Source organism: Emys orbicularis, chromosome 4 (genome assembly GCF_028017835.1).
Source record: "Emys orbicularis isolate rEmyOrb1 chromosome 4, rEmyOrb1.hap1, whole genome shotgun sequence".
NCBI lineage: Eukaryota > Metazoa > Chordata > Testudines > Emydidae > Emys > Emys orbicularis.
The window spans coordinates 133,160,339-133,230,731 of NC_088686.1; the positions used below are offsets into that span (position 1 = coordinate 133,160,339).

Below are 70,393 nucleotides of genomic sequence, written 5' to 3' on the forward strand. Positions count from 1 at the left end.
AACCGTGACTGAAAATCTGCTCCCTGATGAACAGGAGGGAACCAGACAAACATGAAGTTGATTTCTCTTCCAATGAAACAAACCCAAGATCAAATCACCTCTATCCAGGAAACACCCAAAGAATTCCAGATTTTTGCCTCCTTTCAGCCCCATAAATGACTCCTGGGGTGGAAACAGCTGGCTGGGCAGAGAGGCTGGTGTGTCAGCTCCCTGACACGCAGCTTAGCTGAGTGGAGAGTGGATACTGGGGCAGTAAGAGGCTGGGGAATCAGGGAAGTGGTCCCCGAACAACTGGGAGAGAGATGGAGATGTTTGAATTAGATGGTATGAGCCAAAGTTGTCATGTGCGTACATTGCCGTTTGACAATGTGCATTCACCACCGTTTTGTGACTGTACTAATTACACCTGTGCAATGAGTACATAAATATAATGGAGAAGTTCTCTCACTGATCACCGGGGGGTCGCGATTCCCTCTCCAGCTGGAGGGAATTGGAGACACAACACAATGTGAAGAGGTACGGGGCCTTCGTTATCCCCGAGGGACCCAGAGACTCCTGGAAGAAGCAATTGTTGCGATGGTGTCTCTTGACCCTGGTCATCTGTGTTCTGGAACTGATGAAGGTGGAAGCTGGGACTCTGGGTTTGAGGACAGAGCAGGGGTAAGATTCTGGGTTTGGGTCATGAATTGCCAGAGACTGGAGTCTGGCAAATCTGGGTCTCATGATGTTCCCTGATAGGTAAAGTACTATTACAGCATACATCTGCTTTCTAGCTCTTTGGACATAGGATATGTAGGGTGCTTGCCTGGGACTTTGTTGACCCAAGTTCAGTTCCATGCTCTGCCCTAGATTCTCTGCATGACCTTGGGCAAGATCCTCAAAGGTATTTAGGTATCGAATTCCCATTGTTCCACTGTGGCCTCAGTTTTGGAGCTGTACAGTGTGGGGATGATAGAGGTGCCATGCCTCCCCAGGGCAGCTTGTGAGGATGGATCCATCAAAGATGTGCTCAGATTTGGTAACGGACTATGTCAGACATCTTAAAAACTACTTAACTGGCTTCAGTGTAGTAATATGATAAGTGAAGCTAAAGTATTTTTATCCCCATTTTATAAGGGAGAAACTGAGGCAGAGAGGGAAATGGAATTGCCCCATGTCTCCCAGTGAAGAGCTGGGAATAGGCACTTGGTACCATGGTATAAGAGCCTGAATGGAGTAGAACCCAGCTCCCCTGGTGCCAAATAGACCTCCCCCAGGCCTGCCTGTCACTAGGCAGACGTTGCCATGGCATGAAGGAAGTTGGGGGATTTCACTCTGCTCTTTTCCATCCCTTCCCCCTCCCCAGTGCCAGTGTGAGACATCCAGCCAATAGCGTCCGGATCGAGGAGAAACTGGAGAAATACACCTCAGCTGTGCAGGTAAATGGAGCCCCGAGTTAATGGGGGAGGGACCCTTCGCAGGGCCGGCTCCAGGCACCAGCTTACCAAGCAGGTGCTTGGGGCGGCCACTCCGGAGAGGGGCGGTATGTCCAGCTGTTTGGCGGCAATTCGGCGGACGGTCCCTCACTCCTGCTCGGAGTGAAGGATCTCCCGCCGAATTGCCGCAGCAGATTGCGATCACGGCTTTTTTGTTTTTGTTTGGCTGCTTGGGGCGGCCAAAACCCTGGAGCCGGCCCTGACCCTTCGCCAGGGAGGGCTGGGCCTGCAGGCCCTGTGAATGCCCAGCTAGTTATGTGGTGTCTAGGTGGAAATGGGTGGTTTCTGAGCTCTGCATGGTTGTGCAGTGTATGACCTGGGGAGAGGGGGAAGCAACAGGGAGTCAAGGAGAGTCTGTCACACAGAGCTGAGGGCAGGGGCTGGGGAAGAACCTGCCCTTGCCAAAGGGGAGTAGGGACCTGCCTCAGCCGTGCACACAGAGGGAGTGGGGCCTTCCAAGGGACAGAGGACATTCCTCCACCAGGCAGGTGATGTGGTAAGAGGGGAGGGGAAAATGACAGGGGGCTGGGGTGAGAAAATGGGCTGCCCTTCATTCATGCATTGAGAGACCCATGAGGAGTGGGGGGCAGGGGAGTCAGCCTTGGCAGGACCAGGCCAGGCCCCCTACATGAATCTAGGGCTCTAACACAGATGGATCCTGTCTCTCTGCTCCTAGCGATCCGAGGTGAAGTCACCTGTGACCATGCCAAGAAGTTTTCTCCCCTCCTTGGAAGGTGTGGCCAGCAAGCGCAGCATCTTCGAGGCCAATGCCCCCAGCAAAGCTGATCCGGCCCCTGTCAGAAAGGTGAGGGCTGAGGTGGGACTGAGCATGGGGTGGGGGAGGGACCCCTGTGAGTCCCACTGTTTGCAAACTCCACCCCCATCTTCAGGTAGGGGGCACTGGGCAGATGGTGGGGGAGACTTGAGGTGGAGGAACCCTCAGGGTGCAGAACTGACACAGCTGGTCCCTCAGCTCAGTGGCACCTGCCAGGCAGAGGCTGGGTGGCTGCATGCCCTGGTGGATCCTCCTCCTAGCGGCTGCTGGCTGGGATCCCATGTGGCAGGTGCGCATTTCCTTTGCAGCTCCCCAGGCTGGCTGCATGGCCAAGGGCTCCCCTGCAGCAAGGCGGGTAAAAGCTGGCCAAGGCATCTTCCAAATGGTGCATTCTAGGAATGCTTCACGCAGGTCAGCAGGTGGCGCCCTGCCCTCTGTGTTCCTCTTGTTTAGCACAGGAAGTGAGGGGCATGGTCACCATTGCTGCTCGTGCTAAGCCGTGTTGCAACCCAGAGGTGGCTGCGTTCCAGTGGTGGGTAACATGCAGTCTTAACTCTGGTCCTGTTGTGTGGCAGGAGAATTTGAGGCTCCCTGGCGTGGTGTCATCTCGCATCAACCTGTGGATAAGCAAGGCCCAGGAACCCAGCAAGGATGGAGGAGTCAAGGTATCGGCTGTGCTGGAGCATTGCACTAAAGCGCTGGTGCTTTGACAGCCTGGTGCGGGGACCCTGCATCAGGGAGCTGCCAGGTCATGACAGCGATTGCAAAGTGGACCAGATCATGCTGATCGGAACTGTTTGTAGACTAGCGCTGGTCACAGGGCTGGCTCCAGCATTTCTGCCGCCCCAAGCGTGCCCCAAAAAAAAAAAAAAAAAAAAAAAAAAAGCCGCGATCGGCAGCGGCAATTCGGCGGCAGGTCCTTTGCTCCTAGAGGGAGTGAGGGACCTGCTGCCCCCGAATTGCTGCAGGTGCTGCCCCTCTCCCTTGGCCGCCCCAAGCACCTGCTTGTTAAGCTGGTGCCTGGAGCCGGCCCTGGCTGGCCATGTTCCAGCAGGATTTAAGTCCCCTGCATCCTTCAGCAGCTCCAATTCAAGCCACCTCACCTGCCTTAGAGTTTCCCACCTGGTGGGATTTTGAGGCTCCTCCGGGAACTCATGGTTACACTAAAATCCCAAGCAAAAAGCCTTGGCTTCTCCACGGACTCCAGCAAAGAATTACTCCCCCTGCCCTTCCCACCCCTCCCCCCCACGAGGGGGTGCTGGCAGGCCACAGTGAACAGGCCCCATACTGAATGCGCTAATCACAAAGGCTCACACACAGTGAAGCCCTTGCTGGGGGGCTGCTTGTGGACCCCAGACCAGCCGTACTTCCTCAGGGACATTGCAAAAATCCCTCTGCAGGGCTGGCGGGTCTGCAGGGTTGGTGGGTCTGCACATGACGAGACAGGCCATGGCCGGGGAAGGGGACTAGGGATTCGCTGCTCCATGCATTATCCCCACAAACCCTACAGGGACTTCTGCAGACACTAGCTCGTCCATGCACCACCCTTGTGCTGCATTGGTTCCCTGGGCATCCCTTGGCAGTGGGACTCTGCCAGAGACATATGGCGATAGCAGTGGGGAGCCTGGCGGGAGGCCCCTCTGGCAACGCAGCAGCACGGGGCTTTTGGATGGATGACAGCTGGTCTCTGCAGACCAGGGTGGCTACTAATACATCTAGGAATGGTGCCGAGGAGTTTACATGAGTGTTTGCCTGCAGAGGGGAATCTGGGTCCAAGATCTCTGCTCCTGTCTGTGCTGCAATGCAGCTGCGTTCTGCTCCGACTCCATCAGTTGAGCCATGGGGCACCAAGGGCCGATCTCCTATTGCAGTGCCAGGGAATACCTGAGTTTGCCAATGTCGCAGCCACGCCTGCTCCTGCCCCAAACGCCCTCCCTGCAGAGCTGATGGCTCTGCACCTGCTGGGGAGACATGGGGTCTGTGTGTGTTTTGGGAGGGGTTTCACAGCTACCTTATGCCAGCACTGCCAGTGTAAAGTGACTGTCCTGCAACCATCCAATTCCTGCCCGTTAGCCTAGTTTGGAGCAGTTTCAATGTTGCTAATGTAATGGCCTGGATTTGCCAATCCCAGCACCCAAAGGTTCGGATCTGATCTGAACCGCTTGGGTCTGTTTGGATCCAGGGTTCTGGGTCAGGCCCCATCTTCGGTTTAGACCGATGCAATGTTCTGTGCAGTGTTGTCCGTGCCCAGAGCAAACCCTTGCACAGCCTGTTCCTCCTCTCCTTGCAGGACGCTGGGAGAACCGACAGCGCGACAAAGCGCAACCTCTGGGCCAAGCGGCCTGACGACTCCTCCAGTGACACCAGGGTAAGAGCAGAGGGAGCGTGGAGCTCGCTCACGTGACCTGCCTGGATTGTGCCAAGGGCCAGTGGCTGAGTTGGGCTTGAGTCCCTGGAATCTCCCCACCAGAGCAGCACAAAGTAACCACAGCAAGGGCCAGGACCTGTAGCCATTAAGGGACAATGCAGAGGTCTGAGTGCACAGGCTGGCCTGCCTCACTGCGGGTGTGTTGGGGGTGATGGGAGGAGCAGCAAAGAGGAGCTGGTAGTAGGGGAACTTGCATAGAGGGTGGGTCACAAGGAGGCAGGAGAAGATGTGGTGGGCAGGAAATCGGGTGTGTTGTGGGGTGGGGAAGAGCTGGGCAGCAGCTGAACATGACTGGGGAGCGCTGTGCCAGTGGTTTGGGCGTGTTATAAGGGGCTAAAGCTCAGTACAGACACTGATCACGGTAGTTCAAAGCACCTTTCTCTCTGCTGCAGCCTCTGACCCAGCCTGATGATGCCCTTTGTCTCTTTCAGCTGTAACACTACAAGACTCCCTGGGGATAATCTCTTGCTGTGATGATCAAAGCCTGGCCCTATGCAATCCTCCAGCATCCCTTCATGGCTTTGTCTCTGAGCATTTCCCTCCCATAAGACCAACGCTGCCTGGAGACCCATGTCCTGCTTTCCTCTTATGGCACTGGGTGTTTCGGGGGCCTCTTACTTCTGACTGGTGGATGGGAAGGAAGAAGCTTTGAAGATGACTCGTGTCCTGCTGTCCCATCCCACCACCTGGTCTAGCTATGACGTATCAAAGCCATGAGTGCTGTCCACATTGATGGTATGAGATCTTTGCTGCCCTGTCCCTGGACAATGCTTCAGCATCTCCAGTTACCGTGCGCTATGACACGTGCTGTACCTGCAACAGACTGAACCAGGGAACCCGCACCCGGCTGCTAAAGCCAGCTCCAGAACGTTGCTAGCAGTGGCCGGGCTCGGGGCTCAGGCCATTACAGCGTTGCCCCTGTAGGTCCCTGGTTAAAAGCCAGCCCAGGCTTCACACAGTGGTAGCTGTAGGTAGCAGTGTTGGCTGGCTGAGGGAAGAGCTGTCTCCGCTCAGTTCCTAGCTCAGCAGATGGGCCCCAACGCAGCCATCCCTCAGCAAAGGGGCCATGAGGCCTGACCTCTCCTCCCCCACTAGAAGACCTCCCTGTAAGTCAGGGCTCAGGTGTGTTGGCTGGGTGCAGTGCACGCAGGAAACCGCTGCTGACCTGCGGCTCGTGGAGGATGTCTGCTGCAGGGTGTGGCATTCGTTGGGCCAGATCCACGGGGCTGCCTTGGTTGGCACTGCTGAGCATCTGGCCAAGCACCCGTCACTGCTTCATACCCCATCCATTCACACACGTGCACCACACTGTCCCTCCCCCTGGACACTCAGTGGGGCTGTCCCGGGGGAGCAGTGCCTGCATCGTCCCTGGTTTGGTGTCAGAGGCCAATGGCCCCTTTAGCTCCCTTACTCCCAGCGTGTCACATGGGAGGGTGGCAGTTCTCAAGCTTTCCCATGCTAGTGCCCTGCCCCTCCCCCCCCTGCCAGGACCCCTCTCCCATTTAGCAAGGGAGGCCCCCTTGGCAATTCTGGTCCTTAGTGCAGGGGCTCTCAGCCTAGAGGCCCGTCTACACCTGGGACGGCTGCCGGGAAGTCCCAGACCCTGCTCACCCACCCTCGCAGGAGCCTGCCCGTTCTTATCCTTGCCTTCGTTGTATGGAACCGTAAAGCTGCTCTTAATGTGACGTGCCCCTGTGCTCCCCGCTGCGGCCTGGAACTTACCTCTAGTGGGAGCCTTTCCCAGGAGCACTGCCCTCTCTTAGGCTGGGGAGGGGCAGGGGCAGCTTTAGGACACTGGGGAGGGAGCACAGCGGAACGTTTCTACAATGGCAGTGTCCAAATGCCTCAGCCCAAGGAGCAAGCACCTTAGTGCAGAAAGGCTGAGAGCTGCTTTAGCGAGCCCTAGGCTGGGGGTTTTTTTAGTTTGAGCCTCTGTGCTTGTCGGGGCTTCCCCGAGCTCCCCCTGAATCTGCTCTCACCCCGCTGGCTTCGGAAGGAACCTGCTGCTTTTGATATAGCTTTTCCCTAATAAATGGCGCTTTCTTTAAGACGCTTCTGGTCTCAGACTGTTCTTGGGGGGGCGCCCTTGCTGTGAATCGCTCTGGACAATGAGGCAGATGAGCTGCTGGCCTCTGGAGAGCAGGATGGGGGTTGGGTGGGACTTGATGTGGGACCCTCAGCCATAGGGCACATATAGGCCTGCATGTGGCCACTCCATGCTTTGAGGGCTGTGGGAGCAATGAAGTCCTGTGGGTATTTTCCAGCTTGAGAGCTTCAAGTTTGACAGCAGCAGCATTATGGTTGCCGTAATGGGCCAGGAATTCAGTGGCTCTGAGAGAGCTAGTTGTGCTGGTGGTTTGGGTCCAGCTGGAGGTGAGGACTTGTCTCCTGAGAAAGCTGGCTCTGATCTCCAGGCAGCCCTATGGGATTTGGCTGAACATCCAGGCTTGCTGGTGCTTACATGACTCAAACCTTTGACTGGCCCTGGGGCTTTCTGGGCCTAGCACAGAGGGTACGGGGTGTCATGGGGAAAGGAAGCAGCATGGGATTAGCCACAAGCTGGGGTTTGGAGGCGAGCATCCGATGTCTGAAACCCAGGCCCCCTCCAGGCAAGAGCATTTTGCTTATCAGAGTTCTGGTCACTTGAAAGTGACAGCTGGCTGGCTTGTGTCAGCCCCTTGGGGACTTGTCTATCTCAGCCCTGCGGGTTTAAAATAGCAATTCTCTAAGGCCATACAACAGCTTGGGCTTATATGGGCTCATGGGAGGGGGGAGAAGAGTTGAACAAGGGGCTGTGACCCACGCTGCCGAAATAGCAAACAAGTGTTCACATTCCAAACCCTGCCACACTCGCATTCCTCCAATCAGGCGTCTGGCCTGGGGATGGGCTTCGGAGCCCTGTTAAAGCCTCACTCTTCCCAGCTGCATTTCTCAGACACTGCCAGCTTCCACTTGGCTGCGAGGGACCGCACCTTTTTCCTGGGCGAGAGGTAAGGAAACTGCCTCGGGGCACAGCTTGCCAGGCTTAGGGACTTCCATGGAGTTGACTTCCTTTTCAGATGGGACCGAGTGACCACCTGCCTGTTTCTAGACCTAGGTATTAATGCTCCAGAGACAGAACAGGTCTGCCCCAACCTCCTTGGCCAAAATTGGCCCCTCCCAGTTGTCATCATCCACCCCAGAGATGACCACATTTCTCTGGTGAAAGGATTCCTCTGGGTATAGCATGAGTCTCCTTGCACCAGTTTTTCACTGGCACAGCTCCATTAACTTTAATGGAGTTACTCCTGGTTTATGCTGGGATGGGCAAAGAGGGGGAATCAGGCCCAGCAGGATTACTCCTGATTTACGCTGGGGTGAGTAATAAGGAACTTCCACCCATCGTGTATGTAAATTGCTTTGGGAGGTGAGAAGTGCTATAGAAACCTAAGAGACTGTTATGTTACCGAGTCCCTCATTGGCAGATAGAAAGCACAGTGCAGGCGCAGGATGTTTGTGCTACCGAGTTCAGAATGCATCACTACAAGTGGCAAATGAAACTACATAGTGGCTATTGATTTTTGCATTGTTCTTTGTATAAACACTGCAGAACTGAACATTTGGAAATACACCTAGCCATTCATTTCTAGCACTTGAAGTAAAACAGTGATTTGGTACTTAGATAATATAGTTCTAACCTACCCTGCACTAGATCAGTGTTAACAGGCATGTCTGAGGCATGTTAAAAGGCAAAAATCAAGAAGGATTCATAGATTCCAAAGCCAGAAGGGACCATTGTGATCATCTAGTCTGACTTCCCCCCAAATAATTCCTAGAGTGGATATTTTAGAAAAAGGTTGTTTGGACCATTTAATCCACGATTAAAACTGGGGGATTATTTGCAGCAAATAATTTATTTAGCTGCTTGTGAACTGTCCATAGATTTCCTAGATATTTTTTTTTTTTTTTTTTTTGTGTAGCTCAAAATCAGTTAATTAAAAATTCTGTGCAAACATACTTACCAATGTGTTGCTCATTCACAGTTTGATACTGACAATTTGAGCTACCTTTGCTGGAGGTGCAGAGTGCATGGTGTTTCTGGGCACTGCCTGGATGTAGATAACTCTTGAAATCGAGTTTCTGGCACAAATATTCCAAAATTTGCTTTCCTCAAATATTTGTCAATAGCTACTTAAATATTGCGGTCTCGGCTAATGTGGTTTGTTGGGCTCTTGTGGGAAGTGAATGAAGCTGGAGAGAGGTCACTTAAATTTATTCACAAACATTCATATTTTTGCCTAACTCTGTATGTGACACAGCACTTTGCAAAAGAGGATCATGTGGAACGGCTTGATGAATGTTTAGGTAGATCTTTGGCTACATGATGAGGGCATGAGAGCTGCCTAGAAGTATGCGAGGGACACAGGCACCAGGAAGGGTCAGGAATTATGGTGGCTCAAGAGGGAACTAGGAGTAATGGAAGGAGTTTAAAAAATGAACTTTTAGCATGGAAAAACTTCCTAGTGGTCAGATCCATAATCTTATTCCACATTCTAATAGAACAGTCTAAATAGTAATAGTGGCACAGAGACGGAGGTGACAGCAAGGCTGTCCGCATTGGCAATCAAACTGAGTTCCAAAGGAAATGCTGGAAGACTTATCACTTAAAGCTAGAATGAACCAAGCCCTGGAAGATGTACTGTTATCCTGAGACCAATCCTGTGCTGGACTATAGGATGTAGTAGGTCTTTCCTATCAGTAATGTTTCTGGATTCAGGCAGCAAAGTTCCTTAAGTTAGTCTCTTATAATAAATACTGAAAAGATGGAGCTGGGACCAGCTGTTACACAACATTGGAAAAGGCGGCCATTGTACAGCAGAGCTGATTTGCTGAACAGGTGGTTTGACACATGAGAGTTATTCGTAGAAGTGCCTGAAACCTGGGTTTTGGTAGGAGAGTTTCATCTATTGTGGGGATCTGGGACAAAGCTGAGCCACTGGCCAGAGTTGGCAGAAGGTTTCTCTGGGGTTCAGGAATGTGTCAGTGAGCTGAAAGCCTGTGAGTCAGATAAGACTCAGGGCATGGTGTTTAGGCAAGGCTTGCTCAACCCCGTCAGTGGGAACCAAACAAAAAGGGATGGCTCGAGCAGAGATTCACTTTCCCGTTTATTTGAACAGGAAACTCAGAGTGAAAAGCGTTCAAATCGACATTTGGAAACCCACTAACTTTCCAGCCTCCTAGGTCCGCGTTCAGAATGCTACAGACAGAGCCGTAGTGTTCAATGCAATCAATGGGCAATAAAATAATGGCTGAGAACGTATTTCAAGCTGCCTTCCTAACAGGCTTTGTTAGCATCACTGCTGAGTTAGCCTTGTTGGTGAATCTTATGTTAGCAGTTTGAACATCACCACTTCAGATGTAAGGCCACTTCCCCAGCTCCTTTTCCTAGGTGTTTCCTTGTGCCATTTCTTTGCCGACTTTGGACACTGTCCAATGGTATCTAGATCATATACAGAGAGAGTAGATAGAATTGAGGAGTCACTTAAGACACATCGGACTCCAATGGAAATAATGATTTGTATCTGACCTTTCATCTGAAGAAAGCACCTTACAAAGATGGGTGTTGTCTCCATTTTACAGAGAGGGAAATTGGGGCATAGAAGGTCCATGGATTTCAATGGGAATTATGAGCCTAAAAACCTTGGAGGATCATGGCCTAGGGGTACGTTTACACTGCAAAGTAAAACCCACAGCAGTGAGGCTCAGAACCAGGGTCAACTGACTGGGGCTCGGGCTGCAGGGCTAAAAAGAGCAGTGTAGACGTCCCTGTTCTGGCTGGAGCTCAGGCTGTGAAACCCAGCGAGGGGAAGAGGGTCTCAGAACTGGGGTCCAAGCCCAAAAGTTGACCCGGCTATTTTTAGCCCTGCAGCTCAAGCCAATGGACCCGGGCTCTGAGAGTCTCTGCTGTCTGTTTTTCTTTGTGCTGTAGATGTACCCTTAAGTGACTTCCCCAGGGTCACGTAGCAGGTCAGCAGCAGAGCCAGGAATAGAACCCAGGAGGCTTGACTCCAGTTCCCAGTGCTACCCACTCGCTGGGATGCCTGAGCGCAGACAGTACTGAGTGCAGAGACCTTCCTCTCCTTGACAGGGCTGCTGGAGGCTGGCAGCGTTTGGAAAGCTAGCAAGCGAGTTAGTAATGAGGTTTCACGTCATTTTCTTTGCATGGTGGTGGGTTTAAGATTACAGGACGCTTAAGTTGCTGGTGAATCTTACTAGGCCCCAGAGAAGGGATTGGGACCCAGGATAAACGACATGTCGGAGCTAACACGCAGCTCTGAGATTCAAGGCAAGAGTTAGTGTTAGCCTCTCTGCCTTCCTGAGTGGCCAGGGGAAAGTGGCTGATTTCTCTGAGGAAAAGCCAGTCCCATGGCATGTGTCCAATGCACAAAAGGAAAAATGGTGGCTAGGTGTGAGAGACCAGCCCTTAATGCTAAGAACAACTGAGGAGCAAAATAGGCTGTTTCCTGGGTTTATTCTCCTCCCCTGCACTTCCCACTCAACATAACTCTCTCTTAGATCATCTCTGGGCGGAGAGGTTGCAATGTACCCTGGGCTGGGCTGGGAGCTCAGTTATCAGTGCTGACTGATGATGTTCCTAAGCTCTTGCTTCCTATTTAAGGAGAACTATGTTGCTGAGCCATGGTGGGGAGAGAAACGGGGGCTCAGGAAGGGTTATCTCAGCCAAGACGCCATTATTAGATGCTGGCTCAGCCCTGGGGTGGTTAATTTCCCCTTTCTTTGTGAGATAATTATAGACATTCCTACCTGTTTGTGACAAGCACAGATCCTCTCAGGAATGAGCTATTCCCTCTCAGCCAAATTACCATCCCTGCTCCACTGACACTGCAGCGACAGGGAATTTACAAATGAAGGTCTGGCCACCCACAAAAGGTGAGTCCTGGAAAGGGTTTCTATTGGCTCAGAAGTGGCATCCCCCTGACTCCGCAGTCTCTCCCTAGGACTTCCTGCCAGGACACAAGTGGCCATTTTGCTTTGGCTTTGGCTGCCATGGCCCTGCTGAGTCTTAATGCAGCTGAGTCATTCAAAGCTGCCCCAGACCCAGCGTCACTGGCCACAGAAGGAAGGATTCTCCCTGTGTAACTGCAGTAGGTACGTAGAGGGAATCTTCAGGTGGCTCCTAGCCATTCTGCTGCTAGCCCCCAGCTCAGAAGGCATGGCTGGGAGAAAGTGGTGCCCCAGGGATCCCGGGTGGCCAGAACAGCCCCAGGTGGCCCTAGGATTGGGGAAGGAAAGATGTGGCTTAATGCAACCATTGTGCACTCCCACCGCTACGCTGCAGCTCAGCATCTAGCTCACGGTGTGAGTGGAAAAGCAAAAAATCCCAAATGACAAATGAGTTTTAATATAAAAGCCAGGGAGACAAAGGGATTTATTCACACCCACAAATGAACTGCATCGCGTGACATCTAATCCAGCTCCAGCTCGATACTTCAGCTCTCTATGCCTTTCTAGGGCACCCATCCGCACCAGGTGTGGGGAACCTGAGGAGGGGATGGATCTGTATGCAATGAGCTCTTTGTGCAGGGCCTCATCTGCCTGCTGCTCAGAGGAAAGGGGAGGAGGTGATGGGAGTGTGACGCAAGACCCAAGTAAATCAAAATGAAAATTCCTAGTCTAAACAAATACTTGGGTCAGATCGTTCAGGTTTCTCTGGCTGTCCGTGAGTTGCTGTAAATATCTCGCAAAGCAACTGAATTTTCAGATGTGGCCCCTGATTTTGGGTGCCTGGATTTCTGGATGCTCTCTCCTCAGCCTGATTTTCAGACGTGGAGAATACAGCTGTTAGAGGGTGCTCAGCATGGCTGACCATCAGTCCAAACGTGTCTCAAGTTGGGCACCCAGAATCAGTGGCCATGTGGGAAATTGTGGGCCATGGGGCTGCCCGGAGTTCATCCCAGATGGACACAGAAATCCTGTTCCCATATGTCAAAGAACGAAGGACTGACTGCGCTGCTGTGGTGGTGGTTGTAGCTTTTAACACTCTCTCTAATTTGATTTTTCCTGCTAGCTAACTGAAAATGTCGGACGTTGACGAAATCATCGAGGAATATGAAGAGTAAGTGCTGGGCTTTAAAATCTTCCCTCCCACGGCCAGTCCTCTTCATGCAGAGGGACAGCCAGCAGCTCGCTCTGTGGCTGCCATTCCAATTCTGGTGCAGCTGCATCAAGTCCCATAGAGAGTCCTCCATTCTCCTGATTACCCAGCCCTGTCCGGAGCTGTGTGAATGGTTCACGTTTTTATTCGTAGTAACGACAATGCCCGCTAGTTCTTTAGACAGCTCTTTTCATCAGTAGATCGCAGAATTGCAGGCCATAAAACCATCCTCCATTCCCATAAATGAGAACCGTGATTAAGTGTGGTGGTTTTTTTGTTTTTTGTTTTGGTTTTGTTTCTCTTTACCAACCCTCTGACCCCACTGGTGGGGATGACCCAAGCCCCGAGATCCAAACACCTCCAGACTTCAGGAAAGTTGGGACCCAGATCCAGACAAAAACCTTCCAGCATGGTCCCATCTCTGCTGTCATTCGTGTAATGAGGGGGACAAAACACAGCTTGTAGAAATGAAATAACACAAAGCAGTGTAAACTAGCCATGGAGGGCTCTCTGAACTCCGCTCCCCCCGATAAAGCTGCATTGGAAACGGGCTGTCCCATCCTGCAAATATTTTTTAGAATCCAAAACTCACCCAATTCCGAATTGGGATGAAAAATAAAAAATCGCAAATCTTCGTGAGTCAAAAACACCGAAAAATTCAGATCAATCAAAATGTCTGAGTTTTGAACCATTTTGTTAGGTTTTTGACTTTTTTTTTTCTTTTTGACTTTTTTTTCAGTCTAATTAGCTTATATTTTTAAATGAACATTTATTTTGAACCAGAATTTTTCCTTGAGCGAATGTCAACACACAAACACTTCCCCCCCCCCCCCGCCCCCCCGCGTCTGGAGATGCTGAAATGGATGCTGTTTTGAGAACAGTTTGTTTTGACAAATCAGCATTTTTCAATGAAAATACAACTCGTGGAAAAATTCTGATCAGCCCCTCTCCCCTTCCCGGGACCAGCCCCTGGGAGAAATGTGCTGCTCTGCAACCAATGCTCTAACCCAACGGTTTCTCCTTCGGCTTTGCAGGGAACAGGAAGGTAAGAGGAAGAGAAGCCTCTTTCTGCACATCAGGACAGACTGAAGCGTTAAGACGATCCGTATAACCTCAATAACCTGCTCACTCTCTCTCCCTCCCTTTCTCTTCTCCCTTCCTGCAGAGGAGTGTATTGAAGAAGGTAGGTTTTTCCCTGTTATGTGGAAGGGGCAGGAGGGCACGGGGTGGTTGCTACTGGCTTATTAAGCTACTTTGTTTCCTTTTTTGCTTGAAATGGTTTGGCTTGGCATGGCTGCAGGTGGGCAGAGCCGTGCAAATACTCTATAAAAAGGTCCTGGGAATGTTCCTTCCAATTTTTAAACAAATTTTGCTTCAGCTGATGTTCAGTTAGGGTGAAATTCACCCCGTCCAGGGGACTGACACAACCCACAGGGCGAATGTGCGACTTCAGAAGCACGTAGGCCTCATTCCAGTCCTCTGCACAGGGGTGAATTTCATCCTAAGAGTTTATTTGGCATTCGCTTCATTAGCGAGGATAATTGGAGACGGGCCTCAACTAAATCCTCAGATCTGAGCACGGGGAGAATTCAGGATTGAAAACGTTCGCAGCTCCGGCCTGTCTGCGATGAGAATGTGATAATTGAATGGAAGCTGGCGTCTCAACTGACTTGTGTGAGTGACAGTTCAGCCTGAGCTTGCTGCGTTTTCAGTATGAGGACTGGAAGCTGAAGAGTTATGCAGCTAGCAGCTTTGCAGCCTTCCCTCGTGTGTGAGTGAGAATATTTGTAATGTCTGCTGGATATTGGTGAAGAAAAGCCTTAATATTCTACAGCTTTATTAACGCCTGGGCAACACCTGCACAGCAGACTCTGGTAAACACCAGGAAAGCTGTAGGACATAGATGGGAAAGTAGAGATCAATAAAATACCAGCGGACGCTCTAGATGCCACAGCTTTATGATACCTGACTAACCTTTTCCGCTTATTCCTTTCACTGTTGCCACTTTCCACCTTGAAGAAGAAGAAGAAGAATGGATAGAGGAGGAAGATGGTAGTAAAATATTTCTTCTTCTTTCCCTTCCCCACTGCTTGCCAACATTCTGCATATGCAATGTCTGTGATCTGTTGTACATGCTCTATCTATCTGTGGGATGGAGTGTGACCTCTTTCTTATTCCCATTGCCTCTTGGTGTTGCTTGTTGTATCTTCCACCCCACTCCCCGTTTCTGCCCTAAGATCATATCTGAATCCATGCTGCATTCTTGCATTCCTAACTTTCTTTCATTCGCCAAACTCGCGCATTGTTTGGTTCCTTCCTTTTATTCCTCTTTCTCTCCTCCAGGTAGCGCCAGTCCTTTAAATCCCTTCTTAGAGCCCCAGTCGCCTACCAGCTTTTCCTCTCTCTCTCTCTCTCTCCCACAGAGGACTCTGTTTGTAACAACGCTCCCTCTGGTGGAAGGAGGCGCTTGGATACGCCAGTGGTATCAATAGAGCATGTGATAGGATAAGAGGGGGAATGACTAAAGGCAGTTCCCTCGGGCACCCACCAGGGCCACTTCTGTTGCCTGGAGGTGATTCAAGAGAACAATGAAAATCACCCCATCCCTGTCCCTCACCGGGACTAAGCATGTTGCGTCCCTTGTTGCCATGGAGAGTGATGGACCTTGACTTGGATGTCCCCATGTGGCACTGCCAGACCCTTGGAAATACCATGAGAGCAGCCTCTGATGGCATTTGGCCCCTTCCCCTTCTAGTCATGCTGGGAACACGGCAGGGCAGTCATGTGGAAATGAGGGGGGAATTCCCCCCTCAAAGCATCAATAATAATCAAGGTCAGTTGAGTTTGGGGTGAAGGTTCAGGTGAATTCCCATTTTATGCAAACCAAACCATTACTTGTCTCCATTCCATGGCCACATTGCCTTTCCCCCTCGGATACCCCTGTGGCTGGCTCACGGTGACATGTACTTTTATCAGCCAGCCAGCCTGAGTTGCTCCCCTCACCTTGCATGTTGTTCCACAGACCAAGAAGAGCACATAGAGGAGGTAGAAGAGGCTGTGGAAACCCCAGCAGAAGGTAGGTGGTTGAACCTCTAGGAGAGATCTCCCTCTGCCCAGCTTGCTCTGGCCTGTTCATGCATTTCATTGGGCTGCCTAATCCCTGGGTTGGATTGCACAGCTGAGCTGCAAAAACTCAGGGATGCTTAAGATTGCAGGTCATTAACTCAAGCTATAGCTGGACAAAGGACCCATGCCTCCTCCCAGCTCCGCAAAGGGGTCGCTCTCCCTCAGGGGTGCAGTTCCCAGAATGCTGATGCCAAAGGTAGATCTGGGGCCGATCCTGCAAGGTGCTGAGTGCTCTCGGCTCCCATCATGAAGGCACCAGGCGCTCCTTCCATGGGGTTGTCGGTACTTTGCAGAACTTTGTCTAGAATGACAGGTTTCAGAGTAGCAGCCGTGTTAGTCTGTATCCGCAAAAATAACAGGAGTACTTGTGGCACCTTAGAGACTAACAAATTTATTAGAGCATAAGCTTTCGTGGGCTACAACCCACTTCTTCGGATGCATATAAGAAGTGGGTTGTAGCCCACGAAAGCTTATGCTCTAATAAATTTGTTAGTCTCTAAGGTGCCACAAGTACTCCTGTTATTTTTGTCTAGAATGTGCAGGATATTGGAGTTGAGATCCAAGAGGAGAATTTTGCCTGTAAGCAGGATCATAGATCATAGGATAATAGGATATCAGGGTTGGAAGGGACCTCAGGAGATCATCTAGTCCAACCCCCTGCTCAAAGCAGGACCAACACCAACTAAATCATCCCAGCCAGGGCTTTGTCAAGCTTGACCTTAGAAACCTCTAAGGAAGGAGATTCCACCACCTCCCTAGGTAACCCATTCCAGTGCTTCACCACCCTCCTAGTGAAAAAGTTTTTCCTAATATCCAACCTAAACCTCCCCCACTGCAACTTGAGACCCTTATTCCTTGTTCTATCATCTGCCACCACTGAGAACACTCTAGATCCATCCTCTTTGGAACCCCCCTTCAGGTAGTTGAAAGCAGCTGTCAAATCCCCCCTCACTCTTCTCTTCTGCAGACTAAATAATCCCAGTTCCCTCCGCCTCTCCTCATAAATCATGTGATACCCCACTACACTGGCCCCACTGCCCCGATCATTGGACTAGGGAAAATGGAACCGCACCTCCACCCAAACGGAGAAGGTCTTGCTCCCCTCTGCAGGCCTCATGTCCAAGTCATGCTCCCGCCGTCGATTCCCAGCTGCACCGCTCCACAAAGAGCCCCGGGAGAATCTGTGCATCAAAGACACTCCCTGAGGCTCCATGCCTCTCTGAGCTGTTTTACGGGGTGAGGGGTAATATGCAGAGTCAACCCTTTGCAAGCTGCAGCAAACTCCTCCTCCTCCTCCTCCTCTCCAGCTGGCTCTGCCGACTGGCCTGTAGTGGGCAGAGCCACGTCTCCAATTACTCCAGACCCTCTCCAGGCCCATTGGTTTGTGTGACGTCCGCCATCTTGGTCGACACTGGGGGTTGACACTGGGGCCCTCCAGAGCTAAAAGCTTGAATCGCTACAGCCTGAGCTCAAGAGCCAGGCTCCCTAGCTGGGGACTATAAACAGCCTCCTGTCCTCTGCAGCTCAGCACAGACGGGGGCATGTAACAGACTGGCCAGTGGGTTAAACTCGCACAGGAGTGGAGGAGCTGTAGCTCTGCAGGGACTGGATCCAAGAGTAGCCCTCAGGGGTAACTCTTCCCTCTCCCTGTTCCCCAAGCCCTTGGAAGCAGGTTGGAGTTAAGATCACAAGCAACACAATTCAGTGCTGAGCAGTGGGAACAGTCCACTGTCTTTAGACTCACTACCATCTTCTGTGTGGTGTACAGCACAGAGCACCCCATCAGCCCTGAAATATTAACAAAATGATCTAAATAAAGAGAAATAGCACAGCTAGGAGCAGGGCCGGCTCTAACATTTTTGCTGCCCCGCCATAACCCCCCCCCGAGCGCCACGCCGGGCCACCCAACCCCCCGCCCCCCCCCAGAGCGCTGCGCTGCGCCAGGCCACCCAAATCCCTGGTGCGCCGCTCCGGGCCGCCCAAACTCCTGCCCCCCCCCCCGAGCGCCGCGCCGGGCTGCCCAAACCCCCGAGCACCGCGCCGCCGAAGCCCCCCCCCAGTGCCGCGCCGCCCCGCCGAAACACCCCCCCGCGCTGCCCGGCCGAAACACCAACAAAAAAACTCCTCGAGCGCCGCCGCGCCAAACAAAAACAAAAACACCGCGAGCGCCCCCCGCCACCCCAACATTGGCCGCCCCTTCTAAGGTGCCGCCCCAAGCATGTGCTTGGTCGGCTGGTGCCTGGAGCCGGCCCTGGCTAGGAGCTGGCATCCTTCTGCTGTTGGAGAGGTCCGTATCTTTCCTCAGCCTGTTAATTTCCAGGTGTAACCCACACACCTCCTCAGTGGGGTGTTCTGTCCCATCGAGTGGCACCAAGGGGTGGGAGAGAGCAGGGAAGGGGGAAAGAGATATTCATGAGTTTGCTCTACTGTCTTAGCTGAGGGCCAGCTGGCTTTTAGGTTATGTAGTAGAGGCTCATTCACTAAGCTCCTGAGGTCCCAGGTTCGATCCTGCCTGCTGACAACTGGGGTCCGTCGGTGGTACACAGGCTTAAAGCCAAATTCTGGTCTCTGTTACGCTGCTGAAAATCCAGCTTGGCTCTGCAGATTTCATTAGGCCCATTCCCAAGCGACACCGGCATGACTGATATCAGAATCTGCCCCTTACAGTGTAAAAATTGTCCAGAGCTGAATCAGCTGTGATCATTCAATACCAACATGCCAGCTGTGCAGACCCAGCCTGTGTGAAGAATGCTAGGAATTCCTCAGGGCATTCATTAGGGAATGTGTCTGCCTGCATGGCCCGTCTCTGATCGAATTGTCCTTTCTGCTTTTAAAATAGAACACGAAGATGAAGCTAAAGAAAAAGAAGGTAAGAGCAAGACTGGGGAGAGGGGTCTGTTCACAGGCTGGTCAGTACAGGCCTGATCTCACTTGTTCTGAGCCCCAGGTCCCCACTGTTCCATTGAACTCCTCTGCTACTAATAATCATAGAATCATAGAATATCAGGGTTGGAAGGGACCTCAGGAGGTCATCTAGTCCAACCCCCTGCTCAAAGCAGGACCAATTCCCAACTAAATCATCCCAGCCAGGGCTTTGTCAAGCCGGGCCTTAAAAACCTCCAAAGAAGGAGATTCCACCACCTCCCTAGGTAACTCATTCCAGTGCTTCACCACCCTCCTAGTGAAATAGTGTTTCCTAATATCCAACTTAGACCTCCCCCATAATGGAGCTTCTGATTCAGTGGCGTAGCCAGGGTTGCAGCCGAGGAGGAGCGGTGGAGAAAAAAGGCGCCGGTCCTTCGGTGGCATGCGCAGGGCCACCCCGCTTCCCCGTCCAGAGCGCTGTCCGGGGCACCGAGACCCCCGGCCACGTTCTCAGGGCTGGAGTCCCGGCCGGAGCGCCGGGAGCCTGCTGCACCGGCCGGAGCGCCGGGAGCCCGCAGCCCCGTTCCGCCGGCCGCCCGGAGCGCCGGGAGGTGGGAGCCAGCCCGCAGCTCCGTTCCGCCGGCCGCCCGGAGCGCCGGGAGGCGGGAGTCAGCAGGCCAGCCCGCGGCCCCATTCCGCCGGCCGCCCAGAGCGCCGGGAGCCAGCCCACGGCCCCGTTCCGCAGGCGCCACTTTTGGGGAATGTGGTCAGGGGAAGCGGCTGCTTCCCCTGAACCCCGCTAGCTACGCTACTGTTCTGATTCCTGCTGTGCAAAAGGCTCACGGCCAAGAGGGACTCTCCCTACCTGCCCTGCACAGAGGGCCCATGAGGCCCCCATGGGCCATGTGAGATTGCTGTGATTGAGCCTTGTGCTGCACAGGGGAGAATTTCACACACAATGTGGTAAGAAGGGGACGTTCTCCTGCTTTCCGAGTTTAAGTTCAGTGGGGTAAATGGAAAAGCTTGTCTGGGACTCTCAGGCCTTTCGAGTGAGCTAGGGCTTGGTTTGGAGGGAATCTGGGGTGTCTGCTGTTGAAACCCCATAGAGCTCCTGTTTCCACCTGAAGCCAGTTTTCAGCTGTGTTTTCCCCTTGGAGCGCGTATCAGCCCAGTGCTCAGCACCATGTAGGACTAAAGGCCGGGGTTATAAAGGTATTTAGGTGCCTAATGATGCAAAGAGGCACCTAGTGGGATTTGCAAAAGCACCTAAAACCTGGCCGTCCGAGCCGAGCCCAGCCCTGCACACTACTGCATACCCCCTACGACGTGCCGAGAGCTCTCAGCTCCCGCTAACGTCAATGGCAATAAGGGTGCTCAGCACCTTGCAGCATCAGGTTGCCTGAGCTAGGCCTGAAGAACGCGTTTGTGTCGCCACCGCCAAGCCAAGCCGTTGTGATTCACGGGGCTCTGCTTCTGCCCCTTGGGGAGCTGCCCTCGCTCCATTGGTGGATGTCTGGGTCGGAGCCCCCACCTTAACCCTCCCGCGCCAGGGCCGGATTAACCTTTTCTGGGCCCAGCGCCAAACGTATTTGTGGGGCCCCCCTGAAGGCAATGGAGCATGGCGAGGGGAGGTCAGTCCCCGGAGCAAGGGGCCAGCCAGAGGCAATGGGGCCTGGCATGGCAGGGGCGGCCCCGCTCCGCCCAATGCGAGGGCACTATTTACAAACCGGCAGTTGCCAGACGCACAGTGGCCTGGCCTGCCCAGCCCTGTGCTGCCAGCATGTCCCTTCCCCTCGGGAGAGGGCCTATGCCACACCACACAGTGCCCCTGCCCAACACTTCCTGACTCCCTATGGCCAGAGGCCCTCCCCCCCCAGACTCACTATGCCCAGCGCCACCCACAGCGCCCTGCACACCACCCCTGCCCACAGCCCCACCACAACTGCCCAGCACCTCCCACAGAACCCCCACGCCCTAGTGCCCCAACACACACAGATCTTCCCCGCCCCTTCACAGTCCAGCACTCCCCCAGGCACCCCACAGACCCACCCCCTCAGGATCTGCCTCCCAGCCGCACTCACCGGCCCTGCTGGGAGGCGACTGTCTGTGTCTGCCGCGCTGAGCCGACAGCGCAGCCAGGGCTGGGGCCAGGAATCACTCCAGCCCCATGGGAGTGGCATGGTCAGGCAGGCCAGAGCCTGCCCTGGCCAGGCTCCCTCAAGACGCACTTGCCTGGAGGGGCCCAGCCAAGCCCCCAACACTTCCCCCCCCACCCCACCCCCGTCCCCAGCTGAGACTGGCCAGGCTTCTGCACCAGTCCCAGGCGGCTCAGCTCCAGGGAGACAGGTGGGGCCCCACAGGTGGTGGGAAGCAGAGACTGCCCGGAGCCGGAGGTGCACTGGGGGCTGGCCAGGGAGCTGAGAGGAGCAGGGGGTGGGGCCAGGGGGCGGAGAGGAGCCCTCGGCCAGCCGGCGGGCAGACCGAGAGGAACAAGTGGTGGGCGAGGGGAGCCAGCGGGGTCTCGGGGCGCAGTGCAAGCGGAGCAGGCCTGGACCCCTTCTGAGCATGGGCCCGGCTCCATGGAGCCACTGGAGCCATTGTAAACCTGGCACTGCCCGCCACTTCCCACAAGGCAGCTGGAGGCACCCAGACTGACCGTGCCATGACAGGATTTCCGGTGCTGGGGCTGGCAGGATAGCAGATGCTAGATGTGTTAGGCAAGATGCCACCTAGTGGTCAGTTGGTCAACCACACTCCTTAATAGTCACCCGTTTTGCTCAAGTGAGGCCCACTGCATCTCAAGTCCCCAAAATGGTGGTACTAAAAATCCATGGCCCCATCTTGGTGGGAAGCGCCGCCTGGGGATAAAGTGAGAGAAAGGCTCAGTCATCGTCCTCCTCCCCCCGACCCACCCCTGCTGCCTCCTGGAGTGCAGGGCGTGTGCAGTGGCACTGATCCGCCATGCAGACGTAGATCGGGCACGTGGCTGGGGGCTAAAGCTCTGTCTCTCCCACAGGTGGCGAGGGGGAGCGAGAGCAGGAGTCTGGGGAAGGTAATGTATTTGTCCTCTCCCTGTGCCCCACAGGGAGTTGGGCTGGAGGGAAGGAACAAGCACCCATTCACATGCACCCATCCCTTCCTGGCGGGAGGGGACAGCAAACCCTCCTGACCACCCAGCTGCCCTCTCCCCTGCCCCATGATGAGAGTGAGCACCCATCACTAGACAGCAGCGGGCATGGGGAGGTGGGGCACAGGGTGCCACATCCATTCAGGTGGCTTCACTTTGGTAGGCTGTGGGGCTGAATAGGGGGGTGAGCTTTGGACCAGATGCCCTGTACCTGGCACCCACATGCCAGCCAGGAAAGCTGCTATGTTCCCTGCTGGTGCAGGCACGCCGCTGGCTTGCTGTGGCTGAGGTGGGCATGTACAGTGGGGACACTGCCCGAGTCTGCACTGACAGTTTGGGCAGCCTCTTGGGGAAATGCGTCCCCTGTACCCAGCCGCTAGGAGGACCTCTGCCTGCCTGCATGAGGTGGGGAGCCTTCAGGGAGCCACGTTATGAATGTCTGAAGCAGCTGCAGGTTGTGGGGCATGTACCTCGGTGTCAGGGCAAAAACAAGGCCTACCCTATGCAATGGAGTTCTCAGCTGGCTAGCGCTGTCTGGGTAGGCAATAGGGAAGGAGACTGGGCCCATTGCTGAGAGCTGAAATACTCTTTAAGTGGATGGGGGGGGTTTGAAATCTGGCTAGATGTGACAGCCTGGGCCCATCTCTAGCCCTAGCTAACAGCCTGGTTCCTCCATACATGACTCCAGGCTCTAGGTTTACCCGCAGCATGGCATGGGGCAAAGGGGGTCTGGGGGCGCCCGGCCCATCACTGATATTTACACTGAAGTGGAAAGTGCCATTAACTCTGTGTTTCTCTTTGGTTCCCACGGACCCGCAGGGGAGTCAAAGCCAAAGCCCAAGTAAGTGGAAATGCATTTCATGAGGGGGATGGGAAGCTTGGATCGTGTGTGTGTGCAGACTCGTTCTGCCGTATGGCAGAGCAGGGGCTGTACACAGTGCAGTAAATACAGTATTGGCCCGAGCAAAGGGAAGGGGTGGGGTAGCAGCTAAAGAGCCCCAGAACAGGAGAAGGGAAGTGAAATAGGGAGAGGGTGGGGGAGAAGAGAGAGAAAGGAGGAAAGCAAGCAGGGGAAGGGACGAAGGAGAACAAAGGGAGAGAGAGGTGGAGCAGGGAGAGGGTGATCAGAGCTGGTGCATCTGGAATAGCTTGTGCATTCAGTGGCACAATCAGAACCTCGCACTCTGGCGTCTGATATAGGAGCCTAGCGGCGCATTCTCCAGTGCAGCCAGAGCCCCCTGTGCATTTCTTGAAGCGTTCCTTCTCGGGAGCGATCCAAGCATCCCCTGAGAGAGAACTACCTGCCCAGGTGGAGGAATCGCCTGCAGATGAATGGGAACGTTCCCATGAATCCCTGGGAGCCCCAATTCCCTATTAGATGGACAGAGCAAGGGAGCACCGAGTGCTCTAGGACCCTGGGAAGGATACACCCTTCTGAACCTTCTCTTCTCTCCTCTCTCCCTACTCCTCAGTTCCACCCTTCCTAGTGTCACCAGGTAGGCTCAGCTTTCTAAGCCCGGGCAGTAATGCTGCTGTGTAACCATGGGTTGGGCACTTAATTGGTCTGGATGGACACACACGTTGCTTTTACTGACAGTTTCAAGGAAGAGCTGGACTAGCCACGTCCTCGTCTCAATGAGGTTCAAAGGAACAAAAGGGGTTTGGAGGGAAGCATCAGAAATACCAGTCAGCGAGCTCAATCCATGGTCCTCTCCGGCTGAGCAGGGCTCTTAAGAAGAGTGATGAGCCTGAAGCAAAACTTTTTCAAATGTGAAGCTGGATTGAGAATCAAAATCTGCATCCCAGGCTCACTGCTACCTTCAGAAAGCCCTCAGTATTCAAACCCTGGCACCTTGATGTCTGAGGCAGCATGGGCCGGCAGACAGGAGACTGGATGCCTGGGTCCTATATTTAATCTGGCCACTGATTTAGTGTGGACAAGTCCCTGCCCAACCCCGTGCCTCCATTTCCCCACCTGTAGGATGGAGCTGATGATACTGCCTCTCCTTTGAGATCTGTGGGTGGTAACTTGTTAGCAGGGCATTTACATCCAATAAGCACTTTGGCCCAGATCCTCCAAGGTATTCAGGTGCTTAACGCTCATTGATTTCAGAAATCATGGCAATGTACCGTCTATTGTGTATGATGAGGCACCCCGATACTGCATTCAATGGTGCTATTAAGGTTCCCATATTTGAAACTCAGGCCCAGAAGTGTCTGCCCCAGAGCTGCTGGACGACTCACTTCCCCAAAACCTTCTGTTGTTCTTTTTGACGAAAATGACCTCATAAAGCCTATCAAGGGAAAAGCACCTGCTAGGTACTCGTCAGCAGCTTGGGGTGGGCTGCAGCATCGCTCACTTCTGGTTCCTTGAAAGTGTGTCCATTTTCTAAACCTTTGGGGTGCTTTCCTGGTGCAGGTGGCTAGGGGACTTGTCTGGTAGCTGCCACTGCAAACGCTAGACTGCAGATGGGGTGAAATGCACCCCATGCCGAGGGCCAGCAGGAGGCCTAGGAACTGCTTGAGACCAGGACTTACATGAGATTGGAGTGGTGCTTTGTGCTTGTGAATTTCATCCATCGTGGGCTGTCACTCTACACTCTGCCTGTTTATCACAAACACTGGGGGACTAGACAGCCCTGGGGGCTAGCAATGGGACTCCAAGCCGGTCATGTCTAGGCCGACTGCTCCAATCTAGCTTGAACTGGCCATGATTCAAAGTTGTTCCAGCTGTTCAGTAGTGATCCATGTGAAACGGAGCTAGGGGGTGCCCAGGGACAGGGGTTTTCATTATAAAAACAACCCCCCAACTGCTATTCCGCCCTGGCTGGCAGCCTCAAGTTAGTATTACATTGTCCTGTGCTGAAAACTGACCCGTCCCCCCACCTTTACATATGCTGGGTGTGTGTGCGAATGACGTCTTTTGCAAGCTTATTTGCCAGGTTTTCATTGGTAAAAAGTTTGGACAATTATTTATTGTATTTTTGTCCCTGTGAGGGACTGATCCCCTTTCCATGATAGAACGGGGCCTACAGTCTATACATGCCAAACATGACAACACAATTCTCTTTAAACCCAATTATCTAGGCAGTTATACCTCTGGGCCCCTAAAGCGCCTAGAAAGCTAATAGTAAATTGACTTGCACAGTTGAATTCACACATGCACGCTACTTTCTCCTGCCACTTTTCACAGCAGTGTGCTGTCTAACAGGTCTGTATGAACACTAGATTAACCGATGAAGGAGCTTCTCCTACCTGGAGTTAAACAAGGCCGTAATCCGTTTTCCAGCCAAACGGAAAGAAATTCCTTTCTGCTTCTGATTGCAGGCTCTTCATGCCAAACTTGGTGCCTCCCAAGATCCCGGGTGGGGAGAAAGTGGACTTTGATGTGAGTATTGGGTGCCCAGCAGACTTTGGGCCTGCTCTGTGGGTAAGCCGTGGGCTTCAGTAACCAGGGCTGTCAGGCTGGCACTAAATTCACTCACGCAAGAATCTCCTAGTCCTTCCAGGCATGTACCCAGCATGCCCAGACAGTGCCCAGGCTGCCAGCCCCTCTGGGTATGTACCCAATCCCATATCTGCCAGTCCCTCTGAGTATGTACCCAGCGGACCCGGTACCATGTCCGCCAGCCCCTGCTCTCCTCTTTAGATTGCCCTTGGCTCCCACAGCGCCCTGGTGGCTGTTGATCTGGGAGGGCAGTAGCGATGGCTGGTTCAGTGCCATGTTCCATGCAGGACATTCACCGCAAGCGCATGGAGAAGGATCTGAACGAGCTACAGGGCCTGATCGATGCCCATTTCGAGAACAGGAAGAAGGAGGAAGAGGAGCTGATCTCCCTCAAGGACCGAATCGTACGTCTGGACGCCCCAGATCGTCCCATTATTCCCCCTCCCCCCAGTCCCCAAGTTAAGGGCCATATTCTGTCCCTGCTGAAGACATGGGGGAGCAGGGTCAAGCCCTAGAAAAGCAAGATGCTGACTCAGGGGAGAGAGGGGACCCAGGTCCGATCCAGACTGAGGAGCATGCACCCAGGGCTTGGAAAGTGCCATCTTTCATTATTTGATACCAGTTAGTGTGGTGTCCCGCCACCCATCACCCCGGTGCCCAGCCATGTCTGGAGGAAGCCAAGGTAATGTGGCAGGGAAACGGGCACTCCTTGCCATACCAACAGAGCAAATGCTTCCCCTGGGGCTGGGCCCCTAGTCACTTGGGATCCAGAGAGAGCTCTCCCTGGGTCCCTCATGTGGGGGCGGTGGTCATCCCCTGGCCTCGAAGTCCAAGCCTTGCTCTTCCCCTGCAGGAGCATCGGCGAGCGGAGCGGGCAGAGCAGCAGCGGATCCGCAGCGAGCGGGAGAAGGAGCGCCAGGCCCGCGTGGCTGTGAGTGTCCCACCTCCCAGAGCAGGGGAGGGCTGACACAACCCCCAGCGATGGAGCCGGGTCTAGGCTTCTCCCCAGTCAACCAGCTGGGAGCAGCTGCTGTTACCCCTTGTACTGCAGGGACCTTCCTTCTAGCTGTGAGGGACTCCCCTTTAGTGCAGCTTCTAGATCAGCCAGCGGGGACACTCCAGACCCACTCGGGGCCGAGACTCCTAAGCTCTCCTTGGCCCAGGGAGCCGGTGGCCACATATTCCACCATGGCCCCTTGACTGAGCCGCAGCCTTGGGCTGGGCTGCTCACAGCTCTCCCAGGTGATACAGGGCTGGACTGGGTTAGCGCTCTGCTGGGGAGAGCTTGAATGAGCCTCCAGGCAACCGAGTAAGTGGTGTTTGCTTCAGCACAGAGCGCTCTTCCTCCCAAGCCAGCGCCCAGCTCCAGAGGGTGCTGGGCTGATGATGGGGCTCAGACGGGGGCCTGCACCACTTGCAGTGCCGTTAAGTGATTGTGTTAATGTGGTGACAAAGCCTGTTGTCCCGGTTGATGTCCAGTGACCGCCTCCCTGAGCCCCGCTTGCCCTTCTACTTGGGGGAGTTATTCATGGCAAAGTACATGGGAACGTAAGCAGCTCTCATGGCATGTGACTCTGCAGCCCTTGGTCTGGTCTGTAGCAGTATGTTCACAGCGGCTCTCACTCTGCTGAGTCTGTCTCTCCAGCAGCAGTGAGTTCCCCTGGCTTCCCTCGAGACCCCTCTTGCTTTGGCTCTACCCCTGACAGGAAGAGAGAGCCCGCAGAGAGGAAGAGGAGGCCAGGAAGAAGGCTGAAGAGGATGCCAGGAAGAAGAAGGCTTTCTCCAACATGCTGCACTTTGGGGGCTACCTGCAGAAGGTACAAGTCCAGCTTGGGAACTGGTCATGGTGGTGGTAGCCAGAGTCTCCATCCCACAGTTAAAGGGGCCAGCTGTAGGGGAGCATGCTGGGAAAATTCGCATGAAAGTGGAGCGTTAAGGGGGTGAGGGAGAAGGAGCCTGAGCCGAGGGCAGAGGCTGTGGGGAAGGGGCTGTGGTGCAGTTCCACTGTTCTATCCTCCTTTGGTTTTACGAGGACATTGTGCTCAGATCAGAAAACTCCCAGGCCCGATTCTCCTGCTTCAGGAGAGCAGTGAGTCTCACTGAAGCTTCCTGCATCCTTTGGCGATGTTATTTCCCATGAGATAAGGTCATCGCCAGAGCATCAGACTTCACCCGCTCTCCCTACTCACTAGACAGAACCATGGCAGTCACCTAGGGCAGCCTTCTTGTTCCCTTCTCCGTGCAGGGCACTCAGCCCTCAGGACTCTGCCGCGCGGACTTTACTGGCCCGACAGGCTGCTTGTCTTCCAGGCTGTGTGTTCGGTGGCTGGTAGTTTTGGTGCTGCCCAAGCCCTTCTGGGGAGACGTACCATTTTTGGTAGTATTACAGTGCCACCTAGGGGCCCAGCTGAGATCAGCCCCCCTTGTTCCAGGTGCTGCGCACACACAGTGAGAGAGTCCCTGCCCTAAAGAGCTCACAAGCTAACTAGATAAGACAAAGGTTGGGAAAGGGAAACTGAGTCACAGAGCAGGCAAGTGACTTGCCTGAATAACCCAGCAGATCAGTGGCAGAGCTGGGACTAGAACCTAGGTCTGCTGAGTCTCAGCTTAGTGCCCCCTCTACTGGACTAGCCTCATGGCAAGTGGGGATCTTGAAAAGGCTGGCTGGGGTGAGCATCTTGCTCAGCTCAGCTGGGCTTCCCCTTTGGAACCTCCCCATGCCATTGGGCTGTAGGGATTCACTCCAGCTCAGTGTGGGGGAAGGTGGGGGAGAGCTGGGGCACGGGGGGGGGGAGGGGTTAAATTCCCTCTGACTCGGGCCTGCTGATGTCTTCAGACAGAGAAGAAAAGCGGGAAGAAGCAAACGGAGCGGGAGAAGAAGAAGAAGATTCTCAGCGAGCGGCGGAAGCCTCTGAATATCGACCACCTGAATGAAGACAAGTTGAGGTGAGGGTAAGGGAGGGACCAGGGCAGTACCCCCCCCCCAAACCTATCAGGCTGGAGGAGAGCCCACGGGCATGTGCCTGAGTCCTGGAACCCTTTGCATCACTAACCCATAAGGGCAGCAAATCAACCCTGCCCCCCCACCTCTTCATTCACCCCAAGCGAGGCCAGCTGCCCCCCTCCTGAACCAGACTGTGTGAGGAGCCCTCACCACCAGGGGCAGCGCTGCAGACTGCGGTGGCCAGGCTGCCTGGGCTGAGCTGTAGGACGGGGGGAGCACTGAAGGGCAGTGGGTATGCCGTGCTGGAGTGAGAAAGCAGCAGCAGTAGATCTGTGACCCAGGATCTCTGGGCTGCGTCAGCCCTCGATCCCCATTACTCTCGCTGCGGCCAGAGGGACGCGCTTCGGTTGCCATTGTGCAGCTGCTGTGGCTGCCGGCTGGGACTGAACTCATGAGCAGCAGAAGCACAAGCCCCCAGCATGGGAGCCAAGAGGGAAACTCCAGGGTTGTGAGTAAGTAGCAGGCTGGTATAGTCACAGGGGTTGGCCACCAGGGGGAGCTGTGATCAGACACCCTATGCCTGTATTATGTCCCCATCATGGACCGAGGGCATCACATGATCCTAGGTGGGCTAAGCACCAATAGGCAGCAGGTCCCGACCTGGCGCTAAAGCAACGGGAACTCAGGCATTGCTCCAGTCCCCTGTATCTACCCTGTTGGGGGGCAGAGCCTAAAGAACCTCATCACAAGTGGGACTGGAGACTGGTGGGGGTAAGAACTGTGTGTGGTTCGGAGAATCACATGGATAACCTTCCGTGCCCCCCTGACTCCTCAGTGCCTCACCGGCTCCCCATGGCTTTCCCCACAGGGACAAGGCCAAGGAGCTGTGGCAGAGCATCCACGACCTGGAGGCTGAGAAATTCGAGCTGCAGGAAAAGTTCAAGCGGCAGAAATATGAGGTGAGGGTTGTTCTGACCTCAGCTTCCCCCTGTGGCCCCATCTCTGCCGTGGGGAGGCGGCTGAGGCTATTGTACCCAGCCTGCCATCTGTATCACAGGGAAACCTGAGGAAAGCTCCCTCGTTCTCCTGGGCATGGCAGTTGTGGTGAGATTCCCAGTCCCCTTCCCTCAGCTGCATTTGAACTCAGCTCTCCAAAAGTGCAAGGCCAGTGCGCCCAGGTGAGCTGAGCCAGACCCTCAGCCGGTGTAAATCGGCAAAGCGCTCTTGACTCCAGCAGAGTTACACCAGTTTGTGCCAGCTGAGGTTGTGGCCCCAGAGCTCTAGTGAACACCACGTGAGCATTGCAGAACCCCAGCTACCAACACTGCAGAGCAGTCTGCCGGACGTGGACTCCTGTGGATTGTCTAGCCAGCTGGAATCTCTCTAAGCAGCAAACACCCGGCCATCTGTCGGGCCCTCCTGTTCTGTACACTCACAAGTCTCCTAATGGCTGGATTATTTTATGCTTTATCCTAGCACAGTGAATGGATAGCTGAACTGGCTTTGAAAATCATGTCTGTCTATCACATTTCCAGTGCACCCATCACTACACCCAGGGTTTGCTAACATTGTTTCACCATTCACGCGCTCCCTCGGCACAAGCAAAGTCCTCGTGGTTGTGTGCTAAACCCTGTTAGGGCATGGCTGGTGTCTCGCCAAATTTGGCTCTGGCACATGGTTGAGAAGTTGTGCCGATGAAACCACGGTTGAACGTGGCTAACTGTGGCAGCCCGAGCAGGGTGTCTGTAGCTCTAGTTCTTTTTTCTATACGTCTTTGCTTTGGGCTCAGTCCTGTGAAGTGCTTAGGTCCAGATCCTCAAGCACATTTAGATGCCTAACTCCCTTTGAGGATCTGGGCCCGAGTGCCCATGACTTGCGGTGAAGTTGAGAGCCCGTCACAGCTTCAGGCGCTCTCTCTGTTAACCTCCCCTCTGAGTGCTTGCTTGTGTCTGCCTTTTAATGGTCTCTTCTCTCTAACTCCACCAGATTGTCACGCTCACTGCTCGCTGTGATGAGCTAAGCAAGTAGTAAGTACCGCCCGGCCCACTGCCGGCAGCTTCCTGCCTGGGTTTGTGCTTGACATGCTGGCTGACTGAGAGGGAGCAGACAGTTCTGCTGGCATAGGGAAGAGCGCAAGCAGAGATCTGTATTGGTGAGCCATAGATCCAGGTGGGATGGATTAAGGTGGAGGTCTACTTAGGGGGTAGGTAACAAATGAATAGATGGGAAGGTGAGTGAGTGAGAACATAGGAATTGCCAGCCCAGATCAGCCCCCATTCCCCTATCTAGTACAGTCTCCTGACAGTGGCCAGAACCTGCTGCAACACAGAAAGGTGCAAGTAATGTTGCAATAGAACATCCTGCCCATAGAGGGAGATTCCTCCTGACCCTTATCAGCTCATGCTCTGAAGCATGACCATGTCTGAACCCTTTTTTGAAACCTGTTTATGAAGGACAGAGGGGTGAAAAGAAATGGGGAGTGCTCTACATTAAAGACCCCATTACCTGTTTTAGAGCTATTGGTAACTCAGAAGTGCAGGATCTTGAATGTATATGGATCAATCTGCTAGTAAACAAAGCCCCAGGACAGGGTACTGGTGGGGGGTCTTTTATAGACCACTGAATCAATCCAAAGGACAGGATCAGTTACTCCTTAATTACCTGGCTGTAATGTGTGGAAAGAAACATTGTGGTGTTACGGGGACTTCTGTTTGAGAGACATTCAGTGATGGTCTCCTGTAGCCAACAGAAAAACATTAGAATTTCTAAAAATTATAGATGGTGGATTTTCTAATACAGATATTGAACCCAGCACAAGGCAGCTCCATTTTGACCATCATTCTAAAGATTAATTAATCACTGGATGGGGAGTTGGTGGTTGCCTTGATTCATAGATTCCAAGGCCGCCTGTAAAACAGAGGCCAGAGAACTGCCCCAAAATAGTTCCTCCAGCAGACCTTTTAGAAAAACATCCAAGCTTAATTTAAAAATTGTCAGTGATGTAGAATCAACCACAACCCTTGATAAATTGTTTCAATGGTTAATTACTGTCTCCAGTATAAATTTACATTTCCAAGCTTAATTTGTCAGTATGGACACACAGTATCCAAACCGCTAATATATAAACTTGGTGCTTCAAAAGGGCTAATTTCCCAAAGCTGATGAAAGTTTTATGAGTGAAATTGAAACGGGCGGGGGGGGGGGATTTAGATTAAAAAACATGAATAAAAATTGGGATTTCTTAAACAAGAGTTGATTAGATTGTCATCATTGTATAATTCAGAAATAGGACAACTTTGCGTAAAAGTCCATCCTGGTTCAGTGGAGAATTGAAGACATCAATTTAGAAATAAATACAAATCAAATGTAGGGGGTGGAGAAAGAGGAGAAATAGATCACAAGCAATATAAATGAGTGGTTATGAAGTGTAGAAAATTGATAAGAGAAGCAAAAGACATCAAGTAAAATGTCATGGCTGGCAGGTCTAAGGACAATAAAGAGGAGTTTTTATAAGCATGTACAAAAGAAATCCTAACAATAGTATAAGCCCATTAGTAATGGTGATGGTAAAATTGTTAATGAGGCAGCAAAGGCAGAAGTGTTCAATAAATATTTCTGTTCTGTATTTGGAAAGAAGCAGGTTGATGTACTCAACAGATGAGGATGATGAATTACTGAGGAGGATGTTAAACAGTATCTGCTAATTTTTAAATCAGCAGGCCTGCACCCAAAAGTCCTAAAAGAGTTGTCTGAGAAGATCTCTGGCCCATTGATGTTAATTTTGAATAAATCATGCAATATCTGGGAAATCTCTTAATACCCTTAAAATCTCTGAATCTAATATAACTCTAGATGTTCCCATTATAGTTATCTATATAAAGGTCACATCCTTGTTTTTGCTCTTAAAACCAAATTATCAAAAGTGGCCACTGACATTGGGTGTTTCCATTTTGGGGAACTTGAGTTGAGATGCCTTGTGGCCGAAACAAGTAGCCACTTCTGAAGATGTTGGCTTCATCCTCTCTGATATGTGTCAGGGTGAATCAGGAGGTGGGTGTGTGAGTGGATAAAGTTGTGTAGTGGTGTGTGTGTGTGGGGGGGTAGTTGTGCAGAGTAAGGACTGATTTGGGCTATTGCCTTCCTTGGGTCCAGGTGGGCCCAGATGCTGTCTGCTCTCTCTCTGCCTCTCTGTGAAGTGTGTTTGAACCTTGCTTGGCTTGCAATGCCACCTAGGACCTCGACTTACTCAGTAAGGGAAGCCATGCATCCCTTGCCATGGGGCATGTCTGGGTAAGTACACAAGCCCTCTCTAGACTGTTGATGAGCAATAACTGTCCTGTCCTTCCTGTCCCTGTGCTTGGAGCACAAACGGAGTCAGCAGTTTTGGATCTTCATTAGCCAACCAGCCAATGTTCCTTGCCAGCCATCTATGGATTTGCTTTCCAGTTGGTGACAGCCCACACCAGCCATCCCCCTTCCTTTCCTCCTGTGCACATGGCTCACTTGGTCCCTACAAGCAGGATACATAGGACTTATGTGTGAGGCTGGAGATGCACAGTGCTGTAGCAAGTTTGCACAGGAGACATCAGATCCACGTAGCCCAGGTACCATAGACACGGAGCCCATGTCCTGTCATTCATGGGAGCCCTGGCAGGATGGCTGCTGCCCCCTCTAGGCACAGCCGAGAACAGCTGTTGTTTGCTCCATACCATGATGGAGGTAGGGCTCTACCATTCATCTCTATGCAGAAGGTGTTGTTCTGTGGCTGGCCTGGAGGGGCTGGTCATACAGGAGAGAAGCATGGTGAAGAACACTTGCAGAGGCTTGGCCTTGCGAAAGAATCTCCTTCAGTTCCTCTACGGAAGGCAGGCAGTGAGTGACTCTCACCCGATGCCACTGAGAACAGCTGTGTGGGCTGCTCTCTGCATTCCCATGCACTGGTTGAAAGTGCCGTTGGCAGCAGAAGAGAGCCAGGACTGGTCCGTGATGAGAAGAAAGGGGATTCTCTATTGGAGCTGCAGGTCACAGACCCACCCTGTGGTTCTCTAGCTCCCAGCCTGACTTAATGCAGCCTGCGCTACCCAGCATCACCTCCAGGGTCTCCCTATGTCCTGACCTGGACTAAGCAGGAGCTGTGGACTGCACTACATGGCCAGGCCACTCTAGAGGGTCAATTAGGGGAGACCATTTCCTGCTCTGTCTTCCGCTGCCCTTTGGCAGCCCTCTGCCCAACTCAAGGTGTCAGCCCCACCTCACTGTCCTTCTGTATTTCTCTTGCAGATTAACGTTCTCCGAAACCGCATTAGCGATCACCAGAAGGTGTAAGTACCAGGGCTGCCTTCTGCCTCCCCGGCTCCCTCTTTCACCACTCTCCTGCTCTGCTCTCTGCCTTTCCCCTTGACCCTCTCCTTTCCCCTCTGGTTGCCTCCATGGCTCTCAGCTCTCCCCTCCCCTCTCTGCTTCCTCTCCCTCCCTATCTCTTCCTTGTCTGTATTTTGTTCCTTCACCCCATCCTCTGCCTTCCCTGCTCACCCCGTTGCTACTGCACATTCACAGGCACACAGAGAAGATCCAGAGCCAGTGTTTTTATCCTGCTGGTGCTTTCATCCTTCCTCTTCTCCTCTGCTCCTGCGTACACATTTCCCTGTTCTTCCTTTGGCTGCCTTCTTCCTCTGCTTCTCTAACCCATCAACCCCCCCCCCCTTCTTTTCCTCTAACCTCCCTGTCTCCATGTCATTTCCCCTTTGCATCACTTCTCCCTTAATCTGGCACAGGGTGAGCCACATCCACCTCTAGTGGCTGGCTCATGGAGAAGATGACAACCTACTCTTGCTGCCAGCTGAGACTCCTTTAGCTCAAGTGTCAGCAGTGAGTGCTGGAGGTGCTGGGTTCAAACCCTGATGATGTGGTCATAAGCCTCTGCTACTGGCCTCCCTTGTCATGATCCTGTATCAGATATTGACTGGCTACAGAGCTTACATCTGAGTGAGGTACACATCAGATGTGTTCACCATAAGGTCAGTTTATGCTTTGCCAGTTATGGCTGAGGTTTGCTTAAATAAGGTATTTTACACACACCACCACATGGGGGGGGCTGAACAGTATAATATAGTTAGCATTCCGTTACATCACCCCCTTTAAGTTCTACATTCCTACCAATTGTAATATTTACACTATCGTGCTGCCTTTGAAGTTCAGTACTGATCAATCTAAGTGTCTCTGAAATCGTACTGGTTTTTTAATTATGTGACCCGAATGCATAACAGCTTGCTTATCTGGCTGTCCATTAGTTGCAATGACAAGCTGTGTTTGGTTTGGAATCTTTGAGTCATCATCTCATTCTGCATCCACCATCTGTAGAGTTTGCTCTGTTGATTGTTCTTTCTGAGGAACAAACTGTCGGTGTTGACAGTTTCTGTTGAACTCTCCAATGTCGGTCTCGATCACATGATCTGGTCACTACATGTTTTTTATTGACAACAATTGGAGTTGTCCATCCATCTTATCCATCCAATTTGACATGAACTTAGTCACCCGGTTCTAGACCCAGCGGTACGCTGAGTGAAGTCTGTTGTTAAAGTGTTCGCGAACTCTGTGAGCCTTTTTATCCAATTTGGCTATTGTCTTTGTGTCTGGCCACTTTGGAGCTAGAACTATTGTTCCAGTTTTGGAAAAGAATATGAATTGTCTTCCCACCAGGAGTTGTGCAGGACAATATCCAATAGCTTGTGAATTGTGGTTCATTGTCCTTCACTAGTTCTGGAATACTAAAGGTAAGCAAAAGAGCACTTCAGTGTTTTGATAACACTGTGACATGTTGTCTTTCAAGTAAAGTGTTTGTATATGCTTGGGAAAATAGCCCGCAATGACCAGGTAATGATGTCCTCTGAATCCACATATATCTGCAGCTAGTCTCTTCCAAGATCTCTCTGGTAGGAGTGTAGTTATTAAAGGTTCTTTGTGTTGAGTTGGTCTGTTAGTTCTGCAATGTTCACATGCAGATACTTTATTCTTTACATCCTTGCTGATGCCCGGCCACCACACCAACGGGTTGGCCCGTTCACAGCATTTAGTTAATCCTTGATGTCCTTCATGGATGAGGTTTAGGATTTCTCCTCTCATTTCGTTTGGAATTACAATGCAGTTGCCTTTAATCATAAGTCCATTTGACTTGATTATCCACGCAGTGCAATGTAGTCTTTTTGTCACTTACTTAGTGTCCTTTTAGATACTTGGATCAGCCCAAGTATCCTGAAGTTGCGTGTCTGTCAAGATTGCTTTTTGTAGATGGAGTAGTCGTCGTCGTCTTTTTTTTTTCTTTTCTTTTTCTTTTCCCCCTGACACTGGTCTGTATGTGTCAACTGTGTCCACGGACACCTTTACATCATCTTCAAGCTCATGGTTAGCTGAGTGTGATGCTGGGCTCTGTGACTGTGTCTGTTACTACCAGAGTTTTCCCAGGAACATATTTAGCAATTGGATTAAATTGCATCAACCTCTGCAACAGACATTGGCATCTTAGTGGTACTTGATCCAGGTCTTTTCTGTTGATGAAGGTTACAGGTTGTTTGAGTGTAATAGGGCGACCAGATGTCCCAATTTTTGGGTCTTTTTCTTATATAGCTTCTATTACCCCCCCCCACCCCCTGTCCTGATTTTTCACACTTGCTGTCTGGTCACCCTAGAGTGTAAGCAAATCCAGTCTGCACCAATATCTGCAAAAGGTCTCTCATGCACTTGCCCGTCACTCCTTTTCAATCGGTGCATATCGTTTTTCTGCTTCTGTGAGTGGGCAAGAGCAAAATGCAGCTGGCTTCTACTCAGAGCCATGTTGGTGCAACGATACACCGCCTAGTCCATAGCTACTTGCATCTGCACTGACGATTGTGGATTTGTGCATATCATAGTACTTGAGAACTGGAGCGATGGAGATTATTTCTTTTACCATAGCCCAGGTGTGTTCAGTTCAATCCGTGGTTTTGTCACTGCAGAGAGACCTTGTTGATATCGAGCAAGGTAACTTACCATCCCTAGTACATGTCTCCGTTCTGGTGAATGTATTCCACCAATGAAGGTATTCCATTTTTGAATGGCTTTTACTTTCTTAGTGCTAGGACTGATTCCATCTTTGTCTGTCCCAAAAACTAGATTTGGGTTAGGCAGAAAATGCACTTTGCCTGGTATAGCTTTAGCTTCAGTCTGGACTGACCGATGTAGGCTCAGGACTTCATTGAGGGTTTTCTTGTTCTTCCATCGAAGAACCATATATCAGAATATCGTCCATGAAAAGTATAACTCTGTTTGTGTTTGTTAACAGTTCTGCCATCTTTCTTTGTGAACTTTCAGGTGGACCGGTGATCACAAAAAGTAATCTTTAAAATCTCCCAAAGGTGCAATAAATGTAGTCAGTTTAGCACTGTCTTTGGCTAAAGAAATTTGCCAGAATCCGCTCGAGGCATCCACCTTGGAGAATACTGTCGCTCCTTTCACTTGGGGAAGGAAGCCATCCAGTGTGTGTGTGTGGGGGGGTCTGTTGGTATTTTGCCACCATCATACATGATCTGGGCAGTGAATTCTTTCTCTTTACGATGGCTGGAGTTGTCCGTCCTTTTTCTCCATCCCACTTGTGACCCCATGTCATGCTCCTGGATCAGATATAGACTGGCTCCAGAGTTTACCTCTGAGCATGATACACACCAGATGTGTTCATCATATGATCCTTTAACGCACTGCCAGGTATGGCTGAGTTTAGCTTAAACACGGTATTTTACACATACATAGCATCACCTGGTGACTGAATGGTATAATACAGTTCATCATTCCAGTACACACACACACCCAGCTCCTTTCTTCTCATCCTAGCAGGATCTCTTCCGTCTCTCGTCTTGCCTCCTCGGCTCTCAGGCTCCCTGCTCCCCCTTGTCTTTGTTCCTCCACCACTGTTCCCCTCCCCTCTTACCCCACTCGCTCTCCGGGGCCCTGCTGAGCCTTAGTCCCTTGTGTTCCCTTCCCTCCTCCTTTCTTTCACTTGAGTTTCTCCCTCCTCCTTTCCCGCTCCCAATGTCTCTTCTTGTCCCCCACCCTTCCCCTCTCTCTCTTCCACTCAGCTCCTTTTTCCTCCACCCACCTCACTGCTGCCAGCCCCCTTGGCTCTGATTTTTGCTTCTCCCCGTGTTGCCATTCTTTGAGCTGCTCTTGGTTTTGAGACCCACCTGCAATGGATTCTGGGGGCCTGACACCATTGCTCCTGCAGGGGGATAGTGTGAGGGCCTGTGTATGGAAGCTCCTTGCCTCTAGTGGATCTCAGAATCCACAGGGTTAGGGGGTGATACCCCCAGCTCCTTGCATGGGGTGTTGCCCCACCCCCACAGGAGGCCCCCTCAATCTCCACTATCTTTCGGAGCAGCGGGGATGGGATGCCTTCTGTGGGGCAAATGCAGGCAGTGTGATAACCCACCCAGACTGCTGTAAGGCATCTGGAAGCCATGTCCTCTCTCCAGCCAGCCCAAGTGGCACAGAGAGGGGACCAATCCTGAATGTTTCAGACCGACAGTCCATCTAAACCAGTATCCTGGCCTCAGTAGTCCTGTCACATGGCGTAAGGATGACAGGATCGGGCCCTCCAGTGCCATGGATCCTACCTGGCCCATTCTGGGTCAGATCCCCTGGTAAACTAGAGGGTCTCCACTGAATGTTGGGAATTCCCATTTCCACCAGGTGAGGGCAGGGCACCAGCCTGTTTGGATCCAGTTCTCTCTGGCCTGCTTTTTCTTCCCTCTAATTTTGATCTCCTTAGGAGGATCGGCGGGTTTCAGTCTGCTCTCTTACACCAGTGTAACTGATTTCAATGCCGTGAATGAGAGGGGAATCTGGCCTCGGGGTTACTCCTGATTTACACCAGAGTGAGTGAGAGTGATCTCAGGTCTGTCACTAGAGCTTCTAAAAAAAAAAAAAGGGGGACATCATTTTAGTGAAAATCTTCTCAAAAATGTTGTCCCTTTTTTTAATCACGATTTTGAATTTCAGAACCTTTCAGCCAGCTCCACGCATTACATCTCCAGGCCCATCCCCTTTTGCTTCTGTCCCACGCCTGACTCAAACCCCGCTGCAGCTACATGTTGACACACGGCTGGGGGCAGTTTGGGCGTAGGGTCATTTTGTACTTGGGAGGGGAATGGGAATAAGCTATCGGAGCTGCGGAACTTGGTGAGGAATCAGGATCGCATTCCCGCGTCGATGTCTCTGTAGTGATCAAGAGCAAGGGGCAGAAAGAGACAAGGGAAGCCCAGTAGCTAGCAAGTCATTTGGCCTTTGCCTTGAGGCATCAGCCAATCTTCAACCCATACAGAGAAGTAAATGTCACTCTGCGATAGCAGCACCTTTTAGACCCTGCTCTCTGAGAATCTGAGGCCCAGTCATGTGGCCGCTAAGAGCATTCTCCACTGTTTACACCAAATCTCTCTTCTCTCTTCCCCTCTGACATGACCCGGCCCTACAGCAAAGGGTGAGTAGCATGGCTGTCCTTGTGCTGTGTGGGGCTGATCAGGTTTACACTGCATGCATGCTGCACGGGGAAACAGGTTTGAAGTGAAGCTGGATCTGGGGAGGGCAAACTAGGAGTGGTCTAAGCAACTTTCTGTCACCATGGTATGTTTGCCAGGGCCACTTTTCCTAATGTCCTGGGGCTTGGGCAGGGCAGCTGCAAATAGACCAGAGCAAGAAGGAAACCCAGCTCCTTTGGGCTCAGCTTATTGGAAGGGTTCAGTGATTACAGTAAAAAAAAATCTCACTCCTTAGAGCATTGTTATATTTGGATCTTGAGCTCTGTGATTGGTCATTTAGTCACATGGAGTGATTTCTCTTCCCTGATTGGATGCACTAACCCTTATAAACAAAAGAACTTTCTGAGGTATTGAACTTGTCAGGCACTGCAAGCAGCTGGAGATATACAGGCTTTGGGGCTTGTGGCACCTGGGCAATCTCAGCCTGCCCTCTGTGCCCCAGGACGGGCCATGGTCATCGAAGAGTTAGCAATAGCAGGGCTCTTCCCTGGCAGAAGGGAAGGCCCAAGCCCCATTGACTGGCTGCCAGGGCAGAGTTGGGAGTTTGTTCTGAACTCTGGGAAATAAAGGTCACTTTTCTCCTCACTGACTTGGGGCCGGATCCCTCCTGGTGTAAGGCAGCATCGCTCTCCTGACTATAATGGAACTGTGCCAGTTTACACCAGCTAAGGGTTTGGCCCAGGCACTTTAACACGTTGGCCAGTACTAATGACCACAGAGACACCATCTTGGCTTGTGTTCACATCTGCACCACTGTCTGGGCCCTTCCCTGTCTGTCCAGGTCAGAAGGGCCAAGTGAGCAGAGCTGGTGACTTTCACTATAAAACGCATGGACTGGAGTGCTCTTAGAAGACAATTTCACCTACCCCCACTGGGCCTGATTCTCTTCTCACTGGCACCTGGTGCAAATCAGGAGGGCCAGCGTAGACGAGAAAAGAATTGGGCCCAATGCACTCTGATAACACCCACTCACCATCCCTGCCACTTGGTGAAGGGGGACATTGTGTAACTGTTTCCTGAGGACTTGGCCAGGAGAGATTGACTTCTTCCCCGTTTTTTCCTAAAGACTCTTTGGGATTGGAGAGGGGGTGTCGCTGACTGACGTACCTGCCTTGGCAAAGAGTTTTTTGGCCAGTCTCGTTGGGTCCAACCTTTGTCTGTGAAATGCGTTTGCTAAGAGCCAACTCCTAGCTCCATGAAAGCCAATGGTAAAGGCCCCTTGACCAGGATTTGGCCCCAGGGAAGGCTGCCCAAGAGATTTCCTCACTCTGCAGTGAGCTTCAGTCTTCCCTTCCCTCTCCAGCTGGGTAGAGAGCATAGCCCCTCGGAAACCCAGACCCCTCCCTGCTCTCAGCTCTCTCTTCACTCCCCCTCGAAGTAACACCTTTCAGCAGGTGCTTCTCTGCTTCCCTTCCAGCTCCAAGACTGCCCGTGGGAAGAGCGTGGTTGGCGGCCGATGGAAGTAGCACCGTCTGATGGGCACAAGGCAGAGGAGAGGAGAGGCCCAGGCACGGAGTGGTGCATTCCTGTTTGGTCAGCCAGCTGGATTCTGTTTGACCACGGATCCTGCACGAACCCACCCGCCACCCCTAAGGACACAAACCAGTTGTGCTTGCACAGCCCTCACTGCAGGGGCAGCACTGTCTGCGTGTGGAGCAAATGCTTTGCTAGGTCGGCGCTGCTTGCCCTTTTCACTGAACCCCGGGATGTTGCTGTGTCTGTAAATAAAGAGAATCAGGAAGGGATACGTGCCTTTCCTGCCCAGTCATCTTTCACATGGCCTGCTTGCTGAATTTGACCTGCTGCCCTGCGTCCACAAGATGCAGGCTGTGGAGCTGACCCTCAGCTGGTGTATGTCACTGTGGTGCCATGCGAATATACGCTACCGGAGGATCGAGCTTGCTGAGTTCAGTGGAGCTACGTCGAGCTACAGCAGCTGAGTGTCTGCTCTCTGCTAGTGCTGGATGAACTTTAGTTTCAGAAAGGTCCCAAAACTGTTGGATGAATTCCAGAGATGTATCCAAACAGCCCACTTGATTTTGAGAAGCTGGGCTGGGAAACTCTTGAAAACCAATGGAGGGCTTGTCTACACGGGATCTTTGGGTGCAGTAAGCCAGGATGTGACTCTACAGGCCGCTAGCTTGCCAGGCAGGAATATCCCATGTGGACACCGCCTCAGTGCACTGAAAGTTCTGAGAGCCCTTTGACTTAGGCTGTGTCTATACTACAGAGCCACTGCCAGAAGGGGGAGTTCTGCCAGTCCAGGAACACCAACTCCCCCCATGACATTAGCACTCAGCTGTTTGCACAGCTGTGTCTACACTGGGGGTTCTGCTGGCGTAGCTCTGGCACTAGGGGTGTGGTTTTTTACACCCTGAGAGACATAACCAGGCTGCTAAAAATTTGGAGTACAGACCAAGCCTTCCTGCTCTTTACAAGCAGTAGTAGCTAAAGCGGCGTCTGGGACTTTCACTGCGCTGTAGCAGTATCTACATGGGACGTTGCCACACAGCAATTTAGTGGGCTGTAGATTTATACCCTGGCCAACTGTACAGTAATGTCTCATGCAGATAAGCCCTTAAAGACACTAGTGAGGCACTTCCAGCTGTTGGATGGGCCAGAAACATCCTGAGGCTATGGCCCCTCTCCCATACTATTCCAGTGCTCCCTATTCTGATCAGGAACTACAGAGCTGCAGGAAAATACACACTAATGGAAAACATAGTTAACCAGGCTTTTCCCCAGCCCCAGCCTCTTGATTTGAGTTGCAGTGCAAGGTTCATATTTTATCTAGGCTGGTTTGCTCAATCTCTGTCCTAGATTTAGAGCTGTGGGGTTGTCCAGCTTGTGCAAGGGTGAAAAACTGATCTCTGTCCTGCTTCAAGTCACAAACGACTCACACTCTAATTTCAAATCCACTCAGTTTAGTTTCATTACGTAGCTATTAATGCTGAATGCTCCCACCCGATGCAATGGAAGGAGCGTGTGCTTTGTCTCATGTGCTGGTCTCGCCTGCAGCACAGGGCCCTTGGATATCCCTAAGTGGCCTCCTCTGCTCCCACGGGTAGGTATTGTAGATCCCCAGTGCCTCTGGGCCTGCCCCATGGAGCAGGCGGTGGGTTGTCTCTGCAACATCTCTTGCTCCCATAAATACTTGGAGGCCCTGCTGCCAACTCCCACCAGCTCCCTGCCTTGCCTTCCAGACTGGTAGACCCAGGAGCCTTTGTTTGCTTCTGACACCATCCGCTAAAGGTGTGCGCCAGCGCGCTCTATAAATCCATACCTGTGTGTCTATGGAATCAAATCTCTTAGCTAGTTAGCCTAGAATATTGCTAGGACGAGTCAGCACAGCAGCTATAATATTTGCTCATGTGTACAGAGCATATCCACTGCAAATAGAGGTGGATATAATCTCTTTGCAATAGGGCTGGTGTATGATTCTGCACATGTGTGTCATGGGAGAGCATGTCTGGTCCCTGGGCGTGGGGCCTTGGCATCCCCAACTGGCCTAGCTCCTGGGACAGTGAGTACCTCGCTGTTGCTCAGCAGAGTCCTGCAGTGGAATAGGGACTGGCTCTGAGTAGCTGCTCAGTAAGGACCAGGACTGTGCAGGGGTCTCTAGAACATGGGAGGAGGATCTACGACAGGCTCTAGCTGCCCACAAATGGGTGAGATAGGCCAAGAGGGCGACCACATGGGCTCCTTTGTCCTGCAGTGCTGTCTGCCCTCCCTGTGGCACCTGTGAGCTGTCTGCATCCATCCCAGCCCTGTGCTCAGTAACTGAGCTGGCTGGCAGTGGGGTCAGCCAACTGGCATCTCCCTGCTGCCCCCTGAAGGTGGGTGGCACCATCCTGCCAAGGAATTGGGGGCACACCAGGCCTCAGCCGCCCTGCAACGAGCCTCTCTGAGGGGGAGTGACCGTCCACACCATGAAAGGCCAACGTGAACGGAGGGGGCCCGCTTGACCTTTGCTGGGGGGGCAGAGAGGAGTGTTCCCTGCCTGCCCCCCGGCGAATGGGTCAGTGTGGTTGAGTTGGTGAAGCTGATCTAGCAGAGCTCACAAAAGCCCAGTTCATAGGGACCATCTGATGGCAGCAGGGGCCTCAGCCTGGGTGGGGTGGGATTGTTTCCCATCTGTCATCTGCCACAGAGGCCATGAGCAGGGGGCAGTGGGTGCTGGGACCCTGGCAGCCATGCAGAGAAAGGGCCTCTGACACGCATCCGCATGGCCTCACCACGAGGTGGCACCATGCGTGCACTCCCCGAAGGCCTGGTGTGCTGGCCACACCCTGGGGTGACACCTTGCTTCCCACACAGCCGCCTGTTTAAAGCAGTGCTGGCCCCAAGCCAGGCCAGGCTGATGCGGCCACACCTGTGCGCTCTCCCAGGGCAACGCCCGGGCGCTGCCCCACCCCATGCGTGTTGTTCTGAAGCTAAACCACGAGGGAGCGGCTGAGTCAGCATGTGGGGAGAGCCAGCTCTCAGCTGGGCTGTCCCCAGCCACAGCCCCCATCCCTCTCCCTCCTGCCTCAAAGGCCTCTCCAAGTAGTAAGTCGCCTGCTGGGTTCAGAAGGGCCAGAGACCCAGCCAGGGGCCTAACTGCGAAGGGTGGTTTCTCTGAACGAGCCAGCGAGCAGCAGAGGAATCCAGGGCAGTAAGAGCGATGGCGGATGTTAGCGTGGTCAGAACCCAGCCCCCATGTGCCCGGTGCTGGGGTCAGGCTGCATAGCACCAGGTCCTGGCTCCGGGGACGTCATCCATCCATCCATCCATCCATCCATCCAGCAGCAGCCTTCTGCTCGCAACGGGGGCTCTGCAGGTCAGAGCAGAGGTGGGTTGCAGAAGCCATCAGCTGGCTCAGGAGCATGCTGCATGCTTGGGAATCCCTTAGCCCTGCAGAAAGCCGTGCACATGGAAAGGGAACAGGGCCCCAGCCCTGGCAATCACAGAGGCACTGTAGAACGTTTTGCTTGTGAGTGACTGATCACTGGGATGATGCTGGGAGCTGCCCCTTGCTAGGCCTTCATGTGACGGTGGATGGTACAGTCTCCTCAGCCAGCTGTAGATAGAAAGAGGCATTTTTGGCACTCGCTGCTCTCTGGGAGTCTAGGTGGGGAGATAAGGCTGGCAAGACCACAAACTGTGCCCTAGCAAGACCACCGGGGTCAGGCACATTCTGCTGAGGGGCTGGCTCTGGCAGTTCTTCAAAGTGCCAACCAGTGGTACCGCTTTTTGGCCTGTGTTGAGCCTGAGTCAGCTGTGACCACACGTTCCTCCCAGGGTCAGATATTCTAAAGAGCTTGGCACCCAATGTGCACCCAATATACAACCAACATCCACCCAATGTACACTCAACATGTACTCAGCATACTTTCAACATACACCCAATGTACACCCGACATGCACTCAATGCACACCCAACATACACCCAACACACACCTAATGCACACCCAATGTAATCCAACATACACCCAGTGTACACCCAACATGCACCCAGCATACACACAATGTGCACACAACTTGCTGAGCACAGTGGAAAAATCTGCCCATATATTTTGGTGCCTAAACAGGCACTGAGCTTTTTTGAAAATCAGGCCTTGATTTGGCAAAGCCTTTAAACGTGCTTACTTTTAAGCATGTGAATAATCTCATCTGTCGCAGGGTGACTGGCCCTTTAAGAGGGAGAGGGGACCTGTGCACCTTTGACTGGTCAGCTGCCACTCAGGTTTAAGAGAAGGCACCTGGGCTCTATAGAAAGGGAGATTATTAGGAAGGGGCAGGTGACAACTGCCAGAAAAAAGAGGGAGAAATGGTAGCTGGGGGAAAGAAGCTGAAGGCGTGCTGTAGCTGTGAGTTACCAGTGATGAATGATGAGGACTGGCTAGTGCTGGGGAGCTGGGCTGAGTTGCAGGAGGGCTTGTGTAAAGGAAGGTGGGGATGAACCAGCTTGGTCAGTGCAAGTGGGGCTGGAAGCAAGGGGCTGACTCTGCAGGGTAGCTCTCAGGAGGGGGCAGGGTAGGGCTCACCAAGGAGACCTGGGGAGTGGGCTGCTGTGGGAAGTCCCCCTTGCAGCAGGCCTGACCCAGGAAGAAGGTGCTGGGGGGAGGTAGGTTCCCCTGAGTAGAGATAGGACTTTCAGACAAGGTAGGAGGCCTGAGAAGGAATCTTGGAACTCTCACGCAGAAGGTCCAGTGAGTGGAGACTGGGAACAGGGGCTGACTGTTTAGTGACTCTCTGGACGGTCAGCTGGGGATGATTCCCTTTGAAAGGGATTGAAGAACTGTTGTGTTGTCCTTGTTTTGTTTTGATGTTCCTTCGTCTGTCTGGGTGAAAGGGAAACTGAGGTGGGTTCCCCATAACACCCTCCCTGCTCAACAAAGCACATGCTTATGTTTTGTTTGGCTGTACCAGAGCCTGAATGTGGAGCTGTATGGTTGGGTTCTATCAGTGTAGCTGTAGCCTTATAGCCCACAGCACCCTTATGAACTCCTGTAGCCTCCCCAGATGTAAACCAAGAGGCAACAGGAATGAACCCTTCAGAACAGGCAGGCAAACAGTTGTATAGCAATACCGGGTAGTGGTCATGAGAGCCATGCAGTGCAAAATCAGAGTGAGGTAGCTACAGCGGGGCTAGAGCGTGCCAAAGTGAGCCAGAATGTGCCCTTCCACCGCAGTAGGTCTAACCACAAGGACTTATGGGCGGGAATTGGTATTTTTGTATTTATTCCTGGATGTGATCAGGACAAAGTGCTTCATTTCCACCAGTGGATGTGGCTTCTCCTGGCACAACAAGGTGATGTGGCTGTGGCAGAACAAGGCAGCATGATCCAGTGACTGGGGCACAGATGGGGGAATTGGTGGCCCTGCGTTCTACTCCTGGAATGGCCAGTGACTTACTTGTGTGACCTCAAATGAGCCACTTTCTCTCTCCCTGTGCCTGCTTCCCCACCTGTCGAGCGGGGATAATAGTACTATTTACCCTCCTTTGCAAAGAAAGCACTTGGGTCCAGATCCTCAAAGGTATTTAGGCTCCTAACTCCCATTGATTCCATTGGGAGTTAGGTGCTTAAATGCCTTTGAGATCTACAGTTCAGGGCAAGGCCCCTAGCCAACTTAATTGTGGACAGATGGGGGCGTGTGCATATATGTGTATGCCAACCTTATCTGTATAACCAAGACTTGGTGGGATGATTCCTAAGGCCTTGTACTGCAGCAGCTTCCTCCAGGCAGGCTCAACATGAGTTTAGGGTGGGAGTGAAGGGTGTGTGTATGTGAGTGGGAAGTGTCCCAACCCATCATGTAACTCATCGGCGACCGTCTGCCCTGTGTGTCCTCTTTCCCAGCCTAACCCATCTAGAGCTAGTGAGAGATGTGCCCACCTTGCCTCAAGGAGGCTTACGAGAGAGCTGCTCAGGACATGGGTTTTCCCATGGAAATCTTTGACTTTTTTTTTTTTTCTTCAATAAACTGAAAAGCAAAAACTAGTGGCTGAAATGGCTGCAAACCCAAATGTTTTCAACTGAAACACCTCAAAACTGGGGGGTTTAACTTCTTCTTTTGAAGAAAGCAGACACTGTGTGGAAAACATTCCTTGAATCAAAAACCCAACTTTCTACTGGGGGGGGGGGGACATTTCAAGGGGAAAATCTCTGACCAGCCATTGCTCACAACCATAGCTCCTTGGCGACTCCATTCTCAGCAGTGCTGGGACTGTCTCTTGCCATGTGTTTGGCGAGGGGGCTGCATCCTGCTGCAGTGAGATGGGCCTTCACAGCAATCTGCCCCCGAGCGGACAATGCATTTGAATGGTCTCCACGCATAGCACATCAGCTTTTGCAGAAAGCTGCAGCTTGTTTGCTTAGCAAAGTCACCTGCGAGCCATATAACGCCTGGTCTTCATAACTGCATTGGCCTCCTATTCGGTTCTGAGAGTGATTCCTTGGAGTTGAATTAGGGGAGGGAACAGATTAGGGCCCAGATCCTCAAAGGTGTTTAAACACCTAACTCCCATTGTAATCAATGGGAGTTAGGCAGCTAAATACTACCTGAGGATCTGGGCCTTGTAGCAGGGCATTCTGAGTTGAAAGTCCTGTTTCTGGAACTTGCTTCCTTTCTGTGCACAATTGATAGACTTTAAGGCCAGAAGGGACCATTGTGATCATCTAGTCGGCCCTCCTGCATGTTGCAGGCCACAGAACCTCACCCACCCACTCCTGCAACAGATCTATAACCTCTGGCTGTTAGTGAAGTCCTCAAATCTTGTTGTTTGTTTGTTTTTAAAGACTTCAGGTTACAGAGAATCCACCTTTTACTCTAGTTTAAACCAGCAAATGACCTGTGCCCCTTGCTGCTGCAGAAGGCAACTCCCCTCCCCCCAATTTTTTGCCAATCTGACCTGGGGAAAATTCTTTCCTGACCCCAGATATGGCAATTGGCCGAACCCTGAGCATGTGGGCAAGACCCATGGGCTAGCTACTTTGGGTAATGAGTGTGTTGAAGCTGCACAGAGTGTACAAACCCCTGATCCTTGGTAATTACTCAGGCAGCTGAATTCCACGTTGCCATGGCTTCGCTGCTACCGGTACCTGGGCTAGCTAGATCAAAGCTAGTTCGGGATGTCCAGATGCTGCAATCACCCCTCCCGCCCCATTGCAATGTAGACATCTCCAGAGTTCCCCTGGGGGTCAGAGCTGGGGATTGAACCCCGGTACCATAATCACCAGCCCAGCCAATGCTTCACCCACAAGACCATCCTATGCAGCTGGTTTGGTTATAGTGTAGGATACATCTGTTTGTTCAGGCTTCTGCTAAATCCAGGTTGTATGTTCTCTTTAGGTCTACTTAAGACAGGATTTCACCCCCCCAGCAACCAATTTGGCCTGTAAATTGCTGGCGACTGTAGCCAGTACACAGGTATCAATTAGTAAGTGTGACTGTGATAGATGGACATCTGGATTCAAGCAATACAATCAGTAATGCTCTGGGGAGCCATTGGTGGGCAAGGCTGGCCTTGCCATGAGGCGAACTGAGGCGGCCGCCTCAGGTGCCAGACTGTGGGCGGGCGCCACTAGGACCCAGAGTCTAGGAAATTGTGTCTGCTGCTGGTGCATATGTATTCTCTCTGCTCTAGCTGCACAGAGATGGTGGAGTGCTGTGCTGGAGAAAGGAGGGCACAAGAGACAGAACAGGCAGGCAGGAGAAAAGGTGAGAGGGAATAACAGAAAGCAGCAGGAGCTGCAGGGAGAGAGCGGAGGAGGAGCCTCTTATGTACCTCTCCAGCACCCCCAGGAGCCTGGACTGATTCACACCAGCTTCTCAGGGAGCTTCCTGTTTCCTGCTGCTTCCCTGAACCCACTTGAGGAGAACAGGCACTCAACTGAAGTAGTAGGAGCCAGTTAGGCCCTTAAGATGCTGATATCTTCCCTCACTCAGGCCCTGCTACCAGCCTGCTTATTTGTCCCCTTCAACTGAGTGTTGAGAGCCACTATAGCTGGCACAGAACAGCAGTCATGAGTGAAAGAAGAAAACGCCCCCCTGGGGCAGCATTCAGAAAAAGAAAGAAAGCAAAGGAAGCTTTTCTATCTAAGCAGGCAGGAGCTCTCCTGAGATACATAGACACAAATGTTCACGGTGAGCCTTCCGGCCCCAGTGAGGATGTGAGTGGTGAGGAGATGCCTGACCTTCCAGTTAGAGTGCAGGTGACCTGGCAGCTACTGCAGCATCCATATCTCCATCTCAAATGGATGTAACCATGCACATTCCTGAAGACAAGTGTAGATCAGAGAAGAGTGTGGTGGAGGCGCAAGAAACCGCTGCTGTGGAGTTTAGTTCCTTAAGTCTAGATGATCCAGGACTGTGGACCCACTTGATCAGTAACCTAAGGGACTTCCTTGTACTGCATGGGCCACAGCAAGTGAAAAACTTCATGTTCTCCAAAGACAATGAAAATAGAAGTTTCCATCCAACACATTACTAGTGTAAAATCCCCAATGGTGACAAAGTGGAGAGGCCATGGCTTATGTACTCAAAAACCCAGATGCTGCATACTGTTTTTGTTGCAAACTCTTCATCTAATGTTCCAGCCACATTGGGTTCTACAGGAACAAAGGACTGGAAAAATCTTGCTAGAAATCTGGCATGCCATGAGAAGGCAGCAAATCACCAGAGAGCATTCCATAGGTGGAAAGACCTTGAGATGAGACTAAGGTTAAAGGCCACCATAGATGATCAGCATCAAGAGAAGATTGCATCAGAGTCTCTTTACTGGCAAAATGTTCTGAAAAGGCTCATTGCCATTGTGAGAAGGCTTGCTACCCAAAACCTAGCACTGTGTGGCACTTCAGATCAGCTGTATGTGCCAAACAATGGAAACTTTCTTAAAATTGTGGAGCTGATGGCTGAGTTTGATGCTGTACTCCAGGAGCATCTAAGAAGAGTCACAGCCCAAGAAATGTACACACACCACTACCTTGGAAAAACAATTCAAAATGAGATCATACAGTTACTGGCAAACAGAAGATTGTGGCAGATCTGAAGTCAGCAAGATTTTACTCCCTCAGACAGAGACAAACACCTACAAGATCTTTATCAAGCATTCTTAAAACTACAATACCCACCTGGGGAAGTGAGGAAACAGATTGACAGAGCGAGATTGGTACCCAGAAATCACCTACTACAGGACAGGCCCAACAAGGAAAATAACAGAACACCACTGGCCATCACGTACAGCCCCCAGCTAAAACCTCTCCAGCACATTATCAATGATCTACAATCTATCCTGGAAAACGATCCCTCACTCTCACAGACCTTGGGATGCAGGCCAGTCCTCGCTTACAGACAGCCCCCCAACCTGAAGCAAATACTCACCAGCAACTACACACTACAGAAACACTAACTCAGGAACCAATCCCTGTAGCAAACATCGTTGCCTACTCTGTCCCCACATCTCTAGTGACACCATCAGAGGACCCAACCACATCAGCCACACCATCAAGGGCTCATTCACCTGCACGTCTACTAATGTTATATATGCCATCATGTGCCAGCAATGCCCCTCTGCCATGTACATTGGCCAAACCAGACAGTCCCTATGTAGAAGAATAAATGGACACAAATCGGACATCAGGAATGGTAACATACAAAAGCCAGTAGGAGAACACTTCAATTTCCCTGGACATTCTATAACAGATTTAGAAGTAGCTATACTTGAACAAAAAAACTTCAGAAACAGACTTCAAAGAGAAACAGCAGAACTAAAATTCATTTGCAAATTTAACACCATTAATTTGGGCTTGAATAGGGACTGGGAGTGGCTGGCTCATTACAAAAGCAGCTTTGCCTCTCCTGGAATTGACACCTCCTCATCTATTATTGGGAGTGGACTACATCCACCCTGATCGAATTGGCCCTGTCAACACTGGTTCTCCACTTGTGAGGTACTCCCTTCTCTTCATGTGTCATTATATAATGCCTGCATCTGTAACTTTCACTCCATGCATCTGAAGAAGTGAGGTTTTTTACCCACGAAAGCTTATGCTCAAATAAATCTGTTAGTCTTTAAGGTGCCACCAGACTCCTTGTTGTTTTTGAAGTTATTACTCTTTTATTCTGGACTGCACACCTGACATCAGCCATACGGAACAAATGACTTTAATGGTGCGTTTTGTAACAACAACAGAACCTAGTGAAAATGTCTCTGCAATGGTGACTGTCAGAGAGCATTTTCTAGAATTTATTGACATTGATGATACTACAGGAGCTGGTATGACAAATGTGCTTCAAAGCTGGAAGATACGGGAATTGCGATAGCTGACATGAGAGGTCAGGGCTACGATAATGGTACTAACATGAGAGGAAAGAACAGAGGAGTGCAGACACAGATCTGAGAGTTAAACCCTCGAGCTCTTTTTGTCCCATGCAGTTCTCATTCTTTGAACTTGGTGGTCAGTGATGCAGCATCAGCTTCTAGTGAGGCTGCTGAATTTTTTAAATGTAATTCAAAGCATCTATGTCTTTTTCTCTGCATCAAGTCATCGATGGCAAATTTTGAAGCAACATCTGGGAACATCCTCTCTGACACCGAAACCACTGAATGCCACATGATGGGAAAGTTGAGTGGAGGCGATAAAGCCTATCAAACACGAAATTGGGAAGATAGATGATACCATAGTTGCCATTATGGAGGATAATGCTATGACAGGAACTGTTCATGGGAGAACAGTGGCAGAGGGAAATGGAATCACCAGAAACATACATAACTTCAAATTTCTGTGTGGCTTAGTGTTGTGGCATGACATACTGTTTGAAATAAATATTGTAAGCAAGAGACTCCAAGGTGTTGACCTTGATATATCTGGAGCAATGGAACAACTGGACAAAGCAAAGTCATACCTACATTCTTACCAGTCAGATGAGGGATTTCAAAACGTTCTGAAGAGTACATAGAAGTTGGCAGAGGAACTTCACACTGAAGCTATTTTCCCACCCATTCAAGAATACAAGAGTCACCGAAGAAGAAGACATTTTGATTATGAGGCACGGGATAATCCCATAAGAGACTCCAAACAACAATTCAAAGTTGAATTCTTTAACCAGGTTCTAGATTGTGCAATAGAGTCAGTTGAAGAACGTTTCATTCAGCTCAAGGAACACAGCAGTATATTTGGGATGTTGTATGATATTCCAAAACTCCTCACGATACCTGAAGAAGACCTACACCAGCAATGCAGGGCACTAGAGACAGTGTTGACACATGGCATGCGTGATATTGATGCAAGTGATTTAGGTGATGAACTGAAAGCCCTTTCAAGATACATTTCAGCAGGATCAACTCCAAAGGCTGTTCTGGAATATATGTGCACAAATAAGATGACCACCCTCTTTCCAAATGCTTTTGTTGCTCTGCGCATACTTCTAACACGCCCTGTAACAGTTGCCAGTGGAGAACGCAGCTTCTCCAAGCTGAAATTAATAAAAACACATCTACGCTCCACAATGACACAGGAGAGGCTGGTTGGCCTTGCAACCATCTCAATAGAGCATGAGTTGGCCCAGACTGTGGACCTTCAGGAAGCAGTTCAAATCTTTGCAACCAAGAAGGCACGGAAAGCACCACTTTGATTATTCAAACAGATAAAAATGCCAGTGTTTACTATGCAGACAAGAAAAGTTACATTAACTTACAAATGCCTGAACAGCAAAGTGTTACTTAAAATTTTTGAACAAGGCATTTTAAGTTGTTAGTTCTCCTTTATTGGGGTAGGTAGCAGAGTAGTACCATGAAAGGAGTAGAACAGGAAGAAGGCAGAATTGAGACCTTTCAAAGTTTTGGCCCAAGCCAGGGGGCATGGGAGCGTCATTTGAGCTTCCCGCCTCATGTGCCAAAATGTTGTGGGCCGGCCCTGTTGGTGGGCACAATTCAGCATATACATCACACCAGGCTCTTGTCATTGTCACCTGGAGTATGGCAAGTCCAGTACCATCAGAGGCTGCTGCTAAAGCAGGCTCTGAGTGGCTGGGCTGGAAAGGAAAGGGCTCTAGCTGTTGTCTGTAAGCTACATTTTGTATGAAGGAGAGCTGGCTTCCACCTGAGCTCTTGAGTCATGGCTTTTGCATGTGGTCTCATGCCCAGTGTTTGCGTACAGGTATCAGCTGCAAGCTGTGCTCTTCTCTTTGTTCAGCACAGAAGTCAATGGGAGGTGCTGAGTGAGGTGCCAGGAGTTATTGTCAGCCTGGAGTTTCACACCCATTGCCTGGGTTTCAGATCCAGAGCAGTGCCTAACTATGCACCCCTTTGGCCCTGCTAAACACACAGGGCTCATGTAAACCAGTGCAGAGTCCCTGACCCTACTAGAGCTGTGCCAGTTTAGGGCCAGATCCTTGGCTCATGTGAGGTTTGGCTCTGGAGAAACGCTGATCAGCTGTAGCTCCTGTTAGAACCCATGGGAGTAGCTGATGCTTGGCAGCCTCCCAGAATCAGGCCCTACCCAGAGCAGGTTGGGCATGTGTTTTGATGGGCACAAATCCAACTGCCGGGTAGAAAGAACTGATCTGAGAAGAGGATCCAGCCAAGACACCCCCCTCATTGCTGTCCTGGGAGAGAGGAGATCTGACTCCACTTCTCATTCGGGGGTGAAATTCACCCTGTATGGAGAGCAAACACAAGGCCCGTAGAAGTGCATAGGCTTCTGTGCCCAGGGAAGTCTCAGATAGCATGGGGCAAAGGGCTCCTCCCTCCAGGTACCTAGACGAGAAGGGATTGCCCCAAGATGCATGCATAAGGAAACAAGCGTGCGTGTGTATGTGTCCATCCATCCGTCCCTGCCCGCCCCCAACACTGACTCAGTGAATGGGGCCTGATATAACCCCGCCAAAGCCAATGGTGTTTAGCCTGCGTCTGTAGATCAGGTAGTTGTATGCAGTGTTATAGCTGTGTCCGTCCCAGGATATTAGGGACAAGGTGGGTGAGGTAATATCTTTTATTGGACCCTCACTTACCTTGTGTCTCTGTGCATCAGGGGTGTCGCTAGGAGAGTGTAGTAAACAAGACACCAGGAGTGTGTGTGTGTGTGTGTGTGTGTGTGTGTGAGAGAGAGAGAGAGAGAGAGAGAGAGAAGGGGTTTGCTGGGCTCCTGGCCAAACCCTGAACTGATCTGGCATAGCACAGAGCTTGGAGCTGGGCTTGGGTTTAGTCACTGCCCCTCCCCCAGGGCTGGATCACTGATGACACAGATCCCTGGAGATTAGCATCTCCCTTTCATTAGGGCTCTCCCAGTCCCTTGTTGCTTAGGAAGGTGTGGTGCGAACTCCAGGCACAGACTCCTCCAGAAGCCTGGGAATGTCTCTGTGGGGCCAGCCCTCTGCAAACGCCTCCAGGGCTTTGGGGTTTGTTATTATCGTTAGGTTCCTTTTTGAAATGCTGCCTTCCTCCTGGGAACGCTCCTTAACCATACAAGTCCAGGCTCGCTGACCGCTGCTCCCCTGCAAAGGAGAGTTCCCCAGTCTCTCAACTGCACAGAAATATCAGGTCCCCATGGTACGTACGTGTGTGTGTGTGTGCGCGCGCGCACACACAGCATGTACATGCCCATAATCAAACCAACCACACTCAAGGACAGGGATGTGCACTCTGTACACTCCCATACACACATGTACACTCCCATACACAGCTGTACCTGGCGCGGCACCGGATCTGCCAGCCACCAGCTGTAATGGGCTCAAAGGGGCTACAGTGCCAGGCTGGAGATGGGGCATGCTAGCCACGTCCCCACAGCTTGTGACAGCCCCAGCTGATTTAGTAGCTCTTATAGAATTAATAGAATCCCGCACTGGCCCCTCCTATAACCTCTCCATCCCTTCCCATGGGTGTGGTGCTAATTACCCTTCCCACAGGACCCAACAGCAATGCTGAGCTGAAACTTTGTTGGGCAGGTTTTATTGTGTGCTGTGAAGAGGGGGATGACACGCCAGGCCCAGGGAGGGGGAGGAAGGTGGCTGATTGAGGGTGCAGGGTGGTTTCCTTGGAACTCCACCCATGCCAATTTGCAGAGCAATGCTTGTTGCGCATAATAATGTGCATCTGTTGTTGCTTCAAAAGTTCTGGCACCAGCTCAGAGGCCTTGGTGCATGTGAGGGCATTGTTTGGAGGGCACCCACCACCATAATTGGCCCTTCCACCCACTATTGCCCCCGCTCTTAGTGGTCTTGCTGAATGTGGACTGTGCGAGCCAGGGACCAGAGACACGGGATGTACAAGCAAAAGATGCGTGTTGGCAAGGGTGGTGCTGTGTGAGAGGAGTGCGTACGTCCGTGGAGATAAAAAATGAGAGGCTGTAACAATCCGTGGTCTTGAATCTTTCATGATGTGTTTCAACAGGATGGGTGGATTGAGCAACGTGTAACATGGCCTGAGCAGAGCGCAGGGGAGGGGACTCTACTTTTTTTTAATATGTTTTCTGTTCATTTAGTTCTTTTCCTTCTGTCTTTCAGTGCCCAGCTCTGTGAACTGCAAACACGCTGGGTTTGGTCACTTCAAGAAAAACTCATTAGCTGGAATCCTGGCTCCACTCAAGTTGATCACTAAAACTCCCATCAACTTAACAGCACCCTGCCCCCCAATAACTTTTAGGGCATGAAATTCACCCTCCCATGAGGCTTAGGCACCCTTTACATCTCAGTTAAGTCCTGTTTTGGGGTCCATTGCAGTCAAAGGGACTTACTTAACTTGAAGCAGGTATTTATGTGCTTAAGGGCTTTGCTGAATTGGGTCACTGGACCCAATCCAACCCCCATTAAATTCAGTGAGGAGGCCTCTATGGCTATGTCTGCACTGCATTTGAGATTTGTTGCTGTGCCTGTTAAGAGCCCAGATCTACAGACTCAGGCTTATGCTACGGTGCTAAGAACAGCAGCATAAACACTGCAGCTCGGGCTGGAGCGCAGGTTCTCAAATCCACGCCCTTCTCGGGGTTTCAGGGCCCAAGCTCTGGCCTGAGCCCAGATGTCTGCACAGTTTGTCTGTTAACACTGTAGGGTGAGCTCGGGTCTTTAGACCCTGGCTCTGGGACTTGCTGCTGCGGGTTTTAAATGCAGTGTAGACGGACCTCGAGGGATTTGGATTGGACCCATAATGTAGAATATTCTGGGCAAATGTTCTGAGTACAGTTGTCAGGCATCTGGTTTTTGACTGGAACACCCGGTTGGAAAGGGACCCTGGTGGCTCCGGTCAGCACCACGACCAGGCCATCAAAAGTCCGGTTGGTGGCGCAGTGGGGGCCCGGGGCTAAGGCAGGCTCTCTGCCCTGCCCTAGCTTTGTGTGGCTCCTGGAAGCGGCCGCCAGACCCCCGCAGCCCCTAGACTCAGGGTGGCCAGTGACGCTCCACGCACTGCCCCAACCCTGAGGGCTGGCTCCGCAGCTCCCATTGGCCGGGAACCCCCATTGTGCAGGCACAAGAGCAGCGCGTGGAGCCTCCCTGACTGGCCGTGCATCTAGGGGCTGCAGGGACCTGACGGCCGCTTCCTGCAGTAAGAGCCGCCGGGACCCCACACCCCAGTCCCCTCCTGCACCTCAACCCCCTCATCCCTGGCCCCGCCCCAGAGCCCACACCCCCAGCCAGAGCCCTTCCCCCCATACCTCAACCCCCTGCCCCAGCCCAGAGCCCCTTCCTTCACCCCAAACCCCTCATCCCTGGCCCCACCCCAGTTCCCACACCCCCGGCCAGAACCCTTCCCCCCTCCCTCCACACCCAACCCCCCTGCCCCAGCCCAGTGAAAGAGAGAGGGTGGGGGAGAGTGAGTGACGGAGGGAGGGGGGATGGATCCAGTGTGGGTGGGGCCTCAGAGAAGGGGCAGGGCAGGGGTGTTTGGTTTTGTGCGATTAGAAAGTTGGCAACCCTAGTTCTGAATTGTAGTAAAACTAGAATTTACTACGTTATGGGGATTTCCTAATGCCCTGTCGTCACTCCTGACTTCTTGTATGTAGCAAACAATTTAACACGAAGCTATTGAACAGAAGAAAGGGGAGACGTCATTAGCTGAGGTTCCCGCATTCTCATCCTAACCCCAACATGTACTCAAAGTGTAAGTCACTAAGGTGCTCATTTCCAAGAGTGGCTTACTCACAAACCAGGGTGTCTAAAGCCGGCCACCCCCCAAAATTAGAGGCTGCTTCTAAATATCTTGTCTTAACCTTTCTGCTTCAGTCTCCTCCTGCCTGTAATGGGAATAAGTCTCTTGCCCAGGGTGCTGTGGCAATTACGATAACTAAGTGGGTCATGTTTGTAAAGTGCTTTTGACGATGAAAACTTCCACTTAATATATTAAATTACCCCCTGGGCTTGACAATGCAAGACCTAATAGGATTGGCAGATTCCCCGGTGGGCAATTATGGAATAAATTGCCCAAAGGGGAAGTTTCTTCCTGACCCCAGGCAGAGAGTTGCTCTAGGGGCTGCAGGGACCATGCCCTGGAGCATGAGGATTTATATCCCATATAAACATGTATTTCTTCTCTCATATAAGTGTGGATGGCTTCATTATCCATATGCATGTTACTTTTTTTTGTAACCCTGCTTACTCAGTGCAGGGCTCTCTCCTCCTCTAGTGGCTGGGTCACACACAGCTGGTGAGAGAGCTGCTGCCTGGGCTGACAGAAGTAGGCTTTGTAGTGCAAGCAGTAGAAGTTCATGTGGTTTTTTTGCTCCAGAGGTCTCCAGTTCAGTCCCAACTGCTGATGACCCAGCCTGGAGCACTGTGTGACACTTAACTTCTACTGAGCAATTAGGGTCCGACTCTGTCCTCTGCTGAGATCTGCTCTGATCCCTTCTCTCTTGCTCCACCAGTATGTCACCTGGCATGAGCTGGTGTAGTTGGCACCTACAACTCCTTTTGGGGAAAAGCCATCTTGCCCTTCATGCCCATTGTGTCTTGTGGCCATGAGTTCCACAGGTGAAGTATGCATTGTGTAAGAGCTTTTTTTTCAGTATTAAATCATCTGAAACGTCCCTTTTTCAAGTTTATTGCCACTGCACTAGCTTTTATCCTCTGAGGTGGTCAAACATAACTATATTGTGGTCACTGTTACTTAGTGGCTCAACTTCTTGAGCCAACTACTGTTTGTCACTTACGCATTAGTCAAGCATAGTCTTGCCTCTTGTGCATGCTAGATTAGCTAGACTCCAAAAAGCAATCATCAAGGTGTCATGCAATTGCTTCTCTAACCCTTGTCCTGTTGGCATGTTTGACCGGCTTCATAGAATCATAGAAATATGGGACTGGAAGGGACCTCAAGGGATTGTTCAGTTCCTGTGCTGATGCAGAACTAAGCATATACAGGGAGCTGATTTCCACCACTTGATAGAACTTTATCAGAGTTAGTCACCTCTGACACACGTCATATCCTTTCCCCAGGCTAGAGGCCGAGTAATGCAGCCCTACTTGAATATTTGTATTCCTAGCACTTTGGAATTGGAAGCTGTACATTCTGTACTGTGTGGTCCTTGACAACCAGAACTCGTCTCACTCAGAACTTCTTTTATTAGAACTCCATTCCCCCAACTGTATGACCTGAGCAGCTCTTCCTGTATGGGCTCCAGCTGGGCATCACAGTACCCCAGGGGTTTTAGCCATTCCTCCATGTCTTCAGTGCTCACCTTCCATGCCAAGGACCCTTTCCCCACTGCTGCGAGCCTTGGACTCCGAAGCCATGTGTCTGTGTAACAGGGTGTCCGGTCCCTTTAAGGGCTAGAGGTCTGGGATCCAGCTCTCTTTGGTTACTAAGGAGGCACAGCTGAGCAGGGATCAGCTGATTCCCTAGAAAGATCTGCAGAGGGGTGGGGGTGCTAAGGGTGGAATACAGAGGATGGTGGGAGAGAGGAGGTGCCAGCAGAGACTTGGGAGTGAGGCTACAGGCAGGAAGGCCTGGGAGCAAAGGGTAAATGGATGAACTTGAGAACTTTTATTTGGAACTGTTTTGTTAATAAAACCAGTCTCCTAGGCAGGATGGTGTTGGATGGAAAGCCTACGTATGGAGTTTAAGGAGGGGAAACCTGAGGCCGTGTGCTGCAGAGCCGCCCCTCGCCAGGAGGGAGTGCTCAGAAGGCAGCTTGCCCTGTGACATTGGCGTAGCGAGCAGGATCGGAGATCTCCTCCCAGCAAGGCGAGCAGTTTTGAGGGTCAAGAGGGAGTAAAAAGGAGGCTGTAGTCAGTCTTCTGGCTGAGCAGCTGCAGACTCAAGCGTTCCTTCCGCAGAGTCAGCAGGCAAGCCAAGCAGTGCGGCTCGAGGCCCGGCAGGGAGATCCTGCTACCTTTTAAATGTGGGAAGCCCGGCACGAGTGCAGGGCTCCAGCTGGTAGCTGAAGCACTCCAGGACTGACGTTACCTCCCTGGAGATCAGTCTTGTATCGCAGACTAGCTTGTCCCAAACCATTCAAGCGGCGTACCCAATAGATGAGTTGCGCCCCAAAGTTCATTGGTGGGGCCTTGTGCCATGTGAGGCAAGAGGCTCAGGACTTGGAGACCTACCACACGTTTTGGATACAGCGGACACTGGCCCGAATCCTCACCCATAATTCAGACCGACCCTATTCTGGGGTCTGAAACATCGAGGTCAGTTATTTGTCTGTCGGTCTGTTTTTCATCCTCCTCTGAGGTCTGGATGGGAGGGCAGGTCTCCTCCCACACCTCGCAACTTGTCTGGAGAAGAAGGTAAAGCCTGGAACTCTCATGCAAGCCCTGGGTTAGTCTCTGGGACCAGAGTCTCATCAGTGTAAAATCAATTTGGCTCCACTGATGTCAAAAGCAGCTGCACCATTTACATCAGCTGGACATGTGGCCTCACTTGGCCCATACTTTCTAAGTCCTCAGTGGGCTGGGACCAGTGACTGCTCTCCATTCCCTGCACATCAGAGCTCTACTCCCTCTTGGGATCCCTTCCTGCCATGTCTCTCTTGCACTCTGTGTCCTCATGCTGCACCATTGTGGTGGTGTCTGAGCATCTCTTGTTTCCTGGGGCGAGACCGTTGGCTCCAGCTTTGGAGGCTTGTTCGCTCCTATGGCCCTGGGGGATATCGCAGCGCCAAGCCTCCATCTCTCCTCCCAGTCAGGGGAAGAGGTGCTGAGAGCAGAGTCTGTGCCATTGCCTGTATGAGCAGGGTCTTCTCATCACCGAGCAACGCTGCTCTCAGGCTGAAGAGAAAGCCATTGGCATCTTCAGAGGGTGGGAGGTGTCTCTCCATTGTGACCAGAGCTGGTCCAATATGCAAAAAACAGATTTGCAAACACTGAGCTTCTCATCCATGTCCTTCCTTGTGACCTGCAGGTCCTAGTTCCCGAGCTTCCAGCTGGTGCTGAAAGCTGAGGTCTGCCGTCCACACATGGACAGGACAAAGAAATGGCCATGTTACTCCATTCCCAGATAACCCCACTTGGGGCCAATTCATTTCAAGAGCCAATTTAAAATGACCCTGACTCCATTAACTTGCTCTTGGATATTTCTTTCTACTCCTCTTCTCTAGCACCTGCCTGATCTCTTACCCTTCACGTGTTCACAACACTCTGCATGCAAAAGCCTTCCCCTCTATCTTTTGCCATCTGCAACAGCCTCCCTGTTTCCTCATGCCTTGCCACCTATCTGTCCATTTTCTTATCGCTGCTAAAACCCTCCCGTTTCTGCCTCACTCCTTCTGCTTCTTGTTCTTAGGGTTTTTTTTTTTATCTGCCTCATGTGGAGCATAGCGTATGTGATGGATTCTATACAAAAAAATCTGTGCTGTATTGCAGGCCAGGTTTAAGGCATATCAGCAGAGCTGTGAAGGGGTGTGTGTATATATGCATGGCTGGTAAACAGCTGGGTGGCATTGTGGTGCATTGGAAGTGCTGGGGTGAGGGGGGCTCATGGCTGGAATAACAGCAGTTGCTTGCAGGTTGGGATTGAGGTGTAATAGCAAATCTTGTTCAGTACCTGCCTACACTCGATATGGCTGCAATTAGTGCAGTTCACTTGCAGAAAACAGTGTTCCTGAATACACCCAAACATTGAAATGACAAAGGAACAGCTTAGTAAGTAAATCTTATATATCATTGTCTTTCTGTGGCTGCCGCACAAAAGCCCCAAACATGAGCAACTAATTCCCCCTGGGAGGCACCCTGGCGTAGCACCAGTACAAATTACCAGCTGCTGCTGCCATTGCAATATGTGGAGAGGGAGACTAATCAAAACTTTCACTGAAGCACTTCCTCTTGGCAGAAAAAGCTTTCAAGAAGGAAAAACAAAGTGCGGAAAGAAAAGGCAGAGCTGGGTGGTGGGATTAAACCGGTGTGAACTGAATGAGACTACAGTAATCACTATGACCGTAGTAACTTGAGGTCACAACTGAGATCAGGGCTCCATTGTGCTAGGTGCTGTACAAACACCCAGGCCAGATTTTTCACGAGGGCCCATCTCCCACTCTGGCACCTGAATATGTGGCTAGATTTTCAGGAGAGCTCAGCAGGTTGCATACTGAGCTCTTGGAAATCTGGCTCTGAGCTCTCTCGAAAATTTGGCCTGTAATAAGGGACATCCCCTGCCTCAAAGAACGTACACATTAGAGAGACCTCGCCAGAGGAAGTACTGTACTATTATCCCCATCTTACAGGTGCGGGGAAGTGGAAGCCCTGTTTCCAGAATAACTCAGCATCACAATAGATGCCACAATGGGAGTTGAGCACTTCTGAAAACTTGAGGGCATCTACACTGCAAGTGAAGGTGCCTCTACAATGGGTATGCCTGCCTGCACTAGCTTTAATCAAGGTAGCATGGGTCACAGTGGTAGTATAGAAATGGCAGCATGGACTGACAGCCAGAGTACAGAGTAACTGGGGAGCCTGGTAGGCACTTGAGTTGCTAGCCTCTGCTGAAGCCTGTGCTATCACATCTGTATTTCTATGGTTACCCATGCTAGGTAGATTAAAGCAGGCACAGCTGGGCCTACCTGTGCTACAAGTATTCCTTGATGTGGAGCGTAGCTGGACCCTGAGTGGGGATGGTACAGCTGGGAATGGTACAGCTCTGGACACAGGGCACTGTGCCTGAAGAACGCCCTTTAGCAAAGAGAAATCAAAGGATCAGCACATGATATTGGGAGCAGGGCTGGGTGAAAGTATCCCTTTCCCATGCGGTGAGCTGGCTGCTAGTTATACTTCCACAGAGAAGACAGGACTCTTTGTGCAGGGCTGTTAAATTCAGCACTTTTCTCCAGCACAGAAGTCAGTCAAAAATGAATGAGTTTTGGACAATTCCATTCTGCGGGTGGCTCCTTGTAAGTCAGTTACTCCAGCACTGAGGCTGGCCCTCCTGTTCAAAGCCCTGGAATACGGTCTCCAGTTGGTGTGACCAGGCCTTCCTACGAAATTAGTTTTTAGCAGCATCTTCAAAGACCTGTTGCAGGCAGACTGAATCATGCGGCTTCTCAGCTCTTAGTCATGTCCTTCTATGGATAATTAATTAGCTTGTGTTTGTAGAGTGCTTTGAAGGTGCAAAGCACTGGGAGTGTGAAGGATCATTCTAGATGATATCCTGTGCTATAGGGAACTATGGGCCAGACTTGGTTTTGAGATGCTCTGTAAGCTAAACAAAACATAAATGAAACCTTAATGTGCCCAATTATATTCACACTTACACCACTGGTCTACTGTAAATTCATTAGGCCTGTGGCAGAGTAAAGGGAACTTAAACTGAATGCACATGTGATTTGGCACCACTGTGACTTCCATTTACCCTGATGGAGCATGGTAAAGGGGCCTTAGCATAAATAAGAATCAAGGCCGTTTACTTTAATGCAGTGACTCTCTTGATTTACCCTGGAGTGAATCAGAGAACTGAGTCCTAGGGATCAGATTCTCAGGTTCAACAGTGGAACATCAGTTGAGAATCTAGCAGCTCTAAGGTATGTGTGAAATTAAATAGTCTGTTACTTGAAAAGTTATATATGACAAGCTGTTCGCCATTGTAGGTGAGGGATGGTTCTTGGGTGTCTGACGTGACCAAAGCTTCTAAGAAAAATCTAAAAATATCACTTTTAGTGAGACATTCATCAGACCGATGGTGAGATCCAAAGGACTGGCTATTTATCTATCATGCATTTTTAGTGTGCTCATCACTGTGTACTTTACTTGTTAAAATTTTCCTTATCTAGATCAGTTGCTGTATAGCTAGGAAACACTTGGGAACTTGCTATGAGCCATTGCAACCTGCTCGAAGGCATTTCAGCTGCTGATCTGTAAGATTACAGATATTTCTAGTCAACATTATTGAGTTACAGGGAATATAACTTTGCTTAGCCATTTATTGTGAGAGGAAGATGCTCGTTGCTCATGCAACAATTGCCATCTTGGTTGCCACTGGGTATTGAACTGGGGGCTGCTGCTTCTAGATATAAAGCCTGAGCCTATGCAGGCTAAAAGACTTTTTTTGGCATGGATTGCTTGCAGACACCTATTCTCTGTGGATGGGGATGACAGGAACACAACAGTGACCATGAGATTGTTGAGTCTGAACTTTTGATGAGCTTAAACTTAACCCAGACTTGATGTCTCTGTCTGAACTTTTAATCAAAGTTCTGACCTGCGAACTACTCATGACACCCCCTTCCCCTTAAGTAGCCATCTCCCCTTTTGTCTTTTTGAATCTACATTTTAACCTGTTTTATCCTGTAGAATCTTGATTGATTATGCATGACCATTATGATCTGTTAATCACTTTGTTTACTTCTGTGTATAAATATTGATGCTCACCCCTAATAAACTTGCCACACTTACTCCGAAGCCTTTTAAGCTAAGGATAGTGTGAGCCCGTTGATCAACGAATTGGTGTCTGGTCTCTGACAGATTGTGAGCCCCATACCAACTCCGCACGAACTCGGGTGCTGGAGAGGTGAGTAAGGACTTGCTTTTTACCTAACAATTTGGGGGCTTGTCCGGGATTTCCTTCTGGTGCGGTGCCTCTGTCCAGTGGTCAGACCACTCATATACGAATTGGCAGGCGCCACGGGAGATTTCTCCCAGCCAATTCAATATTGAGGGGTCGTGTACTGGACAGCAGGATAAACGCCAGTTGGAGGGCTCCTGTCAGACACCATGGGTCAAGGGACTAGCGTGCCTCTTGAGAGTCCGTTGGGGATTGTAAATAAGTTATGGAACGAAGGGAAACTCCCAGTACAGACAGAAATGTCTAGGAGGAAGTTGTACACACTGTGTGTAAGGAATTGGACTGGGTATACCGCGGTATTGGCCGACCCGGAGATGAGGTGGCCTTCGTATGGCTCTTTCGAACAGGCTGCCTTAAGAGGAGTAAGGAGCCAGATCGAAAAAGACCATCCGGGACAGTTATGTTACTGGTTTTGTTGGGACACAGCAGCAGAGCTGTGGAAATCTTTAAAAATTATGGCAGTCAGGTATTCTCCTGAGAGTGAATCCCCTCCATGTTATTTCAATGAAGGGTGTAAACCACGGCGTGTTTTGACTCGTCAGTTGGTCCCCACTGCACCTGCCCCTATTCCTCCGCAGGGGGACTCTCTCCAGGGCGCAGAGGGGAATCTGCATGACTCCAGATCGGAATCTCTGCAGAGGGATAAGGGGGAAATGGAAGGGCACACCTCGGGAGGAGTAATTACTAGGCAAAAGATCAAGCAAATGCAGCAGGATGCATACCCCTCCCCTGGGGACGCCCAGAGGGTCTGGTCGCATCCGCAGATACTTACACCAGGGACGAATACACCCCTGCACCACCAGCCCAGCCCGTTCCTCAGGCCTGGATCAACTACGGGCAACAGCAGCAGCTGCAGCAAACTCAGCCTCCTCAATGACGGTACCCCGGGGGCGAAGGCAAACAATGTGATGGTCTTATTTCCTTAATGTCTTTAGCCGGCTCCTTCCTCACTTTCTCCCCTCCCAGCAAAGAGCCTCGTCTAACCCTTTCAGTCCAAGGACTGCCTGTCTCTTTCCTCACTGATACTGGAGCTACTTTCTCTCTTTTAAATCATGCCCCCTCTCCCTGGCTATCCTCTGAGGTTAAAACTGCAACTGGGGTGGAGGACAACCCACAGTCTCTGGGACTCACTTTGCCTCTAAATGTTATTTATGCTGATAAATGTTTTTCTCACCGTTTTCTTTTTTCCCCAGCTTGTCCGATCCCTTTGATGGGCCGGGATTTACTCTGTAAGCTTGAGGCTACTTTAACCTGCACTCCTGAAGGGGTAGGATTATTGATGACAGTGTTAGGAGATTCTGCCCCAACTCAGGGTAATTGGGAAACCCCCCCCTCTCTCTCCCCTGACCTCACTGACTTGCCTTTAACCCTCTGGGGAATTTCTGACACTGATGTTGGCCTGCTCCTTTCGGCAGAGCCAGTAAGGATTCAAGTGAAGCCCTCCTTAACCCCCCCGTCAGTCCCTCAATACCCCCTGTCTCTGGAAGCCCGGGAGGGCATCCGCCCCATTATCGAGGGATTCATTGCACAAAAGCTAGTCCGCCCTCAGCGCACTCCCTGTAACACCCCTATACTGCCTGTCAAAAAGCCTCCTAAAAAGGACGGAGACCCTATTCGTTGGCGCTTTGTACAGGATCTACGGGTTGTTAATCAGTATGTGGTCCCTCTTCATGCAGTAGTTCCTGATCCAGCTACTATCATCAGCCAAATCCCCTGGGATGCTGAGTGGTTCACTGTTATTGACTTAAAATCAGCCTTTTTCAGCATTCCTGTGCACCCAGACTCTCAGTATCTCTTTGGTTTCACCTGGGAGGGACAAAGTTATGTCTGGCAACGACTTCCTCAAGGATATAGAGACAGCCCCACGATTTTCAGCCAATGCCTCCGCCACGACTTGGAAGGCTTCACCAGTCCGCAGGGATCCACGTTAGTCCTATACGTAGATGACATCCTATTAGGTAACCGCGAAGAAGCTGCCCTCCGCATCGATGGTAAGGCACTTTTATTATACCTACACACCAGAGGCCACAGGGTAGACCCTAACAAGATTCAGTGGGTCTCACAGAAGGTCCGATATCTGGGCTTCCTGTTAACCCCAGAGGGGAGACAAATGGACCCAGTCCGCATAAAGACTATCCAAAACTGCCCTCTGCCAAACACCAAGAAACAACTTCAAGGTTTCTTAGGATTAATTGGCTTCTGTCGCCCCTGGTTACCGTCCTGCGGGGAGTTAAGCAAACCGCTCCACCGACTCACTGCTAGCCTTGCTCCTGACCCTTTGCAGTGGTCCCCAGACACGATCCAAGCCTTTCAGTTACTCAAGGACAGTGTGGCCTCCTCCATGTCTCTCCGCCCCCCCAATTACAGCAAACCCTTTCACCTTTTTGTCCACGAGAGGGGCGGAATTGCTAGTGGCGTCCTTACCCAGCTGAGCGGGCCCCACCATTTCCCGCTTGCTTTTTACTCTCAGCAGATCGACCCTGTCGCTCAGGGAACCCCATCCTGCACCCGGACTCTGGCAGCAGCTGCCCTGCTGATCACAAAGGCAAAGAGCCTGACCCTGGGTCATTTTACCATGGTTTGGACCTCTCATGCCTTGTCAGCCCTTCTGCGTAGGGGCACAACCCAAGTCTTTTCGGCCCATCGTCAGCAACAGCTAGAGGCCGAACTCTTAGAAGACACTAACCTAATTTTTGAAAGGTGTGGGCCCCTTAATCCAGCTACCTTGCTTCCTGACCTGCCAGTCCTCCAGAATCAGCACGACTGTGTGGAAGTAGTTTATAGCATCTTACAGATAAGGAACAACCTGTTTGACATGCCACTGGACAACCCTGATTGCATCCTCTTCTCGGACGGAAGCTCCTTCTATGTTGATGGCAAGCGTTTCACCGGTTATGCAGTCACCTCTGAATGGGACATTCAAGAGGCCGCCTCACTGCCAGGCAACTGGGGAGCCCAAGCCGCCGAACTCTATGCCCTGGCCCGAGCTTGCCAGTTGGCCGCTGGTAAGACTGTTACCATTTTTACTGATAGCAAGTATGCTTTTGGAGTTGTGCATTGTCACATCCACCTCTGGAAGTTTTGAGGTTTCCAGACAGCTGCCGGTAAACCCATTCAGCACCTCCCCCTCATCCACAAGCTTTTGGACGCCCTCCAAGAACCCTCGGTCCTGGCTGTAGTTCACTGCCGGGCCCATACTAAAGATGATAGCCCCGTCACCCGTGGGAATGCCCTGGCTGACGCCTCCGCCAAGACGGCTGCCGTCTTACCCTTAGCCATGCCCACTTTGGCTATTGTAACCTCCTCCTTTACTCCACCGCACCCCGTACCAGTACCCGCTGCTGAACTACAGTCGTGGGAGAGCCTCGGAGTCACTCTGGTCAAAGGGACCTGGCTTATGCCGGATGGCCGAGCCTGCCTCCCTCGCTCCACATACCCCGTGGCAGTTCGCTGGCACCATGATAAGGGGGGTCACTACGGCACGCACGCCCTTGTGGACACCATCGCTCGCTTTTGGTATGCTCCAGGCATTCAACCCTACTGCCTGTCAATAGTGAAAGCATGCAGCACATGTCAGCGTAATGGACCTGCTCCGCCTCTTAACAAAATTAAGGGTGGAAGACCTCCACCTGCTGCTCCATTTCAACATCTTCAAATTGACTTTGCAGATATGCCAAAGGCTTTTGGGAAAAAGCACCTCCTTGTTTTGGTTTGCCCTCTGACTTCATGGGTCGAAGCTTTTCCTACTGCTAATTGTACTGCTGCCACAGTGGCGAAGATTCTCCTTAGAGACATTGTACCCCGTTTTGGCATCCCTCTCGTGCTTGACTCAGATCACGGACCCCACTTTACTGGTCATGTCCTTGGCCGTTTAGAACAAGGACTGGGCATTTCACACTCCTTTCATACACCTTACCACCCCCAGTCTAGCGGGAAAGTTGAGCGTATAAATAGGGAGCTTAAGCTTACATTGGCTAAATACTGTCAGGAAACAGGGTTAAAGTGGCCTCAGGTACTTCCCTTGGTCCTGTTTCACCTTCGTACTCGCCCAACCCGTGTATTGGGATTATCCCCCTTTGAACTGCTCTATGGACACCCCCCTTTCAAAGGCGGGGTGCTACCACGTGCTGATGTTTCACTATTGGGAGGGGATCATATGACCGTGTGCCAGTTTCTCTCCCTACAGGCTCGCCTCCGTACCCTTTGGAAAGCCTCGCAGTTTTCCCAGACCGTGCCGCTGGAAGAACAGATCCACCCGTTCCAACCAGGGGACTTCGTCTGGGCCAAAAAGTTCGTTCGTGGCGACACCCTCCAGCCAAGGTTTACTGGACCCCACCAGGTTCTTTTAACAACCCAGACTGCAGTGTTCCTGGAAGGACGCAAATCCTGGATCCACCACTCCCACGTCAAGCCAGCCGTAGTGGACCACAGTGACGGACCAGCAGCTCTTGCCACCACTGAGGACACTGCCTCCGACCAGTGGACCAGCTTACCTCTTTCAGACATCAGACTTAAATTGACTCGGCAAAAATGAGAGGACCTTTTATTCTGACAACTGTATGTTTTTTATTATGCCTTTTTAGTTTATTTTCTGCTTATGAAAATAATGCTTTTATTAGATATTCCCACGAGGTTAAAACTCGTATTTTAGGAAATAGAAGTAATTGCTGGGTATGTACTCAATTTCCAGTAAATGCAGAACAGGGACTCCCCTTCACACCCATTCCCCTGACCACTGCTAATATGACTTGGATGCCACCGGCTAGAGAAAAAAATCCAGTCCAACACAATCTTACATGGGACAAAACAGGAGTGCCAATTAACAGATCTCAGGGTAACCAATCAGACAGGATCACTGTGTTTTGTTAAAGAAAAGGGGTCAACTTTTGTGGGAACAAGTAAATGCAACATGTATTTTAATGGCACCGCCTTTAGTAAAAATCTTGGCTTCAAGCCTTGCGCATCCCACTTATCCCATATGTGGATCCCTCACCCCGATCCAACTTTTTCATGGGTGGGCAAGCCTTCAGAGTCAGCTTTTAAGAAGCCCTGCTCAGATCACAAGGGTGTCCAACTAATTGTTAAGGGATATACGATTGCCTTCTACAACTGCTCAAGCAGTACTACACTGCACTTTGAAAACACCACTACCAAATTGTGCCTCTGCAGTTCGCACAACGACCCCTCTGCATTACCAGGGGAACAGTGGTCCAATGGGTAGTGGGTTACCTTCTACTTTGAGCAATGGAATACCCGAAACGCATTGTATGGAACATACTGGGTGTGCGGGCCCAAAGCTTATTACTTTCTGTCCCCTGATTGGGCAGGGTCATGTTATTTAGCGTGGCTAACACCGCCTTCTCGCATCTCCCTCACTCCCCCTCATTTTCCCCACGTTCGTAACATCCGTGAAACCTTCAGAGATATTAATATCCGTGATGGTTTGTCGTGGCAGCGGTGGGCTGGTCTCATTAGCTTGAGGGGTGGTGTCATCCGTCTACAGGGACTACTAGAGTCTTTAACCAATGAAACTGCGAACCTATTTGAGAATCAGGCCGGGGAAATGTCCCAGCTGCGCCAGTTAGCTTTGCAAAACCGAATGGCTTTAGACATAATGTTAGCAGCCCAGGGAGGAACTTGCGCCCTCATAAATGAAGAATGCTGTGTTTTTGTAAATGACACCTACCCTGACACTTTTCAACGTACCAAACATCTAAGGGAAATGGCTAAGAACTACTCCTCTGGCCAGCCACCTTATGATTGGTGGGGAGCCTTATGGAATTGGCTGCCTGGATTTGGGTGGGTTAAAAAACTCTTGGTGGGTATTGTTGGGGCCATAGTAATCCTTATAATACTGTGTTGCTGTATTCAGTGTGTCCCCTCCCTCATAGACTCATGTGGGTCAGTTTATTCTTTTCCTACTTCAGCCAAGGGCCTTACTCTCTTCGAGTTGGCCCAGGCTGAAATTGCCAAGCGGCCCTTGGCTCCTTAAAATGGGGTGTAGCTTTTGGTAAATAGTTATCCCAAAGCTACAAATGGAGGAATGTTGAGTCTGAACTTTTGATGAGCTTAAACTTAACCCAGACTTTATGTCTCTGTCTGAACTTTTAATCAAAGTTCTGACCTGCGAACTACTCATGACACCCCCTTCCCCTTAAGTAGCCATCTCCCCTTTTGTCTTTTTGAATCTACATTTTAACCTGTTTTATCCTGTAGAATCTTGATTGATTATGCATGACCATTATGATCTGTTAATCACTTTGTTTACTTCTGTGTATAAATATTGATGCTCACCCCTAATAAACTTGCCACACTTACTCCGAAGCCTTTTAAGCTAAGGATAGTGTGAGCCCGTTGATCAACGAATTGGTGTCTGGTCTCTGACAGATTGTGAGCCCCATACCAACTCCGCACGAACTCGGGTGCTGGAGAGGTGAGTAAGGACTTGCTTTTTACCTAACAAGATGGTTGAGTTCAGGATCCTCACAAAAGGAAGAAAGGAGAGTAGCAAAATATGGACCCTGGACTTAAGAAAAGCAGACTTGGATCCCCTGGGAAGCTAATATGAGGGGGCAAGGAGTCCAGGAGAGCTGGCTGTATTTTAAAAAAGCCTTATTGAGGGCGCAGGAACAAACCATCCCAATGTGCAGAAAGAACAGTAAATATGGCAGGCGACCAGCTTGGCTTAACAATGAAATCTTCGGTGAGGTTAAACTCAAAAAGGAAGCTTACAAGAAGTGGAAATTTGGACAGATGATTCGGGAGGAGTATAAAAATATTGCTAGAGCATGCTGGGGTGTAATCAGGAAGGCCAAGGCACAAGTGGAGTTGTAGCTAGCAAGGGATGTGAAGGGTAACAAGAAGGGTTTCTACAGGTATGTTAGCAACAAGAAGAAGGTCAGGGAAAGTGTGGGACCCTTACTGAATGGGGGAGGCAACCTAGTGACAGATGATGTGCAAAAAACTGAAGTGCTCAATACTTTTTTTGCCTCAGTCTTCACAGACAAGGTCAGCTCCCAGACTGC

The 70,393-nt window shown here is 51.3% G+C and overlaps 2 protein-coding genes across 2 annotated transcripts in view; both read left to right on the forward strand.

The window, feature by feature from the left end:
* LAD1 (ladinin 1) overlaps nt 1-5,115 on the forward strand; it is a 17,885-nt gene extending 12,770 nt beyond the window's left edge. The window contains exons 6-10 of the mRNA XM_065403397.1: nt 1,346-1,418; nt 2,152-2,280; nt 2,826-2,915; nt 4,541-4,618; nt 5,110-5,115. Coding sequence (XP_065259469.1) covers nt 1,346-1,418; nt 2,152-2,280; nt 2,826-2,915; nt 4,541-4,618; nt 5,110-5,115 — 376 coding nt within the window. The remainder of the gene's footprint in view (nt 1-1,345; nt 1,419-2,151; nt 2,281-2,825; nt 2,916-4,540; nt 4,619-5,109) is intronic.
* Nucleotides 5,116-12,756: 7,641 nt separating this feature from the next.
* Nucleotides 12,757-33,668, forward strand: TNNT2 (troponin T2, cardiac type). Its single transcript, XM_065403398.1, has 15 exons — nt 12,757-12,794; nt 13,868-13,878; nt 13,999-14,016; nt 15,856-15,909; nt 18,799-18,828; nt 21,841-21,876; nt 22,771-22,792; nt 23,424-23,447; nt 25,279-25,339; nt 25,687-25,803; nt 26,253-26,330; nt 27,106-27,216; nt 28,236-28,345; nt 29,212-29,302; nt 33,624-33,668. The coding sequence occupies exons 1-15, from the start codon at nt 12,757-12,759 to the stop codon at nt 33,666-33,668; spliced, it is 846 nt and encodes a 281-aa protein (XP_065259470.1).
* The last annotated feature ends 36,725 nt before the right edge of the window (nt 33,669-70,393 follow it).

What these genes read in the sequence shown, in the direction of transcription:
- TNNT2 (XM_065403398.1), top strand. Translation starts at nt 12,757, where the DNA reads ATGTCGGACGTTGACGAAATCATCGAGGAATATGAAGA. An exon ending in GAGTCAAAGCCAAAGCCCAA is followed by an intron (nt 22,793 to 23,423) that starts GTAAGTGGAAAT and finishes CCTACTCCTCAG; the next exon opens with TTCCACCCTTCCTAGTGTCA. An exon ending in TCTCCCTCAAGGACCGAATC is followed by an intron (nt 25,804 to 26,252) that starts GTACGTCTGGAC and finishes CTTCCCCTGCAG; the next exon opens with GAGCATCGGCGAGCGGAGCG.